This window comes from Hirundo rustica, chromosome 2 (assembly GCF_015227805.2).
Source record: "Hirundo rustica isolate bHirRus1 chromosome 2, bHirRus1.pri.v3, whole genome shotgun sequence".
In the NCBI taxonomy this organism is placed as follows: domain Eukaryota; kingdom Metazoa; phylum Chordata; class Aves; order Passeriformes; family Hirundinidae; genus Hirundo; species Hirundo rustica.
Window position 1 is genome coordinate 89,058,401 of NC_053451.1, and position 71,920 is coordinate 89,130,320.

Genomic DNA, 71,920 nt, shown 5'->3' on the forward strand with positions numbered 1-71,920 from the left:
ATGAGTCACCAAGAAGGACCAGAGCTGTTGCAGGAGAGAGACTGGACCTTTTGCTTGGGATCAAGGGAGAGTAGAGTGCAGAGGGCAGAGAAATAGATCGTAAAATCACAGAATAAGCTGAGCTGGAAGGGACCCATCAGGAACCATTGAGTCTAACTCCAACCCCGCACAGGACACCCCAAGACTGATAACATATGCCTGAGAGTGTTATCTGAACACTTCTTGAACTCTGTCAGGCTTGGTGCTGTGACCACTTCCCCCGGGGATCCTGTTCCAGCGCTACTCTCCGCTCAAGGGACTACAGCAGTGAACCACACAAAAGACCCTTGGGTCTTGATTGCTACTGGCACCAGCGTGCCTTTGCCATGTGGGCTGTTGGATGACCTAACTCAAAACACCATTTTTGGTTTTATACAGAATTAACATGGCTAGAGATGCAGCCTCAATTAATGCCTTGAGTAAGGTCTTCACAGGTGTCATAAACCCAGATTCGAGAGTCAGGATACATTTATCTTTTTGCAGTGGATAAAAAAGTTGGATGAATTTATGGAGGGCTTTTTCCCAGTGCTGGTAGCAAAATCACTTTATTCAGACATACATAGAGGCTTGGAGTTTCAGGATGATTTTGAAAGATATGTGGGGTGATGAGAGCTGGCAGCCAACCTCTAACAAAGCAACAGAATAGGGTCAGACAAATGAGTTAACTTACTTCCTGTGACCTCTGATCATAAAAATAGATCATTCCATTCACTTGCAAGGAATAGAGACATTCTGAAGAGAATGGTGACTAAAAGTGCTCGCCTCTGCACAAAACAGCTGCCTGGAAAAGTGCAGCGTGGGAGTTCTCATCAGCTCTCTCTAGCTCTGTGCACGGGATGCTCTGTTGATGCTAACCAGTATGAGTAGTGTCTGATTTGCATGAGGTGCCAAAAGACAAGGGACTAGCCTCTGCCCAGACTCTCTGCTTTTCCCTTGGGCTGACTCAGTGCCTCTGAAAGTGTTTTAAACGCAGAGTCACCCTGTGGCCAAAAGAAAGAAAACCCCGCTTTGAGGGCTCTGTTGCACAATGCACAGCTGCGCAAATTGAACAGCGGCAAAGTATGTGCCCTTTTCTCCTGAACCAGGCATTCCAGACATGCCAGTCATGGGCATCGGATACATCCCCACTTAATACCCAAATTTAACCCTGGCTGCTGAATACACACACTAAGCAGCCCAGGGCTGAGGAGGCTATGGGATGCAGATCAGACTTATTACTAGAAGAGGAAAAACATAATATTGTTTGGGGTTTCACCTTGTACAGGATACTGTCATATAGGGAACTGGATGCATCTGAGTGTTTTGTGGACCTGCCCCAAACCTCCTGGGTATTCCCATTCTCAGCTTACAGAGGGCAGCCCACAGAGCTGGTCCCTTATGGTGGTGTGGGTGTTACCCTGCTCAGCAGGGCTCTGCCACGGTAGTTCAAGCAGTGCAGCATAACATTTTAGTGCAAAAGTGAGGCCTGATGCTGCACACCCAGGTACACCAGGGAGGAAGAGTAGGGATTTTAGGATGCTGGCCCTAGCGGACATCCTAAGTATGCCCATTTTGGCTGATAACACTGCCTGCTAGGAGCATGTCTCTTGGGTGAAAGAGTGAACTAAGATGTGCCCACACAGGACATGCTTTGAGGGCTTTACTTCTGCAGAGTTCTCCAGTCTCATGGACTCAATGCTGTTTGCAGCTGCAGCACATCTTCAGATTTTGTTTAATCCCAATGTAGTCCAATCAACTCACTCTGAGCCTGTTGACCTTCAAGCTACAATAATGCTCCATGGATTTTTGGTGCCATATACGCCTGTCTCAGTCTGTTGCTCATAGACATCATTACCTGAAGGCTGATGATATTTGATATCTTACTTCTCATCATAGAGAACATGCTTCTATCAAAGGAGGAAGGATATCCACTCCAGAGGTGGAGTTCTGTATTGCTGTAGGTGTGATTTGGAAATCCATCTGTAAGCAATTCTATGCAAAGTGTATTTAGAGAGATGGTTGCATGTTCTTGAGTATCATCCATCCTGTATTTCTGTGAAATAGTGAGAGCAGGAAAAGTGCTGCAAACACCATTTTAAAAAAACGCAATATGCAGGAAATAGTATTCGCAAAGCTTTACAGAGGTACACAATTGTTACCCTAGTTTTTCTGAGTTTTTCTAAGCCTTTTGATTTTCTTAAATGGAGTCAGATCATTTTAGTTATTGTACAATATTAAGAGCAGTTTTCTACCTTTCTCACAGATGTAACATAAACAAATCCTTTGTTTTTCATTCTCTGTCCTTTGTTTGCATATTTCTAACCTGAAAACAATTGTAACTGACAGTTGGTCTAGCCACTGAGGCTGAGGGGTGGAAACCCCAAAAAGCCAATCTTCTGCTAGACCCACAAATGTATAAAAAGTAAAGAATAAACAAAGGGGCTCTCTTCTCTCAGCTCTTTCAGCTGGGAGCTGGATCAGAAGAACCTCTGAGAAAATCTCTTGTCTGCGTGTGATTGCTTTGTGTGTCTCAGTGACACACAATAAAATACGCAATTATCTATTTTTTTGAACTCTTATTTACAAAAAAACCCTGTTTTATTCTTTTACAGAAAGCAAGATTATTCTTAAAGAAAATGTGTCGGTATATCAACCAAAATTGATAAAGAAAATAATGCTCACTTTCTGCTGGATACTAACATTTTTTGTCAGTGGGGTAGAAGTTGGAGGGATTAACTTGCCAGGTAAGGACCTGCTCCAGTCATGTTTGGTGTTTGCGGTGTTTTCTGAAAACTCAGAAAAGGAGATCCTAATTTTTCCTTGCTTTTGTGAGTTTTTCCTGCACATATCCATACTTGTGTCAGACAAATAGCCTTTCTTCAAGCTTTTGAAGTGTGGGTGATACAATCTATCCTAAATTTGACTCAAAAATCAGTTCAGCAATGAAAAGGATAAATATAAAGGAGAATATCAGGGGCCCAAATGAAACAAATTAATTGCTTCTGTGACTTGGGTCTCCAGCATCTGGTCTAGTGAGGCAGGGACTGGGGAGAAGGAAGACAAAACCAGAAAGACACTGGTTTATCACTCTTCCATACACACAATGTGCCTGGAAGAGCTTGATCCGATTTAGTGTGCAGAGAGAAAATGAAACTGTGAAGAGTTTCCCAGGTGGGCAGGTGAGGAACAGATTTCAAGACCTCCCTTCTGCTGGGGTGAAATCCTGCTATACCTTCAAAGGTCATAACAGCCTGACTGGCAGGAGAGGCATTAGGATGGCTGATCACAAATTTCCAAATAAAAAAAAAATATTGTGCAATTTCAGAGACAGTTACTGAAACATAGGAGTAACATGGGAAACATAAACATAAATATTTAAAAGCAGTGAGACAATAATGTTTTCAATCTTACTTAAGTAAGACATGGCAGGCAAGTTCTGCTTCATCAGGACTATGTCAGTCCCTTCTCCATTAATACGAGGAGATCGAGAAGAGCTGCATCTGCATTTCTGCAGAGTTGAGGTTTAAGAGGTTAGCACTTGGGCAAAAGTCTACACATCACAAAAACTCTTCACATTAAGCTTTTGAAAATAGGCCTAATAAACCTTTGGAAACCTTTGAATAAATTTTCAAGGGCTTTGGCAAATTACATATTTAAGAAAACTTATTTTTTATTAGTCCATCTTCTGATCACACAGAAATATTCAACACAAGAAAGGTAAGGTTCTATTTTTGTACTGTTTCTAATTCTTTCAGATGGTACTAATATCTTACTGTCCTGCTTTTCAGGATGTTCCCATGTTGAACCTCAGATATGGTATCGTGCAATTAATGGTGAGGAGTTTGTTCTACAATGTGCTTTACCAGACACAGATGCTAGCAACATTTATAACAACTCACTTCTAAATCAACATAAGGTGAAATGGTTCTGGCATCAGAAAGATAAAGAGACACTGAAGGCTATCAAGGAAAGCTCAAACCTGTCTTTCCAAGGGGATGCACTTTGGTTTAAACCAATAAGGGACAGTGCTTCTGGAGTGTACATATGTAAGATATGGTAAGTAAGGGAGCAAAAGAATAAGTAATGCAATAAAGAAGCAAAAGGTATTTATTTCTATAGGAAAATTATTGGTTTTGATTTGTGTATTAAATGTTTAACTTTTTTTTTTTTTTTTTGGTACGTTACTCAGGGGAAACATCTCATGTCTCAAAATTGTTTTGGATGTTCAAACAAAAAAAGCAGCAAAATGTGCAGGTTATGACACAAATATGCTATATCTGCTTGCTGGCAGTGGGAATTCAATAACCTGTCCTGGGACAAAATGTTACAGCCACATAAGAAAGCCCGATGTGAAATGGTACAAGGTAAGAGTCAGCCTATTGAGTATTGAAAACAGCTGAGTGGAGGTGGAGCTTCAGGTCTACTTAATGTCCATATGCCATAATTCTTGAACTCTTCTTTGGCAGGCAATGCAGCCTGAGAAATTCAACCCAAAATTACAGTCTTGAACTGATACATATCCAGTATTTAAGAAAGAGTTTTGAAGAAATTTGTCACACCCAAAATATCACTATATGAAACAGAAGCCAAGAAATGTTTTCTCTTCAGCTAAGAAATTGAAGTAAATGAGAATTAAAATAGTTTTTTTTTACAAAACTGACATGATAGAAATGTAACATTTTAAGTTTTGTTTTGACATTTCAAATTTTGAAATTATCCAATATACCAAAGAAAAACTGTCTTTGTTAGACACAAAATTATTTAAAAATAATGTTTCAAATTGTTCTTTCCAAGACTCCTGTTTTTATTGAAACAGTATTCCACTGAACCAGCATTTATTAGGATGGTAATATAGCATCCAAACCTGTAAAAACAAGCAGAGGAAAATGACTAAAATTTGCAATTGTGTATTTTCCTGTATGGTATTATTCTCATTATTTCATTCTATCAAGCAGAATTATGATCTAGTCAAACTTACTTTGCATTTGCTTTAAAATTTTAAATGACTTTTATCTTTACCTACATCTTGATCTGAAACCCACTGAAGTTAAGGAGCTTCTTCATATTTGCGTTACTGCATTTTTTCAGGAACTTGATTTAAGGAAAATTCTTGCTGATCTCTGTGGAATATGAATATATTAAGCTGAAAAATAGGGATGATTTTCAAAAGAGATTTAAAAAATAAATTATTTTCAGGATTCTAAAAGTAGTAACAGTGTTGTCAACCTCAGACAATCCAAACTCATCATCTACTTCTCATGAAATAACTTGAAAATGTTTTCAGAATGATTTCTTTACAAAATAAAAGAATACCTAGTCCATCAAAAAAGTGATCCTTTTTGTTGCTCTTTAGTAATAGGAGTTTGATTTAGATTAGTTCCATTATTTCTTATTTTCACATCAACCATAAATTTTAAATAATTTTTAAAAAGTCAAGGTTATTCACGTATTTTTTAGTATAACTGAAAAATGTCCTCAGAGTCCTAATACATTCCTTTCTGGGCTTCAGTGGAAAGACTTTGATTTACCACTTCTGCCATGAAAATCGTGCTCAAATATATTAAAATATAATTTAATAACAGCAAAGACAGCAAGAAAAAAGTACTTTAATTCTTTGATTTTTTTTTTTTCCCATTAGGATGGTCACCAGATAAAATACAGGAAAAGCAGACCAAGCCTAAAGCTTAAGCAGAATGAAATTTTCTTGAATCCAACCTATGACAAAGATGCTGGAATATATGTGTGTGATTACACTCTGTCTGACAACACTACCAAGTGGACAGTGAGAACAGCAGTAACAGTAGAAGTCACTGGTAAGTAATACAGTAACTCAGAATAAAATATCTGAAGTAGAGTATGTTTTCTTTATTACGTTTATTTCTGTCTTTTGTTCAGGCTCTAACTCTGAAAAACCCATAAACTGAATTAGCTACAGGATCATTAAAATCCTCTTCCAAGTATTCTGAGGATATCTTGGGACACCGACTAGAGCATCCAATAGTAATAGCAGTAGGTCCTGTGGGAAAGTATAAATCTATTCTATATCCTGAACTGTATGGATGCAGTACAGCTGTTTCTGTATGAAAACAGCACAAGACTATTCCTCAGCATCCTGCTGGAAGGTAGGCCCCTTTGTGAGGGGGAGAACAAGATTTAGGGAGCAAAAGAAATATGTCAAGTGCAGCAAGTTGGTTCTATGGTCTAGTGAAGAAACGCTACTTTGCAATTCCATGGTCTAATGAGGATAGCACTCCTCTGGAACAGGCAATCCTTTTTTACCCAGGTATTTTAAGAATTTGGTCCTAAGAATTCAAGGGAAAAATGCATCCATCCTATCAGGACAGGACACCCTGTCTTACCAACCAGTGAGAGCTCCATGTGGTGGCTTAAAATACCTCTGGCCCTTTTACTCTTCCTTCTGGCTTTATTCCCACAATATTCTCTGGGCAAGTTTGGACTAGCTCTGCTTTTGTTCTGATCTGACACACTGTCCTTCTTAGTTCTTTTCCCTCACTTCCTAGCACAGTCAGAAAAACCTCTAAAAGGTGCCATATGCATCTATACTGCCCCAGAACCTTGCGGACTGAGGGGAGAACTCCTTGCAGTTACAACTTCCACGTGAGGGGAAGAGAAGGGGCAGGAACTGATCTCTTTTCTGTGGTGACCAGTGACAGGACCTGAGGGAATGGCCTGAAGTTGTGTCAGGAGAGATTTAGGTTGGATATTAGAAAAGAGATTTTCACCTGGAGGGTGGTCAGGCACTGGTACAGACTCCTCAGGACAGCGGTCACAGCACCAAGCCTGACAGAGTTCAAGGAGTGTTTGAACACCACCCTCAGGAGCAGGGTATGACTCTTGGGGTTGGTTCTGTGCAGGGCTGGGCGTTGGACTCAGTCCTGTGGGTCCTTTCCTACTCAGCTTCTTCTGTGATTCTGTGATATATTTCTCTGCTGTGGCTTGGTTTAAAAAAAAAAAAAAAAAAAAAAAAAGGCGTTATGTGGCACCATTTCCTGCAGTATGGGGCTTTCCTAGAATATCAGAGCTGTGTGCTTTATTGTACAACACGTGGGTGGCATTATCTGTGCCCTTTGGCGGCCTGATTTTTAAAAAAAAACCCCATGGCTATTTTGGTACAAGTATCTCTACTTGTGAATGGGCCGTGCATGTGCTCTGTGCTTACTGGGCATGAAAAGAGGTTTGACAGGGAGTTGTATGAGGTGTGAGGATTGCATCCTTCAGGGGTTTCTTCAAGGGGGGTTCTAGTTTTTTAATCCTAAATAATATAAAGTGCAGACTAGTTGCTGAGCTTTTCAGCATGAGCTTCTCATCATGCAAGAGAACAATGCCTCAGAGTAAATGAGACAGCAGGTGTTTGAGTATCTATGCAAGTTTTGTTGATGTCATCTTGGACTTGGGCCTCTAAATTCCACCCAAAACTTGAAAAATTAAATTTTAAGCGATTTTCTTTGGTCTTCTGACAATAACTTTTAGTGATATTCTTGTTAATTGCAGCAAAAAACACTATTCATCCACCAAACCTTTTGTATCCCAATGGTGTTGTGATCCTCGAAGTAGAAGTTGGTAAGTTTCAATTCCTCCCCTAAAAGCAAATGAAAATATTTAAATGAGGTATTGACAAATAATAATGGATCTTGATAAAGCAAACCACCTTTGCTTTCTAGGCTATTTAAGAGAATAATGTTCTGCAGGCATGTTCTTTCTGTGATCATTTGTTCCAGGCAAGCCACTTGAATTGGAATGTCGTGTACAGTTTGGGTTTGAAACAGTTTCTCCAATGACGGTGACATGGAAACGAAACAACGAAGAGAATGTAAATGAGAAATTGAATCAGGAAACACGGTGAGAACTTCCTCCCCAGTAAATTAGTTACTACCATCACAAGCAACTGTAAAAGTCCTTCTGTAACAACTTCACCGAATGCATTGTATTAAAAAAAACTTTAGAAGGCTCTTTTCTTTCACCTAGTAATGTGTATGTCTATTAGCAAGTGACAGGCATGTGACCTTCACATACAGAAGCACATATTGATGGCAGGAAAATCAAGAACTCGAACTCTGCATAATCTCAGCTCTTAAAACTTTAGCTCATAGAGAGCTTCAGCATGGAGGGTTCCTGGCTGCCTGTCCCCATATCAGTTGTTTTCAAGTGTTCTTGTTTTCAAGTCTTCTTGAAAGCATGGTCTCTGTTGTGCTTGCTAGCAATTCACACAATCTGTCTTTGGAAGCTGTTTCTGAGTGGGGAATGAATCAGATCAGCAAAACAGTTCCATGGACATTGAAAGGAGTTTGTGTGTCTCAGACATCGGAGTGTTACAGACTAGGTCTGAGGACTTGCAGCACTGAATTTCAGGACACTGAATTTTGGGACTCCTCCCTGGTAAGACTTAACCAGACCCTGCAGAGAAAAACATGTAGGGGAAAGGTTTCCTGTGACCTGGGGACAACCCCTAGAGTCATTACACTTCCCTTTCCTTCCTGTTTTCATTCACTTACTCAGTGCTCTATTTGGGCAAGAAACAGAATAGAGGCAACACAGGCAAGTGTGTCTTTCACCACACAGTCCTGAGTCAACTTTATGGGTAAACTTACTGTACACTGGGGGAGGCAAAACCCTGCTGTCACTGCTAAAATCAAGTTCATGATAGCAGTCATATGGGAAAAAAAGGAAAAAAAAAAAAAAGTTTGCCTATCATGTCCTTGGGCTTTTTACCCCTGTCCAAGAGGCTGAACAATTCAGTCTTTTGCCCAGCTAGTTCTGTCTTGGGGTTTCTTTTTGAAGTTTAATTTCTCTGCATTTCTGCCAAGTGAATATTTTACATCTTAGAAAACCACAAGGAATCTTGTACAAGTAAAGGGGACTATATATTGAATACTAGGCAAGTGGTAAATCTTTTGCTGAGTAGATGAAATCTTTCAGTCTTCAGGCCTATCAAAGTATTTTCTTACAATGTTAGTTAGTATTTTCTTACCGTGTATAAACTAAGTGGAGGCTTCAAACCAGAATATTGCATTACTATTAAAAGTTCAAGATGAATGTTAAGAATTACAAACTCCTTTATTTTTGTGTGTAAGACATTGGGAAACTGTGTCTATGAACAGCAAATGTATCATGCAAATACACATTTTTTTCTCTCTTAGTGTCTATGCAAAAAGTTTGAAGGGGCAAACACTTCTTCATGTTGCAACCTTGAAAGAAGTTACTGAAAAGGACCTCAGAAGCAACTTCACATGCTTTGCTGAGAATTCAGTGGGGAATGCCACTGCCGTGATCCAGCTAAAAAGAAAACAGAGAGGTAAAGCTATCAATTGGCGACTATTTACCCCTGAAGTCACATTTTGATTTACTCTACTGCTACTAATGAATTCCCCACTGAAACTGGCTTTTAGCCAGCAGCACAAGTTTCTTGAATCTGGGTGGGAAAAATCTGATTTGTCAGGTGTCTTGAAAGCCACACTATTTTGAAGATTACTCAGAAGGACAGGGCTATCTGGGGACTTACTGCAGGGAGGTGAGCCAAGTGGAAGTTGGAGAATAACTGGAAGGAAGAAGAAGAGAGAGTTATCTCTGAACATTAATAGGCAATCTACTAAACTGAAGCAGAGAGGCTGCTGAAAGCAGCAGTATTCCCTGATTTTCATAGGATATTTCTGTTTATTTTCCCACTCATTAGCATGCATGTTTCTGAGAAGTTACCATAACTGATATGAAGGCAGCCTTTCAAGCCTTTCAAGGCCCAAACCAGAATCACTGTGGAAATTAAAGAGTTAAACCATAGTTCAAAGTGAAGGTTCATCACTGGAGTGAAACAGGAAGCTTCCAGAAGGGCACTGTGCAGCTGTGTCTGTTCTGATGTAGGTTTTCCATCTCAGGTGATGACTATTTTCAGCATTGCTGAGTGTACCAGAGACTATTTTCTCTCTGCATCCTGTCATAGATTGGCTTTTCATATCACCAAAGAGATGCCATGCAAAAAAGGCCACCGATGGCCTTTTACCAGTAATGGTAGGCTGAAATTCTATGTCAAGCTTTGTGGCTACATGGAATCTTGACTTCCCTAAATTTTGCAGTGGGATAAGAAAAAAGATTGTAAGATGGTTTTTCCCCATTTCTGGGTTGATTTTTTTTAAATTTAAGTGTCAGTATTATTTTGGAAAATCATGTTATGATAGACTCTTTTCTTTCTGCAGTGTTGTTCTTATATGTACTGTGCATTGCCATTTCTACTCTATTTGCGTTTGTTTTGTGCACTGCCTTTATTTACCAGCACTGGATTGAAATAGTGCTTATGTATCGAAGTTATCTGGTACACAACAAAAGTACAGAAGGTAAGAAATCTTGCATAATATCAATTTGCTCCACTTTTTCTACTGGATTTTGCCATGTGGGATAATCTGGTATGAATTACTAACTTAATGAAGTTCTTTTAATGACCTTGTTCTCTTTGAGCCAATACTATTAAACCTTGCAAAGATGCTCAGTGAATGCAGATGGAAAAAAAAGTTCAGATAGTGTGAAAGAAATATCTAACACCAACAGAAAAGTCAGTTAGACTTTTACCCTAATTTACCCATAGATTAGAGTAGGAAGTTGAATTTTGGCATTCCATTTGCAGGGAATAATTTAGCATCTCCAATACTTCAAAATCATTCTCTGAAAAAGTTCAACAAAACCTTTGGACAAGAATGAAATGACCTTGCATAACAAAGTGAAAGACTCCAGGGTCTATTGTATTTTTCACTTGAAGTGAAAACGTTTCCCAGAAGAATAAACAAAAGAGAGAAATAAGATGATAAAGGACACCAACTGACAAGTGAATGTTTGGGAAATATTCATATTTCCTTTCTAAAATCTTTGGAAACATCTTGATATTTGCACCTGAGTGATTAGCTTTAGATTTTTCAAGTCTCTGTAGTAGCATTGCCCTATCATCTTAGCTAAAACAGGCCCCTGAAATAAGTAGAGAGTGTAAAAATGTATCAGGAATCACTATGACTACTTCAAAGAACTTAACATATGATTTTCTACATGCATTGAAAGAACTGTGATAGTTTGTGCCTGAGAAAATTTTTCTAAAAATTCTTGCATCTTGATGCAGTTTGAGATAGAGGTGTCTGAGTCTGTTTCTGTGTTTGTAAATATCTTACATGTAAGTGTGAAACAACTATCTAGATACCTGTAAGTACACGCACAATTTGAATATTAACTGCCCTTTCAGGAAACATTTTTGCAAGAATTTGGCAAAAGCAATTTGGGAAACCACTCAAAATTTCCCCTTTATCTGGTAATAAAGTGATTTAAGGACCTGTGGAATGTCCCTTTAGAGTACACCCTGCATGTCCATAGGACAGAGACAGACCTGCCAAAGCCTGTGCACTGAAGTTGAAGACACTGCTGGCTTCTACCTTGGCAGCCCCTGTCCCCTGCCTGTCCCCTGCCCATCCCCTGCCTCTCACGTACCCCATGCACCATCTGAAGAGTGGGAGTATAGGGGATGTGCAGACCCAGAGAGCGAGTACCCAGAGAGTTTTCTGCCCAAGGAAAATATGTTCTCACCTGCAGAATTATGCCTTTCTCGCTTCGTGTGGATGCATATCAAGTCACCTGAGGCCTGAAAGGACTTGCTCATAGAGCAGCAAAGCAGCAGTTATGACTTGATTTTGCTGTTTCTTCCTTTCTGTCATTTATTCTCTCATGTCCCTCTCAGCACAGAATCAGACAATTGAAGAATCCTGCAAGACTGGAAGGTACCCTGGGCACCTGCTCAGAGCAGAGACAACCTAGGTTGTGCAGGACCTTGTGGACAGAGAAATCACAACTCCTCTGGGGTTAATTTGCCTCTTAGCCAGTTCAGAGAGATCTCCTAAAACTCCTGCCTTCTTCCACATGTAGAAAGAAATAATGCAGGAGATTTGATGCTAACAATTACAGAACACGTATGCCATCTCTTTGCTTAAGTCAGGTGTTCTTCATTTCCTACACTTTCAGCATCCTCAATACAGTACCAAAAATTCCTCAGCTTGTCATTTTCATAATGTACAATTACATGAAAAATGGCCTAATGGTGCTTATTTTGTATTTATTTTTAACTTGCTACTGTAATAGTAACTTTATAAAGGCGTCTGTTGGTTAGTGGTTGCTGTCTAATAAGATTGCAGTGACCTCTGTGGGTGAGATGAGGAATACCTGGCTTGTAGTGCAATTTATTGTCATTTAAAATGTTTTCAAAAGAGCTTCAATTTAAGGTGAAGATGAATTGAAGTTCGGCTAAACCAATCTAGTGACCCTCTGGCCCACCTTTAATTCACATTAATGAATTAGTCCTCTATGCATGCTGCTGGTGATTCACTCTTGTGGGCCTAAATTGACTCAGCTTGGCAGAAAAATAACTCAGTAAAAGACAGTGTGTAGCCAGCAAAGTGAATCATCTTCCTCTATCATCACAAGAGCTTCAGCACCAGTAGGATGGGATTGAAAGTGTGTGTCGAGGAGCAGAGATGCAACATGTGCTGTCTGATCACATTCTTGGCCTCCAAACCTAATCTGCACACCTCTGTTTTGTTTTGATGACATAGTTTCTGCTATGTGCTGGTTCTGAATTTAAGTGTTCAGCCCCAGCTCATCCATGTTAGTTTTCTAAATTCGCTTTACATACGGGTGCTTCTAGATCCTGTGAGAACTTGGTGACTCTAGCTTGTGCCTGTGACCCTAATCTTACATCTAGGGATAGAAATTGGGAGGTTAACACCAAGGCATGTGGGTCATGATACGCAGCATTTAGGTGTCTGTGCTGGGTGTAGGTGTCTCAGTTCCCAAGCCGTGATGGTGCAGGCAATGTGGTGAAATCCAGAGAGCCTCCCAGCTCACCCTGCAGCAGCACCCTGCAGTGGGACTCTCAGGGGAATTTCTTTCTGGTTTCTGTTAATTATGTTGAACACGTTATATATTACATATATATGTATTGAAGTGATACAGTTCAGCTAATTGAACATAGGTGTCTGATGTAATTTGGGCTGCCTGAGGATGTCCTGCCATTCCAAAATGTTTGAGTTTCCAATACTTCCCCTGTCAAATCTGGCAGCCTTAGGATACCATAATGGCCTCAAGTGACTTGGAAACTGGACTGGGTCCACTGTGCCTTTTGCTTTCACCAGACATTTTTTCCTTTTATGCTCCTTCTCCCTCAAGTGTAATTCAAAGTTTATTCAGCAAATGGATACAATTTGCTTTTGCCTTGTAGTTAAGAATGGGCCTAACTCAGGACATTGATACCAGGGTGATCAAAGCTAAGAAAAAATTCTTCACCTATCTACACTGTACAAACGTTCTTTTAAGGAGACTTAAAGTTCAATAACTGGTCAGTACTTGAGCTGATATTTTGATCACTTAACCTTTGCTCCTTACTCAAGTATCTGTTTTAACATAACAGTGTATGAAAACAGCGTCTTTTGCTAGCAACTAATATTCAAGAACATTGTTCCTTTAATCTTCATCATATTTTAAAAGAAGATTGGCCATTGACAAGGCTTTTTTTGAATCAGCATTTGAGCAAATGAGAGAAAAGACTGGGAATCATTCCCTACCACATGGCTTTTGCCTGGAAGGGACCAGATCTTTAAACCACCTTGCACTAAACATCTCTAGCTTCCTTGTTTGCTTTGGTAGCATGTGTCTACAAAATTTGCAAGACAGTGAGGAGCAAGGTTGTCTTTGGTGACTGGATAGGTGTAACCCATGAACAGGTCATAATTTTAGGTTTGTATTGTGCCTACTTAAACAGATATAAAATGGAAACAGAGACTTACAGCTAATGTATATAAAACCATTTATTTATTAATTCATGTATTTATTAATTTGTTTTAGATGGCAAGGAATTTGATGCATTTGTGTCCTATGCAAAAATAAGTTCTTCTGAAAGTGACTCAGCTTTAATTAGTGAGGAAAAATTTGCCCTGGAGCTTCTTCCAGATATGCTAGAAAATAAATATGGATACAAGTTATGTATTCTTGAAAGAGATATTCTTCCGGGAGGAGGTAAGACCTCTGGGCATGGTAGAAAATCTTCAGTTTTTATAAAATTGTGTTTCACTTTCCAAAAAAAATCTTTATGCACCAGAGCAACAAATTGTATAATTGAGTAGTGTAATTAATGTTCAAATCTCATGATGTTTTAATCTTTGTGTTGTCTGGTGCCTGTGCCTGATGCATACATACTTTGGAGTGAGGTCACTGTGAGCTACTAGGGTGAGAGAAAGCTTCTTGTGCAAGAATTTCTTTGCAAGCAGACTCCATTCCTCCGAGAGAACACTTCAAATATTTCAGTAGTTACTTTCTGAGCAGCTTTATCTGGTGCTGCCTCAGTAATTAGAAAACACAGCTTTCTAATATGTGTTCCTGGGAGAGATCAAGACCAGTCCAAGTGTCCCTTGAGACCCTGTTTGTAGCGGTGTGTTGTGTGTTGTGTGTTGTGAAGTGTGTTGTGCCCTTCATGTCCTGAGCAGAAAGTTGTGTTCTTCAGTTGTATAAGAACAGCCATGGTACCCTCTGATAGCAACACATTTCTAGGTGTTATGTGATTACTCAGCATTACTGTTCTTGACTTTCCTTATTTCTGGGTTTTAGCTGTTAATAAAGGAAATGATAAGAGAAAAACTCCTTTGCAGAATGCAGTAACTCTCACCATTTCCTCTCCAGCATACACGGATGAAGTTGTAACAGCTATTAGACAAAGCAGACGGGTAATAATTATTTTGAGCCCAGCCTATGTCAGTGGACCAAGCATCTTTGAACTGCAGGCAGCGGTGAACTGTGCATTGGAAGATAAAAGGATCAAACTGGTATTAATAAAGTTCAAGGATTTCCAAGAGCCAGAGACTTTGCCTCCAGTAGTGAAAAAAGCACTTCGGATTTTACCAGTCATATCCTGGAAGTCTTCCACTTCTGCTGCTCCACACAAGAAGTTCTGGAAATACATGTGTTACCACATGCCAATGAAAACTACTGAGAGGCTGGGAAATTGCAGCCTGAAGGGCTTATCCAAGAGGTTATTCAGACTGGTATATTGATAGGAGAAATTTCACAGGAGGCTGACATCAGGCTCAGGAATGGTAACATGACTGTCAAAGGTATTTTCTATATCATCTGATCACTGTGAACTGTCACTACAGTCAGCAATAGCTGACTCTGAAACAGTCAGGGGGACTGAAATGTGACAGCACACAGCAAAACTGTGATACAGCACGCAACTGTACATGTGAGGTATCTTTCATAAATTAATATTTTATTACCATTTTTATTATATTTATTATATAATTTTGCTCTGTTTTTGAAACAATGTTCTTTGCACTGTATTTCTTTCTGGACTATTTTTACACTTATTTCCTAGAAAAAGATTAAAATAAGAGAACTCCAGAGGAAGCTTGCAGTTTAATTTCCTGATGCAGTGCAGCAGGACATACAAAATCTTCAAATTAGTTACCCCCTCCAGTGGGAACACCAAGAAATTACCATGGGAGACTTCTACAACTGGGTATGCCAAAGGGATTCAGAAAAGAAGGACCACTGTGTAGGCATATCCCAGGCACCTCCACCTTCCAATGAAGGGAAGAAGTCTACCAGTCATGTAACATTTCACACTCAGGGACACCTGCACCTGGTCATTGTTGATCCTGTCTGGTGCTGCTCCCTCAATGCCCACTGAACCTGTTGGCATTATTGATGTGTTGCAGGTGAAAGTCAAAGCCCTGATGGTCACAGCTAGTAGACTTTCAGACACTCTAAATTCTTTCCCTGGCAGTCCTCTGGTTGCCAACTCTCCAGAGCTCATACCACTTATTCTCAAACCATCTGGCATCCTGGGGGTAACTGTTTAAATGTACTTTTCTCAGCCCCAGAATCTACTAAAAAGTCCATTTTTGTTCCCTTGGGTCCAATTTTTAATGTTATCAAGGGCTCCCCCGATGTTATGGACCCCAAAATGTAGAGCCCCTGACATCCCTAATCTTCTTGAAACATCTTTTCATCCCTCATCCTTTTCGTGCAATCTCTTTTTATGTGCCCCTTTTTCTTACAGTAAAAACATTCCAGCCCCTCTGTTCGATTCACCGGGGTCCCTCTCTGTGGACGCACTGGTCCCTTCGAGGGTCCTTTCCTTAAGGGTTTTTCTGAAGCTTGAGGGTGTTCCTGTTTTTGGGCTTCCCTTACAGCTGCTACCACTACCCTAGCTTGTATTTTCTGCTTTTCCTCATCTCTCCTCATATATATTTTCAGAGCTTCCCTCAGTAGCTCCTGTAATCCTTTCTCCTGCCACCCCTCGATTTTCTCCAACTTTTTCCATATATCTTCCCATGAATTTGCTACAAACTGGGTTTTTAGCAACCCTTCTCCCACAGGAGAATCAGGGTCTGTCCCCGAATATATTTGGAGACTTTTTCTCAACCTTTCTAATCATTCCGTAGGGGTTTCCTCTTTCCCTTGACACTCCCCAAAAACCTTACTTAGATTTTGTCCCCAAGGTACTGCCTCTCTAATTCCCTGGATTATTATGTTCCTCATATCGATCATATTCCTCCTACTCTCCTTGGTCTGGGCATTCCATCGGGGATCCTGGCTTGGCCATTTCTGATCTCCGGGGGTACTCTGAGGGTTCCGTCGCTCCCATTCCCTTATCCCTGCCTGACGTATCATTTCTCTCTCTTCCGTGTTGAACAAAGACCTGAGAATGGCTGTGAGATCCTCATATGAATATATACTGGTTCCCAAGAACTCATCCAGCCTTTCAGATACTCCTAAGGGGTCATCCATAAGCTTTCCCATCTCCTTTTTAAAAGCTCTCACATCACTGGTATTAATCGGGACGTTTACGTACCCGATAATTCCTGGGGTGGTTGGCACTTCTCTTAAAGGAAAAAGATTAGCCTTCTCGCCCTTCCCTTCACTCTCTGCCTCATTCATTCTCTTTAGCTGTCTCCTAGTCCTCCTAGCGGGTGGGGTATGCTTAGCTTCTGCTGGGACCTGCGGTGCCATGGGAGCGGGGCTAAAGAACGCCGCCAGATCTAACTCAAGCGGCTGGCCATCGAGGAGCGGGGCAGGGGTCTGAGGAACCTGTGTCACCCCCCGATGGTCGAGGAGCTGGCACCAGTTCTAGCGGGGCAGATGGAAGAGGTGAGGGTCCGGGGATCCCTTGCCCCGAGGGATATCCTAATCTCCTGGGGTTTTGGGGGTCTTCCTGATCTGGGAGGGGAGGGGGCGAGGGCACTATGTAAGGTGGGGGAAGGTTATCTAAGGGTTCCCACTTATCCCCTGAGGCAGAGGTAGGGCCCTTTAATTTCACGGGTAAAAGCCTAGCATCGACCCTTCCCCCGATACCGGCATATTCCTGTTCTTCTTCACTTCCCCTCTCCTTGACATAATGTGTTAGTGCTTTGCAAATCCATTCTTCAAATGTCCCAAAAAACCCAGGTTACGTGGTCCCGTACTTCCACTCCTCCCCATATCTCCATACAATAATGTTTCTTGGACCTTTTTTTCCTTATAGGGCACTCATCCCAATGTTCCAACATCCACCCCAACGGACTCTCGATCGGGATTTCAGGGATTCCTTTACCTGTTCCCTGTTTGGCTTTTCTTGAAGCCTTTTTACTATTTTTACTTTTTGTTTGCCCCATGGTGTGGGTCCACCAGATACTGGCCCTTTAAGGGTGATCGCTCCCCCTCGGGGTTTTTCCCTGGTGATTGCAAGCTCTCCTTTCTCGTTACTCTCTCCCTTGGACTGTTCCTGGTCCTAGGCTGAAAAGTTTACCAGTCCCCGGAACTCTTGTAGGGACGTACCCTTCCCTTTCAGCCTTCCTGTGACCGATCCCCTTTTCTGAAAACTCCCCGAGTTTTTAAGGCTTGACGTGTGAGGTGCGTTTTACCCCCCGAAACTTTCGCTTCCCCCGCAACCAACCACACCCCTCGCGGGGAAGTGGAACTGCGGTTTTGGGGTCCCACTCACTTCGTGATAAAATCACGTCTCACTCACACGCTCGGTCACCCCCACTCAACCACGCAATACTTACGATCCTTTTCCTGCGTGGGTTCTTCGTGCACGTAGAGTTTTATGAGTAGATTTTCTTCGCCGTGGCTCCGGAGGTTCTGCTCCCCAAAACCTCCCTGAGTTCCCCGAGAGCTCTGACCTTGCCTATCTCCCTTTTAAGTGTGGCTTTTTGCTGTTTTAGTCTGTCGTGTGGTTGATCGGTTCCACCCGGCTTTCCCGGCTCCGCCAGGCCGCTGAATTCAGCAGGGCGCCTCCTGGTCAGAGACAGGGGTTTGGCAGGGGTCCCGGTATCACTCCAATCATGTCGGAGTCACCAGATTGTAATAAATACGATTCACCAAATTCGATAAATCAAAATTTGGAATTTTATTGTGAGACAAAATGACAGTCTCGGACAGCCACAATTAAAAGGACAGCGTCAAGCCCGGGGTCGCCGCTGGGTGAACACTTGATAACACACTCTGTCAGTCTGTTATCCCCCAAGTTCACATTTGTGGTTTGCAGCAGTCTCTTTTTATACACTGGATCGCGGAGAGAGGCTCGGGATTTCGACGGTTCTTCCTCCGAGGCATCTTCATTAATCATGCAGGTTTTAGTTCTAAGAGTCTGAATGGATCAGTGGAGGAGGACAATACTGTTAATGGTTGGGCCCAGGTGTGGTGTGGAGATGTTAATTTCTGATGGAGACGATCTAGATATTGATCTGAGGTAATCATCTGGTTCTCCGGGCTATCATCTCCGTTTTCCGTCGCCTTTTGTTCCCTTTCAAGGATTCCCGGCAGCGGCATTTTCTCGTTCCCCTTTCTGGTAATTCCAATCATGTTTTCTTCGTGTCCCTCCCATGCCTATTCAGGCTAGAGAAATTCCTGTATTTTGTTGAGCCACCTTCCCCTGAGTTAACTCACAACATGCTAGTTTAAACAAAACTTAACTTATAACATGCTAGTTTATACAAAACTTATATTTATATGGCTTGTATTACATTTTAGATCCTATTAACATGAATTAACTTTAGGACATATATCACATAACACAATAAAATTATTGATGAATTTGAATAATTTGAAGAATTTGAATAATTTGTCACTAAATTAAATGCACTCAGTTCTAAGATAAGAAATACAAGTTTTAGAAGCTTCTAATCAACAGCACTATGTTTTCACACCCTGTTATCCTCACACTCAACATCAGAGTTTTTGTGGAGGAGAAAATATGCTGGTATTTAAAAAAAAAATATTCTATAAGAGCAGTTGGAGAAGGATAATGTGTTTGCCTACTAAATGCCTTACTGGTATGAGTAAAATAAATGCCAAATAGAAGACAACTCAAGATCCAATTTCAGGCAGGTGATGTGACTCAGGCCTTCCTCTTTATGTTGATATTACCTGCTAAATTACATACACGCGTTCAAGCGAGGGAGCCCTTTTCCAAACCAGGCTGTAATTTGCACGGCCCCCCACCAGATGTCCCTCCCGCGATCCCTTCACAGTCCCTTTATTTACACACCGAGTAGTTGTGTTACCAGGTGTGACAGGACCAGTGAGTAGTGCCAAGCGTGCTGCCCGAGGTGCCCCTTGCGCTGGGGAAGCAGCCGGGGAGCGAGGGCAAGAGAGGAAGGCACGAAGCGGGCTCTCCTGCCTGTCCAGGCTGCTACCACTTCTCCCAGATGATGCTGCTCCTTGGTGCTGTGCTTGCTGCCTGAACTGTGAGCATTAAAAGTTGTTGGTTTTTTTTTGACAGTGGAAAAATCAGAGAGGATTACTTCAACTGCAATAACGTATTTGGAAAGGTCTTTTTATTCCTCAACAGGGTGATGCTGTGGCCAAGGTTTTTCTGGGTCAGAGGAACCTGCACAACCGGTATCTTCATACAAACTCCGAGTCTGTCTGCAGCACAAGAAACAGGACAGGCACATAAGGACTGTAAATTGACCTCTAACAGGCAAATGAAAGAGCCCTGAGGAAGAAGTGGCTGTGGGCAGTGTGAATCAACAGAAGTGACGGTGCACACCTCCATGCAGCCACTATATGCTAAATCTGTAATAAAATCATCACAGCCCCAGACATGGGCTTTGCCATGCCTGCACGTGCAGAGCTTTCCAACCTGCTGCTGTTGCTGTTGTGCGTGCAATCCTTCTCTGCTGCTGCTTATGGGAATGAGCCCAGCCTGGACAAGAGGTCCTTGCCTCACTATGAACATGAATCCAGTGCAGCTGTTGACTCTTCTCAAGACACAAGGCTACATGTTTTCACAGTGGACTATGACCATGTGCAAATTCCCTATGAAGTTACCCTTTGGATCCTCCTTGCTTCTTTTGCAAAAATAGGTAAGTAGAAAATGGGATCTTGGGTCCTCCTAACTTGGAAAGAATAAAAAAGTACAATGTAACCAAGTAACTTTCATTCATTTTTGTAGCTGGGATTGACTTTACAGTGTCTGTCCTCAAAAGGACAGGTGTGTTCATTAACACAGCAATGCCAAAATTCCACCTTAGAATGATTCCAGCTTACTTAACATATGACCTCTAACCTTTGTGTCTCTTGGGCTACAAGCATCAAATAGCAACAGAGCTCCCTGACACAGTGCTGTCCATTCATTTTTCTAGTCCTTATAGATCATAAAATACCAGAATTTGCAACCTGACACAGCTGTAGAAATCAGACTAAGACTTCAAGTATTGAATTTTTTGGGAGAAAGTGTAAAGCATTCTTCCTTTGTATGAATAAGAGGAAACATTGCCCTCCGAGCCTTTGTTTTTACATATTTGCTCCTTAAAGTTGGTGTGAAAAGTTATACTGGGGAGAGACAATGAGAGTCTCTGAGGGTGGGGATCGTCAGAGATGTAGGCTAATTTTTTTTTTTCTTTTGAATACATAGCAAATGCATCTAGCTTCTATTAGAGCTCCATGTGGGTATCTGAAAGGGGAAAGGCAACTCAGGGAGCAGAGATTGCAGCATAAAACAAAGCAAAACATAACAAAAAAGGCTCATCATGTCTTACACATTTTTATGGCTGGGCTGAAATTATTTTGACCATTTAGAATTAATGCAGCAATATCAAATAAATGGAGAAGATGGTAGTAATGTGAAGAGTTGCACGCACAAAATCTCCCTTTTCTTTTGATCTTTCTGTAGGGTTTTCAAACATTTCCTTAGAACAAGCTTGTAGGTGAGACTGATGTTTTACTGGAGGTGGCTGAAGATAAACATTTTTCCTATCATAGTCACCCAGCTGACAAAAATCATTACCACTATCCATAATTTACCAATTTCATTATAGCTGATTCCCTCAATCCAGTTCTTACAAATGACTTTACTAGTAACATAACAATCAAAATTTTCACAAGTAAAATTTGTTATGGCATCAGCAGAGTGTGTTAGTAGTAAACATATTGACCAAATTCTTTATTTATCATCCATAAAATCATAGGACTTGACATATAAGACATCTACATAATATTCTTGTTTTGAACATGAAACAAATATTTTAGAACTATGTGATGCCTCCTAGGTAGACCTATAACTTTTACTGTGTGTTTTCAAATAATATATTTTTGATGAACAGTTTGGAGCTCTTAATTTTGAATATATTTGGAAGAAAGTTAGTTTGAATAATCTGATTACCCAGGGAAGATTTCCAAACTGTTAACATTTTCAATGTTTTGTTCCGGTATTATCTTCTTTATGGATTTCAGGATTTAAGGATTGGAAACAGGTCCAAGATCTTGAAAGGCAAAACAATCCCCATATCTGTAAGACTGGCAGAAGACTTGAAATTTATTTTTAAAATTAAAAAGCAGATGAGTAGAATTATGATATTACCATACATCTTGGTAAAAAAAGTAGTGTCTAAAAAAATTATTGAAACTTTCATAAAAATATTTTTATGTTCCTTTGCTTTTGAAGACTGATAATTCAAGGGTCACAGAAATGCTGTCATGGCAGAACCTTCTAGAATTGCAAGATGAAGGTTGAGCATGGAGTCACAGATATTAGATTTAAAGGTTTCTTAGTCTGCCTCATTCTCATTCTTGTAAATTAAAAAAAAAAAAAAAAATCATGACATTTTTAGTACAGGCATATCTCATTTACAGTATGATCACATAGTTCCTTGTATAGTGACTAAACAAGCCAGTAGCAGGTGGACAGTAAGGATTCTTGAAGAGTATTTTCTTTCCAAATTGTGGAGGATCATTTCAAAGAGGTTTCTGCCTTGCCAGAAGTGGAGCTTAAGCTCAGACATGCTTGCTCAGAAATCTGGAGCTGGGCAGCGGAAAGAAATTCATGGTCAAACTCTTGCCCTGCTTTAGTGATACAAGTGTAGGAGTGTTTAGTTTTGAAGGGAACAGTACTGCCTGTTTTTACATTCATAATCCTTAGAGCAAAAGCTGGTTGTCTGAAGAGAAAGTGTCCAAACACAGGCAAGACAATTGTCTGACACCAGGTTGATTTAAACTTGAATAATCCCCATATGTTTTATTTAAGGTTTCCATATCTTTCACCGATTACCAAGACTTATGCCTGAAAGCTGCATCCTGATTGCCATTGGAGCACTAGTAGGAGCAATCATCTTTGCTTCCCATCACAAATCTCCACCAGTGATGAACACTAGTATTTACTTCTTGTATCTCCTTCCACCCATTATTCTGGAGGAGGGTTATTTCATGCCAACTCGACCATTTTTTGAAAACTTTGGATCCATTCTGTGGTGGTCTGTTCTGGGAGCTCTGCTAAACTCATTTGGGATTGGCCTCTCTCTCTATGGAGTCTGCCAGATTGAAGCCTTCGGCCTGACTGACCTGAACCTGCTGCAGAACTTGCTCTTTGGCAGCATGATTTCAGCAGTGGACCCCGTGGCAGCTCTGGTAGTTTTTGAAGAAGCCTCCGTTAATGAGCAGCTTTACATGATGATCTTTGGAGAGTCATTGCTAAATGATGGCATAACTGTGGTGAGTTTCTTTCTGCTCCTTGTCTTCCTCTCTTCCGACTCCTGTGGCTTGTAGGGTTACTGGGACAAGGTTACTAGGGTTACAGGACAGGAACAGTTCAAAGGAGATCCTAATACATTATTTATTTTATGAATACTCCCCTCAATTACATGTAAGGGATTTTAATGTACGCAAAAATTACAAATCTTATACAGCCTCTTTCCGAAGCATGTATGTCGGGGCTTTCCCTGTTTTTCAGGTGGTTTCAGAGTCTTTTGCCCCCCTGCACAGCTCTGAGCCAAACTGAAGGAAGAGACGGAGTTCTCAGGTTTAGATTTTTCAACGTTGCATACTTCGTTTATTGTTTCTTATCTTACAATTCTCTCAGAGTCCGACAAGATGTTCGCAGCTGCATGGACTCCTCAGGTCTCCCCCCGAGCTGGGCTGTCCTTACCTTTTATACGAATTGCTACGTATTTTTTATTTACTATTTCTTACCAATGTCTATCACTATTACTAAAAAGGTCATTTTTACTCTGACCCAGTCTTCACTAACTACTTTGTGCCACGTCACTGCTGAAATGGAGTGAGGGAAGGAGAATGAAGAAGAAGGAGACAACGCCCCAAATTCTCCATCTTGTCCTCATTCACTTCAACGCTAGGAATCTAAAATTACTGTTTTTTCACCCTGTGATAAGCTAAACTAATATTTTTCACACTCTTGTGGCCTGTAAACCCTCTCTCAGTGCAGGAAGTTTTTCCCATGGACTGAGATCAAAGCCAGTGTCTCTCTGAGCTCTGGGCTGGGGTCCCAGACTCCCCCTGCCCAGGTCCCTGACCCTCCAGGGCAACCAAAGGAATGCCCTGGACTCCAACACATGTATTTTTTAGCTGCTGGAAGAGGGAAACATACACATACATTTGAGATGTACTCTTGCATTCACTCAAGTGAATGGATAAGCTACAGCTGATTTTCCTGGTCAGATCAATGTAGGACCTTGGAATGTTCTTGACATTGTGGAAGCAAATAAATAGAAAATTGTATTGCTGAAAGACTGAAGGCAGTAATGGTAGAAATACAGGAGACCCTGCTTTGTCATATACTTGAGAGAGTCCTCTGGGGAGAAAAAAAAAAAAAAAAAAAAAGGAAACCAGCCGTGGAATATTTCTGGAGGCCACATTCTGTCCTGCAGCCCTTTCATAAAATTTCACCAGAGACCTTAGTCAGGAATTCCAAATGCCACTAAGAACTTTGCATAACTGTTTCTATCAGTAAAAATATTGACATCTGAAAAATGTTTGCCTTTTTTGGCTGTCTCATCATAAATATCTAGAAAAAATATTTCCTGCATGAGAGAAATTTGTTTGGTTGGTTGTGGTTTTGTTGTTGCTGTTGTTTGTTGGTTTTGGGTTTTTGTTTTTAATAGGAGAAGAGTGTTTTTACAAAGCTCCTTTGGCTAATATTTTTCTCCTTATCTCATTAGTTCTGCTAAAATTAGAGCAACCTGAAATTCTAGCTGCAAGCAGAAGTGACAAGAACACTTAAAACACATGTTTTTCAAGGAAGAAATTTCAAGCAGGAAGTTTATTGCTCAGAAACCAAGAGAACTGCTCATGTGGTACAAGTTAACGGCAGGTTAAGGAGTTTCACTAGATAAGATCTTTACAGAATTTAAATCACAGGAATCTAAAACACATAAAAACTATTCAGATACTGCTATACATGAGGTACAACCCAACTCGGACTTGTAAAATCTGTACAGAGTTCACTGCTGAAAGGCTTGGTGGGAGAAGTGCAGTTTATGAGTACTGAGAAAAGAAAAAGGAACAAAGTAACTTCTTGCAGCCACAGCCTATGGATCATAAATCCTTCCTCTTGGTGATCAGAGATACAGGCCTGATGTAGAACTAAGGGACAAGTGTTATTTAATTTACATTCAAACTACTTGGTTGCTACCGTTGTAGCAGAAAAGTTCCAAATGTGTCCATCTCTTATGCCCGTCTTTTTTTGTTCCTTCAAATACTGACCTAAAAAATGTAATGCCTCTTTTTCACACTGGAAGAGCTTGTTTCATGCTTTTTTCTTTTGGTGGGCTCGCTACCTTGCCTTTCCTTTTCTCCCAGCTGTTTATCATGTGGGTCCAACTCCTGATGGTATTTACCTGAGCTTTCGGTAAGGATCCTGTTACAGTATGAATGTGCAGTGACAGAAAGCCTTTTACAAGTGTGGACTTAGGCACTCCTCAGCAGCACTGGGTGTGTTAGCGAGCGAGATGAAAGAGCTGTATGTGGGGTAGGTTGGCTGCTCCACTGAGAGTTCCCATTGTCCCACACACCCTCATCTTTGGGGCTCATCTTAGGGCAGCCGCGTTGCCATCGGTTTGTCAGATAATGCTATTGCATCTCTGCATCAATCAACATTCATCCCCTTTCTGGGCTTTTGAACGTTCAAAATCTCTACCTGGCTTCATGCTTAAGAAGACTGAAGTATTTGTCACCTGAATGGAGTCCATCAGGTTACTTTCCCCTCTCTGATTTCCTACTTACTTTTTTCCAAGACTTTAAAGCTATTTATCTCAGGTGTCTTCTCTTACCATCATTTCCTTCTCTTTCTCTCTTAACAGTTTCGTTTGAGTTAACTCTAAGTGTTTAAAAAAGATAATATCACCAAGATATATTAAGCATACATGATTTTTTTTATTGTTTAAATACAAATATCCCCTGGTTCTCTCCTGCCTGCTTATCAGCTTGAACATTTTTTTTTTTTTTTTCCCAGCAGGAAAAACTGGTATGAGTTTTGTTGAACTTGTGTATTACATTTGGGGCAACAATAGCTCTGTCTCCTATATTTAGTTCAATATCCTGCTTTATTAAAAACAAAACAAAATTACAGACTGTAGAATTATAATTATAATCTAGAAGTTATGACTTTGCCTTAAAGGGGTGGGAGAAAATTGGATGATTTACTCTTTTTACCCATTGGTACCTTTTCTTATTTTCCTCAGCAGGGCCATGTCTGTGGGTAGAAAAAGAAGGCTCCAAGTCCTGTTAATTGCTTCTTTCCCCAGTTATTTCTGAGTGGGCTGTTAGAATCAGAATAGTTGAGACAGCAACAGGGCTGGACCTAGGATACATCATACATTAGCAGAATTTCAAAGCCCCGTTCAAAAAAAAGTGTTGTAAATCTAGTGCAGATCGTATTCAAGCCTAAACTCAGGAGGAATGCTCTGATTTTGCTGGGAAGTGTCTGAAGTTCTGCTCCCACACATACACAGACAATCTTGTTTCTAAACAGGAGCACCTGTATGCCTCTGGAAATTGAATATTACTTGACTTCTTGATTTTAGAAATACTGAGAACACCTATGTATCATGCTGTACACAAAATGAGTGGCACTGGCTGTATTCTCTAATGGAACCCTCTCTTCTTATTTTGTGGCAGAACAGTTGAATCTAATATACGTTGAAGACCTAAGTAATTTTTTTTTTTTTTTTTTTTGAGGAGATTTGAAATGACCTCTTTGGCGTCACTCAGAAAGACTTTGGTCACTGGTTTGGATGCTAGAAAGGTGGATAGAGATATTCTCTGCTCCTGCTGTAAAAGTTGTTCCACTGTGCTTAGAGTAAAACCAACTACAGTGGTTAGAAAGATTTAGCAGGGTGGTAAGAAAGAATTACCAAGCTAGCCTGTGTTGGTGGTTACAGTAGCCACTTGAAAATCTCTTCTTCCAATGTTTCTGATGTGGATTCTATGTGCAGTAATTGTACACAGACACCTGGAGCATGGATCAGTCCCTGGGGAGTCCTGTGTGGCAATGGTGTCATGTTCTCTGTTCCTCTCCCTGGTTCTAGGAGCTGCTCAGTGGAACAAAATCCTCTCCAAACAACCTAAAGCATGATGTGCTCAGTGTTGCTCCATGAGACCACTATCAATCCAACCCTCCTTTTTGTGTGAACAAAAGCCTCCTAATCTGATTCAGGTTTTCCTAATATGTAAAGAATTCTTGTAATCCATTTACTGGCATAAACACTGCAATGTAACTTAGCCAAGCCTTACTTATATGATGCAGTGCAGGTTGTGGTACAGAAGAGTGTATTCTCACAAAGCATGTTACCAAAAAAATGGAAGTTATGTCACATTTCCATCATTTTCATTTTGATGCCGAATCAGTTAAATCATATAGATACTTTAGGAACTAGAAAAGGTAAAAAGAAAAAATTCTTAAGTCATTTGTTGAGAATAACTTTCTTCATAAGTGAGCATAGGATCATGCTGTGGTATCATTTATAAAGTATCACAAGCCTTAGGAAGAGGTCAAAGTCTACAAGAAAGGGAAACAGGCTCTGAAATTAAAATCTACAAGGTAGTTAGGGTGAGGTTTGTTTACTGTGAAGACATGAACCCTCTTTTCCTTATCTGCCATTGAAGAGACAAATTTCATACACTGGCATTAGGAAAAATAAGTTCTGGGTATTTTCCTAAATGAAGTATTTTGTTTGGCTGTGTTTCTCTCCCAGAACTATTAGCAATGAGCCTCCTGGAGAACACACTGTGTGACAGCTCAAGATTATATGCTCCCAGCAGCAATTTAAGATTAGATAATTATCCTAATGAGCTTGACTCCTCTACCTGCAAATACCTGCTTTAGTCTTCTTAATAACCTTCTGGAATTAACTAGATGAAGAAGAAAGACCAAATAAAAGCATAAAATGCAAATGACTTTGGTCTATTTATTGTTTTTGAACTAATGCTTTAGCGTAACAGCTTTGGAGAGCTGGTGAATTTAGTTGTTTCCCAAATTCTCGTCAAAACTGAAAGGTGACTTTCATGTGTTACACATTCAATGTAAACAGATCTGACAGGACTTAATATTAACTGATTGTCAGCCACCTCTAAGGCTTTTTTCTTACTACAGTACTCCAGAAATTTTCTATTAGTTTCTAGAAGATGAATGAAAGCGAATGTGCTGAAAATTTTTCATTAACAGTTTCTGCAGAATAGAAATTATTGGTAATAGAGGTCTGGTAAAGTTTTCTACTCTAAGATATTATCTTTACAGACAAAATACATTATGTAAACTTATAATTTGCATTTAATTGAATCTTTCTTCTAATCTGATATTTTCTTTTAATTTTTGTAACTTCAAGATTTTTAGTCAAAATGTGTATATGTGCAGCGTCTGTAGAACATTTAGAGTGTCACAGTATTTGGTTCATACTTTGAGATTGTTCTCTCAAAGAAAGGTGGTTAAATGGCATCAAACTCCAAATATATGATTATAGAGAGGGTTTTTTTACCTAGCTAGAGTCAATATGAAACTGAGGCTAGCATCTTTCCCTTCCCTCCTTTCCATTCCCAGTGATGTTTCATGATTTTTATGTTAAGTGCTATTGTAAAACATGTAACATTCTTATGTCCATCTAATGAAGTTTGTCAGGTCTAATGACTGATCCTATAGAAAAACTAAATGGTATTTAAATCAAATATGTGATTCTTATTCCCTTCCCTGCCCCAACCTGAGTCAGAAGGAGAACATGGAGGGTAGAGCCTGGGGTTTTTAAGGTAGCAAGCTGGGCTTTTAACCTCTGCTACAAAGACCAAAAATTAAATTAACCGTCAAACAAACCAAAAATTAGAGTATTTTAAATTATTCAGTGACATATGGTCCCCAGTAATTTGCCTCTATTCCACAGCTATTTATCCTTCTTTTTTTTGTTCTTTTTCAGGACACTTAACAGACTCTTATTTCTGGGACTTGTTAAGATCCAGATGGGATTTCAATTGTTACTTTGCTGATCTGTCTAAAGCAATTTCTGGCATACACAGACACTTAAACACACACACATTTTTTTCACCTATGAAATAAGCAAGTCTGCCAGGTTCAGAAAGATGCCTAACCACTGTCTTCTCATTGTCACGTGTAGGTTTTATACAACATCTTCATTGCCTTCACCCAGATGCACAGGTATGAAGAAATTGAATCCATCGATATCTTTGCTGGCTTTGCTCGCTTCTTCGTGGTGGGGCTGGGTGGAGTCTTGTTCGGCATCGTATTTGGATTTGTCTCAGCATTCATGACTCGTTTCACCCACAATGTCTCTTCAATTGAGCCCCTGCTGGTTTTCATGTTCAGCTACCTCTCATACTTGTCTGCTGAAACCCTCTACATCTCTGGCATTTTGGCGTGAGTATGCCTTACGGCTTTTTGGATGATCTCTTTGAGGAACTGGTGGTGGTTTTGTGGTAGTTTGCTCAAGTTTGGTACAACACAGGTGTTCAGTCTCTGGTTAGAGTGTCAGTGCACACCTTTGGGATCTGTGAAATGCAGTGGTAACTAGGAAAAGCAAACCCACAGTCAGATACGCTACCAAGGAGTGCTGGCAAAAGTACTGCAAGTTGTGGGTAAAGTGGCCAGTGCTGCCACCATCTGTCTGCTGTCTCTGATAAGATCAGCAGCAGGAGAGAATTATTTGAAAAGATGTCAGTTTATCTGTATTTATTTCTAAGCATCTTCACCACCAGATTATAAGAGAGACATAAAACAATGGGTATGGAAAACATGAGAAAGCACATCTGAGTTCTTTGTGAACATCAGCCCTAACATAATTTACTGGAATTATATTACATTTGAACAGCATCACTGGGATTGAAACTGGGCAAAACCAGGCAGAAGAACACATCACCTACACATGCATAATTATATTCATGTATGTGAATATTGACAATTATAATTTTCTGTAGTTAGGATAGTTGATACTGCTGTAATGCTAGGGGCATGCTCCTCAAAGTATGATGGCACGGGTGCCTGCTGCAGAGAGGAAAGCAGATAAGTTCTTGGCTGGAGTAAATGCAGAAAGGATGAGATTTGTGGGAAGGAAAGAGGATGGCAGCAGGAAAGGAGCTGGAAGATAAAGGATAGAATAGGGATGGAAGTGAGAGACTTAAGGAGAAAGCTGCTGGCAGATGGCTTTCAAGGATACCACACCAAACAACTCATCTGCAGGGTAAAGCATAAAGAGATGGAGACTTCATGTTGCTAAATGCTTCAGCTGGTGCTGCTGTAGGCTCAGTGCCCAGCTGGTGGGTAGCAGCAGCATTGCGTGACCTCTACTGGCTGTGAGCTTTCATGATGGGTCTTGGAGGACCTTGTGTTCTAGAAAGTGCTTCCCCTTACAGAGGACAAACCAGTTTAAATGAAACAAATACAAGCATATGGCTGCTGATGTCCAGTCAGGTGCATTTACTCAACTTGTGAAGCTCTGATTTCACAGAATCACAGGATGGTTTATGTTGGAAGGGACATTTCAAGGGCATCTAGTCCAATGCCCTGGCAGTGAGCAGGGGGATCTTCAGCTAGATTGTGTTGCTCAGTGCCCCATCCAAACTGGCCTTGAATGTTTTCACAGGTGGGACATCTGCCACCATCCTGGGCAACCTGTTCCAGTGCTTCACCACTCTCATCATAATATTTTTTTCCTTATATCTAGTCTACCTAAATATTTTAAACAATTATCCCACATCGTATTGCAATAGGTGCTACTAAAAGGTTTGTTCTCATCTTATAGGCCTCTTTTAAATGTCAAAAGATTGAAATAAGGTGTTTCTGAAAGCTACTCTTCTCTGGGCTGAAGAACTTTCGGTTGTTAGCTTCAGAACAGAATTGCCTTTGTAAAACCTTTGTAGAATGGCCCTGGGGAACAGTATTTGAATATTTAAACATATTAAATAAGTAGTTAGACAGGATATAGATTATCTTGAGCAATTAGACAAAGCAGATGAGTCTTGTACTATGTTTTGTATACCCAACACCTGTACTCAGATTGAGGTGACTGGCAACTTTAGTTGAGCAGGATAAGATCTGCTATGCAGTGAACAGTAATACCATATGGACCCCTTCCTACCTGTACTGCCCAAAATAATGATTCCCTGGCTATTCTTTGCACTAGACTACACAGCTTTTTATTTCTTTCACTTATTATTTTCCTTAGAGTTCTGGAATTATTAGTAATATAAGAACGTTAATATAATTTGGATTTATTATTCTTACTGCTACATTAAGGAAATTATTGCTTGTTTTAGAGATGGGAACTTATTGTCACCTTTCTGAATTATTGAGGATTCATTCATTTTTCACTTGGATCGTGAAAGTCTATTATGTGTGCGTATCTGAAAGTCAACAGTATTAATCATTAATGCCTAATGGCCTTGTCTTGGAGTGTCCTTGGACATGCTAAATGGCTCGGCTCCACCAGGATACCCTTGAGATTTCTTCAGTGGAAATTAAATGAACTGAAACTAGAGGAAGGTTATTTAATGAACAGTCATCATTCTCTGAATTCACAAGTTTGGAAAAATATTTCAAGAAGCCTCCAGAGGCTAAAATCATACCAGTAGAAACTCGATAAGTGATGGAATATGTTACTAGCATAGTACCCAATCTGTGTGTTACCTATGGAAAATGTAGAGGGAAAAAGGGAACCCCCTTCAGTAGAGCGGATGAAAGACTGCTTCTCCATGGGATTGTCACCAGTGTCTGTGCTGGGTGGCTGCTGATGCTTCCGATGCAGACTCTAGTCTTCACTAACAGTGAAGAAGTGGAAAACACGCCTGTCCTTCCTTAGGCACATCTCCCACACCCTAGGTAACTAAAGGGAGAAGGAGACCTCTGTAGAATAATGGAGTTTTCTCCTGCTGTGCCAAGAGGGGCTGCTGTAGTTGGAGAGTCCTGAGGCTTGCCCTGGCACTGCTGATCTGCCAGCCAGCCAGGGAGCCACAGTAGCTATGGTCCTGGTATGGGACTACCATGATCTGCCCCTGCCATATCTCTAAGAGGCAGGTTATGTCTGTCTTACTGATCCACCTGTAGGCTGGTACAAAACCAACCTGCCTGTTGTTTGAGACAAATAGCTGGTGGTTGGTGGCTCCATGTTAGGCATTCAGGATAAAATGGACTTTGAACTGGAATCTGATATACCGACACCTCCTCATCAGAAAGGCTGACTAGTTTTCTTCCTTTATCCTGTATGTAAAACAGATTCAAAAATCAGATTGAAGATGCTTTTCTCTCTAATGAAGTAGCTAATGTTACTGGAGAAATAAAATGCTTCTTGTTATGATGAAGGTCAGAATCTGGTGATGGACAGTAGAGGTAATGATAGCTGATGTTGTCCTTAACTGAAAAGAACAGGTTGTAGCTGATCTCTGATGTTTTACTTGTTACAGGATGACGGCATGTGCAGTGACAATGAAAAAATATGTGGAGGAGAATGTTTCCCAGAATTCTTATACCACAATAAAATATTTCATGAAGATGCTAAGCAGCATCAGTGAGACCCTGATTTTTGTGTTTATGGGAGTGTCTACAGTGGGGAAAAACCATGAATGGAACTGGGCCTTCATTTGCTTCACTCTGCTCTTCTGCCTCATTTGGCGGACACTGAGTAAGTCAGCTTTTGCACCTAACTTTCTCTCCACCTCTGAGAAAAAATCTTTAGTACAAAGTTGTGTCAGAAAAGTCTGTGGGGACTGGCACAACTGGTTTAAGAACAATTTTACTAGGTTTGTCTTAGTGACAAGCTAATTTCAGAAATCTGCACACAGAGGAAAAAGGGAAAAAAGCCCCACACAAATCTGAGTGCCAGTCTCCAAGCACAGACTTTACATTTAGGTGCAAATGGATTTTTTTTTAAGCAAAATTAAAAGATTATCATGATCACACTTATAGAGATGTTTGTATCTTAATTTACTATATGCCTCTTAGGTAAGTGGGCCTCATGATGATTTCATCACACTCTGTCATTAACTTATGAATTAGATAATGTATATCATCACGCTTCCAGTGCTATAACACTACAGGTTATGTAGCGGAGTGCTGGAGGCATAGAAAAAGAGGGAAGATGAAAATTGGCACTGATAGGTAACTGAACAGGAACTTATACCACATGTGGGCCGACAGAACTCTGCTGCTACTCCTCACAGGTCAAGTCTAAAGCTTTAAACTGCTAAGAAGTAGTACCCCTCTGAAATTACTCCATTTTTGAGCATGGTATGTCATGCAAAGGTCTCCTACTCCCTGACCTGTGGTACTGGGATTCCTATAGCATGGGCAGGGCAGTTTATAGATAATGTCAGATGAGTTGTGGAACACAGTTTCTTATCTTCTCCTAATGTCCAGGATGGGGTGAAAATAATGCTGAAAAGAGAGATGGAAAAAGAAGGCTGGTGGTTGGTGTTCTGGAGGTAGTAGCAAAAAGAAAGTAATTGCATATTTTCTTGCTATATCTGGACTAAGCGTGGCCTCTAAATTTTTAAAGGCTTGCTGTACATTTTGAAATATCCTTCCAATTAAGACAGAAAGAGTGCTTTCCTGATATAAAAGCTGATTTCCAGCCACGTGTCCATCCTTCTCTCAGACACCAAGGGGAGTGCTAGAGCTTTCCAGAGGAAGACAAAAATATTTTCTGCTAAATTTGTGTGTTAAAATGATTTCACCATTTTCTCTGAAGCTTTAATAAAGTAAAGACTAGTGGCCTGAGGGTGATACCTCGCATAGGCTGTTTCAGTCTGAGTCCAAGGTGTCTTGCATAGTTATAAGCCAGAAAAGGTCTTGCATAAAGTGCTGTCCAGCAATCTACAAAAGAGGGTATTGCTACTGGCTTTACCTCTAATAATCTGAGTGTATCAGTGACAGCTGTGTAAAATAACTCAGCAATTATCAGCATTTGTCAGCTTTTATGTCAGTAATTTAAGGATTTCCACATAGAACATAGGGTATATATTTCTTCTGGAAGATGAAGATTGACTAAATGAAAAAAATTGCTAAAAGTACTCTGTTGCAGTTCTTACAAAGCCATAATTTTTCTTAATAATGTTAAATTTTATTAAAAGTAAAATGAAATTTGAGAAATAAACAGAGATTTAGAGACACTACCTTGAGGATTAAACTTAAAATGCTATTACTCTTTGTCTTTCAGTGAACCTGTCCACAGGACTTGTTGGTAAAACACTGTTCAAACACTTTAGGCAGATACTGTGCAGAAAGCAGGAATCATTTCAAGGGAGGGCACAAGGAAAAGTCTCACCCAGGTGTTTTTCTTTTCACCAGAACACTTTGGAGAAAACTATGCAACATAAATATAAGAAGTAAATATTTTCCCCTAATCTCTCTTCTAAACTGCATTAATGAATTAAATCCTGGAGCCCTTAGGAACCACAGTATTTTATAGGATATATTTCACACAAGCCAAGTTTAGCAGCTGGTCAAAGAGAAGCTACAAGAAACCAAAACTGAAAAAAATGTGGGCTGTCAACCGTTCCCCAAGCCAAGATATTGTTTTGCTTTTAATAGCGGGGTTTGTTTTTTTTTTAACCTTGATTAATAATAGCTGTGTTTTTTTCCCTTCCTAGGTGTATTTGCTCTCTTCTACATCAGTAACAAGTTCCGAACATATCCTTTCACCTTCAAAGACCAACTCATTATTTCTTACAGTGGCCTCCGAGGAGCCAGCAGCTTTTCTCTGGCATTCTTGCTTCCAGTGAATCTTTTCCCCAGGAAAAACCTGTTCATCACTGCGACTCTTGTGGTTATATATTTCACAGTGTTCATCCAAGTACGTATATTTCTTAATGGATAACTTTCACATGATAGAGGTGACTGAAAGCTTCATAGTGAAAATTACATTGAATTCACTCTTAGGCTAGGACAAGTTATTGCATTTTAGGTCCAGATTTAGCACTGCACTATGTATTAGCCTTTTTAGGGCTTTTAGTAATACAAAAATTCTGTATTGAAAACATGTATCTTCTAAAATATTCATGGGAGAGGGCACTTGGTGTCCAAAATAGCTTATGTTCATTCCACATGCATATCCTGGTGCTTCCAGTTTAGGAAGTATTTTAACTTTACATTTCAGCACTGATTTTTTTTTTATTAGTGATGTATCTAAAACTGACTAGAAGACAGTATGTCTGTTCTGTGACAGATTTTGAATTTTATACTTTTATCTTTGTCTTTCTTGAAGACCAAATACAAATATTTTAAAATTCTTTGTAAAAGAATATACAAAAAAACCCACAAAACAAACAAAAAACCCCACAACAACAAGAAGAAAAAGTCACATTTGTAAGTACCTGTGTCTACTTTAGATATTTGGGTTATTCCACCTGGCCTACTGCTGTACCTGGAAAAACCGAAACTTCTAGAGAACTTGCTTCCCATATTTTGTACTTTCCAATACCAAAGTGTCAGATCCTGTATGGTGTCAATGGGGCACTATGCACTTGGGCTGAGTAAGGCACTTAGATTCCACCAGAACATTTTAGCAAAAACAAATTGTTTCTATTTTCATTTTAAAATAGTTTTCTGTTGCAGTGCAGTAAAGAAATGGGAAAAACTGAAAACCCTTTCTAAGTGAAAAACCCCTGGAATATTTAATTCTGAAAATGCTGAAGTAAATGGTTTCAAGATTTCAAGACCTCACAAAGATAATATTTTCTTTCAAATGAGTTCTCTTTTGAAGATGATTGCCAATGAGTCAGTTACTTTACATAATTAGAATATGCCAATAAATAGAATCTCATTTAAAAAACCCTGTTTCATTTTTTATTTTTATTTTTAATTCTCTTCTATATCTCTCCACACAAATAATGGTTCATTTCTCTGCTAAGACACAGCTTTCCTAACTGATTAAAATTTTGTTTTCTTTCTATTTTTGCCTAAAAGATAATTAACAATTCAACTCCTTATTCCAAATACAGGGAATCACAATTGGACCGTTGGTCAGGTATCTGGATGTTAAAAAGACGAACAAAAAGGAATCTATCAATGAAGAAATCCATGTGAGAGTAAGTTTTTGATATCAGTAACTGGTATCCCAAAAAGAAAAGAACAGGTATTCTAAAAGAGATGGAAAGAGGGAGGTACTTTGAAACCTGGCATTCAGTGGATTTGGACATTCAGTGCTTTTAAGACTATGTGGAGGTAACCCTAAGCATGATTTTCTAAAATACTGCACCTTGTTCGTATTAATATTTATTATCATGTTATACTATCATTTCTCAAGTGTCATGGTGTAGTAGGTCCCTTATTTATTGGTACTGTGACCGTGGCAGGACAGAAACAGAAATGAAATGTTTACAAAATTTGTTCACCATCCTTCCTTGCTTAGTCAGATAAATTTGTTGCCACCTTTTGAATGGTTTTAGACACACTGAAACCTTAAAAGTCTTTAAGCCAGATTTATTGAACTGAGTTGGACCACTGGACTGCAAACTTAGTTTCAAGTTATTCTGAGTTTTTCTCCTCTCAAACATCTACTACAGTTCTCAAGTTACTATTAAATAAAGTAACAGAAAGTTGTTCAATCTGACTTAATAACGCTCTAGAAAAGGTATGTGCATTCTTTCATTTCACAATAGGGAATATGTTTGAAATTAACAGAAAAAATGTGCCTTGAAATGAAGCACACATGGAGACATTAGCAAAATTAGAGCATCGCAACTGATTTTGAATTTAAAGAGAATTTAATTCTTATTTGAACCTTTACACTTAACCTTGAAGAGAACTTGCATTTAAAAGCACCCCTTATGCCAATATATCTGTAAGAATTGGCCTTTTTTTGGTCTCTATAATGCTAGAAACACACAAAAAATGACTGAAAGTAATAGTAGTTAGCAGTGACCAGTCTCATGTCATTCTGCAAAACCTCAGAGAATTTACCAGCCAAGGTGACGGTGTTGATACATGGTCCTATGCCTCTCCCAGGAAGGTCACACATGAGGAGGGGAAACTTGCTTGACAGAACCAAGAAAATATATTTTGGGTTCAATAGACAAAAAAGGACCAGACAATTTTTTGTCTCCATTAAAACGCTGCCACTGTAGCCAAGCTGCCAGAGTGGAACCTTTGCCTTGATTTTTAGAGAAATGTAGGTGCTTTCAAAATTAACTTACATGCTCAAATAAAAAACTAAATCTCAAAATCCTGTCAACAATTGTGTATTTGAGATAACACTTCTATTTTCATAATGCTACTTAAAATTTTTCCATTTTTATATCTATAGTTGATGGATCACTTGAAGGCTGGTATTGAAGACATATGTGGACATTGGAGTCATTATCAGCTGAGGGATAAGTAAGTATCTCTTATTGCAGTCTAATATAATAAAGTAACCTATCTATCATGCAAAATACTGTAGGTAAATAGAATAGGAAATCATAATGCTAGGGCCATATCTCTTTTTAGAAACTGAACTCCCAAGTAACCATTAACTCTTGAGAATGCAATGCTCATACATTTCCTGCTGAATTGGATCTGCACAAGCAGAAAATAAGCCTTCAGAAACAATAACATAGCCTGGGAACTTAGGCTGCAAACATCAGCCTGTGCATAGCCTTAGTATAAACCTAAGATCCCAGGCAATGCTTCTTTAACTCTGGATTTAGGACGTAAGCTACACATGGTGTCAGTGCTTCACTGACTTCTGCTGTGGGCCTCTGCAGCAAATAGAGTCCCTTGCTGGTGAGTAGAGACGCAGTCACCTATCCTTACGGGTCTTTACATTCTGTATTATCTAAAATAAAAGTGCTGAAGGGAACATTTGAATTTAAGTATCCAGTAGCATAAACGGATACTCTCAAGCTAGTCTTTAGTCAGAAATGCAGGGTCTTCGTTTTCTCTTTCATAAGCAGGATGAGGTGGTTTTGTGAAGCTTTGTGGCTCTTCCAAGCACTGTCCAGAAAAGATGGATGGATCTGCTGTTCCCTTTACATGTTCCCTAAGGGAGCCCTGTGGATGTGTTGGCCACCACCACAACATGTGGAAGCAGGGAAAAGTCTGATTTTCCTCACCCCCAAACATGTTATTATGATGCTGTGGGCTAAAAGTTATCCCTAGTGATGCCTAGGTTTCTGTGCTGGAATCCTGTCTGAACTTTAAGTGTTGGACTCCAGTAATCCAGCAAAGGGTGTCTGCTGGGACTTGTGGCAACTCTTTTCATGACGGGGTTTCTCCCTACAGAAACCAGGAATTAAGAGTGGGAAGAAGGTGACTAGTTTGCATCCAATTCTTGTCCCAATGGATAGTAATGATGTAATGCAATAGGGCATAGCCATAAAATGTCTTCTTGGCTCTGATAGTACGGAGGTAGCTTTAGGATATCTGTCTTCTGGGACCACACCACTGTCTGTGCAGTCAATAAACGGAGCAGTTCTCTGTTGGAGCAGTAAATTCAATGAAATAGCTGCCATTTACACATATCTGTGAGTAAATGCTATCCCTTTGTCTCACACCTACCTTATAGCTCTGAAAGGAGAATTTTGCCCAAACTAGCCATAAATATAGTGTTTTGGTTCATGGGCAAATTAAAAAAACCACTGTGTCTGAAGACATCTAATGTAAGTAGATTGTATTAAAAAGTATTCCCTAAACTTTTGTATGCAACTTTAAAGTTGTGTATCAGAATTAATTACCTAAGGAATGACAATCCAGGAGGCTTTCTGTTACACAGGAAAACATAAAGAGCTCTAATCCCTGTGCAAACATTTGCGTACCTACCTCTGCTATTAATGAATAAAAAATGGCCTTTGCTAAGGAAAAAAAAAGATACAAACCCTGTAGTGCTTTTCCTAAAATCGTGGAGGACCTTACCTTGCTGTGGTAAACTGTTCCTTTGAAAGAAACAGAACTGTTGCTCTGCTGAAGATCTGCTGTTGTTCTGCTAAATGTCTGCCTGAAAGCATGTACCTGTTCCAAGTCACACACACACACACATTCACATTCAAATTATGCCACACATTAGCAACAATTTACAATCTGCAGCATGCAAGCACATAGTATTTTGGGGTGCTTTCAATTTCTCTGTTATTCAGAATACAAAGAAATGTATTTTCTCTGCTCTAATTGTCAGGATTCAAAATTGATTCAAAATTATCAGCAATGTAATGGGCCCTAACTACTGTAACTGCTGGGCCACTTAGAGCCTCATTGGTGGCTGGCTGAATAGGCCAGGATTACAGTAAGAGCAGCTGCTGCTGTTATGCCCTACTATAATGCAAAATTTGTACAAAAGCACGGAGACTGGCCGTATTATTTTCTGACAAATGTGGCAGTGTAATATGCAAACATACACACAGCCCTCTTTTTCTTGCTCTGATTGCAGCTTGTTTCTTTCTTTTGTCTAGCGGGCTCTGCAATCTCTGTGGACCGGTAGACTATGCCAAATATCCCCCTAAAGGTCTCTGCTCACCAGGCCTTCAGGAGTCCACAGGTGCCTCTAATTTGTATTCTGTTTCCACCACTGAATTGTAGATATATGCATTTGAATGAAGATCAGCTTGTACTACAGAAATGAAAACATATTTCCTTTTCTGCACTTTGATTTTGGTATCTCTTTTGCAGATTTAAGAAGTTTGACAATAAGTATTTGAAGAAAATTTTAATTCGGGAACACCAGCCCAAATCGAGCCTCGTGTCATTGTACAAAAAGATGGAGATAAAACTGGCCATCGAGATGGCTGAGAGTGGCATGAAAATTTCAAAATCATCCACTACTTCTTTACAGTGAGTATCAACCTCCTGATTCTTTGCAGGGTAGGGACAGGAGGACAGGGACAAAAAGGAGGAAATAGCCAAGGTATCCCATTACTTAATAGAAATGTAAGAATAAAGAAGACAGTTACGAAAAGAGAAGGTGCAATTTGGTGTTCATCATATTTGTGCTTTGCTCAGAGAGTGAAAGTTAAAATTATGGACATTTCCTCTGTTTCTTTTCCACAATGGGCAGTCCTGAAGAAGAATCATGAGTCAGGTACAGAAGCCACTCTCATTGTTTTAATCACAGTAGTGGCTCAAGACAGATGTACTTATCACTTATCTGGCCAGTGGGTTTTGTTAATCCCTGCCAGGTGCTGAGAGGCCTGCAGGGTGGCTTAGCATGCAGGTCCTGACTCCATTATCCCAATGATGAATTTCTGTTGCGAGCAGGTGTCTTCGTAGCATTTGCAATTTTTGCTGCTCCAGTTTGCAATTCCTCAAACCAACTTGCCCCATTTTGGTATTCCCAAAACAAACAAATTTGTCCAATTAAACATTGAGAGCAGCCTACCAAGGCTTGGAGATACTTGTGGTGGAAATGCTGGACATGAACTCTCAATGTGCACTCAGAGCCCAGAAAGATGACCATATCCTTCATTAAAGTAGTATGGCCAACAGGTTGAGGGAGGGTTTCTCCCCTGCTACTCTGCCCTTTTGAGACCCTACAGAGCTGTGTCCAGCTCTGGGGTCCTCAGTACAGAGAAGACATGGACCTGTTAGAGTGGATCCAGAGGAGTGTCACAAAGATTATCAGAAGGCTGAAGCACCTCTCCTAGGAGATAGAGAAGGCTCTGGGAATTCTTGTTTGCAGCTTTTCAGTACTTAAGGAGGGCTTACAAGAAAGGTGAGGACAGACATTTTCGTAGGCTTGTAGGACTAGGAGAAGGTAGATTCAGACTAGGTACAAGATTTTATTTACGATGAGGCTGTTGAAACTCTGAAACAGCCTGCTCTGGGAAGTTGCAGGTGCCTCATCCCAGGAAACATTTGGGGTCAGGTGTGATGGGGATCTGAACAAGCTGGGAGAGTTGAGGATGTCCCTTGCTCATAGTGGGGAGTTTGGAACCAGGTGCAAACCATTCTATGATTCTGTCAAACAGTAATGCAACTTGGCATCTGACAGACCAGGGGACAAAACTGGTGGGATCTCCAGAGGGAACTGAGGGAAAACTACCCTCTGTGACTGGGATACGCAAAGCAATCACACAGAGACGAGAGATTTCACAGGGCAGAGAGTTCCTCTGAGAGAGCTCAATGCTGAGCAAAGCCCAGAGCTCCTCTGCCGGTTTATTTCTTACTTTTTATACATTTGTGGGTCTGGCTGTGGATTGGCTTCTGGAGTTTTCACCTCCCAGCCAAATGGCCAGACCAACTGTCAGTTACAATTGTTTTCAGGTTAGAAATATGCAAACAAAGGACAGAGAATGAAAACCAAAGGATTTGTTTATGTTACATGTGTGAGAAAAAGTGAAAACTGCTCCTAATATTGTACAGTAGCTAAAAAGTCTCAATCCATTTTATGAACAATCAAAAGGCTTTAAAAAACTCAGAAAAACCAGGGTGAAAACCCTCTAAGGAAAAAGTTGCACAAATCTTCTGTCCTGCATACTATAATTGATATGCATGTATTTATCCTTGCCTTGCAACACACCGTCCAGAGCTCAGGTATTGCTGCAGGCACTCGCCTCCATAATTTCTTTCCCAGGTTCTTGCTGACCACTATTGTTGCTATTGCCTTCTCCTTCCTTTTACATCCTTAAACCACTCTCCATTTCTCAGCAGCCTCTGGTAGGGTTCAGCATATTACATTTTGAGTGATGATCTCTACCAATAACAGAAAATCCAAATATCAGCTGGATATTAAATTAAAATCTTCTTAGAAACTTTGGCTTAATCACGTCAAGATCAATCTGCTTTCTTGTACTGATGTCAGCATGCAGTGTAAGACCTAGCCCTTTTCTAAATTATTCTTTGCTGAATGGATGATACCAAAAAAGACTGTATGTATGTCAGGCTCCTTTCTGTCTGCTGTAATCCCTTAACCATTCTGAGCCAAGAGAAAATGTGCAGGGTTGTTGGACAATCCATGGCAATCAAACCACATCCCTCTTCTTTTCCTGAGGGAATGAGAAAATAAGACAAATCACTCCAGTATAGTTCAGAAATTTTCTCCTGCGCTGAGAATTTAGATTGAAAAATATTCTTTAATAAACAAATTATATGATGGATTAATTTCTGCCATCTCTACTCTGGCTATAATTGAATTTTACTGTGCATCATCCTCTGATGAGAAAGCCTTTTTAAAAATGAAGTGTCAACTTCAGAAAAACAGCCTGTGGCAGAAAACTGTTCTGATCTTGCAGGCTGTGAGAGTGTTCTAGGAAAATACACATTTTCCCACCTCTGTTCATTGATAGGTGTCTGCTGTTGAGCACTGCAGGAGACAGGATATTGAGCTAGTTGCTGGATCTTTGGTCTAAGCCAAAGTTCTTGTTGTCTTTCCCCATAGCAATTAATTGAACCTGGTAAAAGGTTTCTAAATATAAAGGTATATAAAGGTTTCTAAATATAAATTTTCTCTGACTGCTGACAGTGTTTCGATGTGTACTTAAAGTCCCTGTCTTCAGTGAAGATACAAAACTCTGGCCATGAACAAGAGGAGATTTGAAATAAAATTCCAATGGATGGCATGTAAATCATCATTAGCAGTGTCAGAGTAGTGAGAAAACTCTCATTCACGCTTCTGATCTGTTTTGCAGCCTTTATGCGCACAAGAGATTTACTTTATAAGAATCAAAGCAGATTTCCAATGCTGTGAATTCGAGAATTGCATTCATGCTGGTGTGATTCCTGCAGGTGGAGTGGGTGTCCAATTTACAGTAAATATTCCCAGTGTGGAGTGAAAAAATTTGCCCATGGATTGTGCAACAAATAATCCACACTGGAATGAAAGCAGAGTTTTGGTTATGACATTTTGGAGAATATAAACCTTAAGTAAAAAAGAATGGAAATGGCAAAAGTAGAGTCTAGGAGATATTATTGAAACTGTGGGTTTATGGCTGTTTTTTGTAGGAAATACAACCATTAGAGAAAAATATGTTTTGATACTGAACTTACTTAATGCTGGGTTCATATTGCTGCAATATTGACTTTGGTAAATCTTAGACTATATCAATACAGTATGGATCAGAACCAACTGTTCTATTATCATTTGTGGTGGGACAGTTATGAGAAAGTTGTGCCCCATAATTTTATTCCTTCACAGGACAGGTGAAAATTAGTGAAGAGTTTACAAAGTTCAAACTTTTAGATACAATATATTAAAAAATAATATTACACAGATTGTGCAAGTATCAATGTCTCAAGTATCAATGTCTCAAGTATCAATTAACTCCATATCTAAGGAAGAAAGAAATAATGTCATGGCAGTCATTACAGAGAGACAGCTTTCATGCCATATTATAATACAACTTCTTTCTTTGCAAATATATATCCTGTGCTGTTCTTTGTTGTAACATGTTGGAAGATTCAATAAGAACAAAGAAATTGTTTCAATAAGAATTACTTTACGGGTTTGGTCACATGCTGAACATGTTTGGGGTTTTTTAAAAGCCCTTTCTAATATATTTTAAAATGTAAAAGCAATCTGTTCCTTACTACCATATACATGCATTGTTATCAGTTGAGTAGGTTAATTCCCAATCCCATGAAATGAATGATGGTTTTTTATTTGTGCTTCAGAACAATACAGATTATCTTCATGCTATTTTATCTCTTGCTCAATTGAAACTCAAAGAGTTTTATTTATTCTATTTAATTCACTTTAAAAGCAAAATAATAAGGTTTGAAATTACTTAGAACTGACTGCTTTTGTGCTGGCATGAGGAGAAAGTCAGGTATGCAGCTGGAAAAGTAAAGAGATAATCTGACAATCTCCCCAGTGGAGTCAAGCTTTTCCCTGTTCAGATGCTCCCCTATTTATTTCCACCTGTAAGGTATAAAGACCCTGTGGACATATTCAGTGAAGCACAGAGCAGGGAGACAGTTGTTCCCTGTGATGTCAAAGCCACCTGCAGCAACTATTCCAGTCCCATTTGCATTACACAAATAAGCCAAGCCTGTATTTTAGAGACCAATCCTTGCTGACAGACCCCAGACCCTGTGCTTGTGTATATTTTCCCAGGTGTACCTAGGGACATCGGAGAGGGGCTACTGACAGCAAGGGGTCTGGTTTCCCTGCTGTGGAAGGCAGCATACATCTGCTGTACCCCAGTCTGAGACACACCATTTCCAGCAGGGAGTAAAGGCACAGTGCACACAAGCCTGGAAAACTGGTAGCATCCCCAGATCCTCTCAGTGTATTTCTGAGAACTGAAAACAAGTGAAAAAGGAACCAACCAACCAATGTGCCCACCCACTCAGTCAGACTGAAATTGAGTGATGGTGAAGGTCTTTTTTTCCCTAATGGTAAATAACTAACTTTGTTGTTATTGGAATTGTTGAGAATTGATGAATGTCAATTAAACATTTGTTGGGAAGGATTTATCAGGGATAAGATTTCTGGTCAAATCAATAAAGGCAGTCCTTTTCTGTCACACTGACTTGCCAGCAGCTCAGTGGCAGACTTATGGGTCACTCATGCTTCAGTGAGGTTTTATCCTGTTGCTTATCCCAATCCTGGTTCTAATACTACACCTTAACCTACTGTTAATTTATCTTTTCACAGAAAAAAGTCAGATCTCTGTTTTAGTCTGATGGCAGAATGAAAACAAATTCCAAAACCTTCAAATATATCAGGAATTAATTCTTATATTCCAGGGGCTTTGGACAGGGGCCAGGGCACCAGGGATCACTGTCTGCTTGATGGTAAGAGACAGTGAAATATAGAATCCAGGAAGTTCATGTTGGTCATACAAGCTTTCAAGATATTTGTGGTAGATGATAGAAGAAAGCAGTAGTAATATTGTTAAACTAGATGAAATTGCAAATTCCAACCTTTTCCCTATGTTTACATCATAATCACAGTTTAGCTTGAATCAATCTTCCTTTGCCGTTAAAATTTTTAATTTATTTTAGAGGAAGTGTGAGATAGATGCACAGAAAACTTTGGCAATACTGTACATTGATCATCATTGATTTTTTAATTGCACAATTTACAGACAACACTTCAAGGACATCATTTAGCTGAAAAAAATAACACCTGTAATCACTCAGTCACTTTTTTTTTTTTTTTTTTTTTTTTTTTTTTTTTTTTTTTTTAAGAGGCAAGGAAGCAAAATGGGGAAAGGATAAAATCAGAAACAACAAGATGAACTCAGACTGATTCATCCTGGATGATCACTATCTATTTCCCTTTCTTTTCCTGGGAATTCATCTGAACACTAACTCTCACAGTGATTGACTGTTTTAATGAAACCTGATAACATTTCACAGCAGCCCTCCTCCACTGTTTTGCTAGCGAAAAAGCTAGGCAGCTACAAGTGACTGTAGGCTTGTCAAAGTTTTTAAAGACACAAAGATGACTATCTTTTAGGTGGTTCTTTAATTTCACACGGAGAAACAGGTTCAGGAGCAAGGAAACCCTATATGTTCTCCTCATCACAGGGCAGGTCTATCTGACTTCATAAATGACACGCTCTTCTGTTCTTAAGGATTTTCTTCACTTTCTCAAAGGACTGAAAACCAGTAAGATGACAAGGCCCAGACTGCTAGACCATGCTGAGGTCTTTATTTCGACAGAAGAGGAAACATGCAGTGCTTTCCTTAAATAGGAATTTCCTTACGGAGGTTTAAGAAAGAAGAGTTTCTGCTGCCAGCTGTATGAGGGCTTAAGGCCCAATTTGACTATCCACTATAAGGATAAAACCAACGAAAGAGCAAAATTTGACCTTTTTAAATTCATCTTTGGATGATTTCCAGGTGTTGCTGGCCCCCCTGAAAGGCTCTGCATAGCCTTCTGTTCTAGGACTAAAAATAGACCAAGCATTATTTCATGGGATTAGTATTTAATCAGCTCATTAATATAATATTTAATGTTCCCTTTTATTTACAGGAGCGGCAGGAACCAGCGTGCACACAGGCTGTCCCCGGCAGAGGTGGAGTCCATGAGAGATGTCCTGGCACACAACCTGTACCAAGTGCGACAAAGGGTGTGTGAGGCGCCGCTGCCGCGCTGTGTTTGCAGACCCGCGGCCCTTGTTTGTCCTCCCCGTACCTACCCCGGGGCACCTGCGGGGAGCGGGGAGCCCGCACCGACCGGGAGCGCAAGGAGGGAGCAACCCCGGGCTTGGGCACTCACCGGGATGGAATAAAGAAAAACAGGGCTCGGTTCATGGTTTTTTTTTTTTTTTTTTTTTTTTTTTTTCCTTCCTCCACCCTGACGGCATGGCGAAAAGCCGGGACGATCTGTGACTGAGCTGTAGAGGTCAGGCTTCGCTCGCCGCTCGCTGTGTGGGCGGGGAGCGGCCTGCCGGGGCTCCCGGGGGCGCGGCCCGCAGAACGCCGCGCGGCCCTGCCTGGGAGCGGCGTCCACCCCCGCCGCCGCAGGGGGAAAAAGAAAAAACAAAGGAAAAAACAAAGAAAAAAACAAAGAAACCCCCCCCCCCCCAAAAAAAAAAAAAAAAAAAAAAAATCACGCTGTCCGAGCTTCGTTTTACACATTTAGGTCTTTTCTTGCCCCTCGGTAGAAGGGGTGTGATAATACCTCAGCGGGGATCTGTTTTGCAGGAGTTCGTAGCGACCCTGATGCAGCCCAGGTTATGGCATCTGCTCAACCCGGTCTCGGGCGTTGAATAGACAATTGAGAGCTCCCCCACAGCAATGAGTGGTAGAGGATACATTACAGTAACCTTGAAATTATGCCGATAAACAAAGCTAACTCATGTAACACACGTGTACTAGAAAATGCTAGGGCCTGCTCATTTAAATGTGGCATTATTAATGTTATTCATCCCTAACGTCGTTTGATTTGCCATGGGTAATTATCCTTACGGTATTAATTTCTTATCTTACCAGCAGCAATTTGCATATGTAGTTATCTCTTAGCTTACTGAAATGAACTCTCTCTCTTCAAAATCAATTACAGTAATGACTATTTGCACTAGCCATTTCCTATGTGGTATTGAGCATAGTGTGCTTTTGGAAATGAAAGATTGGAAGTAATGCCACTTCTAATACTTCTTTTCAGCTTGGAAAAGCTCTTGCTCACCAGGCCAGCTTTACAAGGACCCTTGCAAATGAAACTGAGATCAGATTCTATTTTTTAAGAGGGCTTATAAACTCCAGTGAATTTTTCTCTTTAAGGCAGATAATTTTTTTCCTTCATTTCACTAGATGTATGTGATAAACTAAAAGACTTGTCTTAAATGATGTTCAGTTTTAGGGTAATATGAATTTGTGGTTTGTCCAAGGAAAGGAAACTCAGTTTTGTGTCTCATGCTGGAGATACATTCCTTGTTCCTGAGTGCATCTGAAGCATGCTCTAGCTTCAGTAATATTAGTACCAAAGCTCAGAGCTGAGTTAACCAGTTATCTCTTTCTTGGGACCTGCCTCATATCTGTAGCTCCCAACTACAGTTGATGAGATGAGATGAGAAAAGAGATGATAACAGCCTTCTTAGGTAGGTATATTTTATATACCTGCACTTTGAGCAGGCAAGAATCTATCAAAAATGGCATCAAAATGCAGTCCTTGAGGTCTGAGACTTAGAGCTGTGTTCATGCTTCCTCCCATCTTGCTCTGCAGCAGTAAGATTGTGCATGGCTGCATTTTGCCATGTGATACCAAGGAGGTCTGTGTTGGGTCGGTGACTGAGCTGAGGCAGATGTCCCCTTGGCCCTGTGATTGATCAGACTGATTAACATTGCAAATGCAATGAAAATGAGCTGTCTGCATTTTCTCTTTCAGGCACCAGCATACAACCGGCACAATCTTCCTACTAACACAAATGAGAAACAAGCACAAGAAATCCTCATCCGTCGGGAACACAGCCTAAGGCAAAGTTGCAGGAAGGGAAACAGCTTGCCTTGGGGTAGACCGGTACCTGTTATCCTGTTATCCATCTACTATTTACATAAAAATGCCTCTGCTTCTCTGTAAATATGGGAAGACACTACTTTTAATGTGCTCTTGCTGTAATTAAAATGGTTACTTTCCTGGTGTGCTCATGCAGCACCCAAGAAGAAGGAGCTTCACTTAGCATGTGAGCTGCAAAGTTTTTCACGTCCAATCTCTATACCTTGGTCAGAAATCGGCTACTCTGTCTGTATGTAATAAAATAATGTAACTTGCATTGATTTTGCATGTGCAAAGAATAGCATAAACAAAACAGGCCTGATGCAAAGCCTCTGGCACATTGATGGTTTGGGCTCTCAGTCAGTAAGAGGTTTATCTGGCCAAAGGCAGGCTTTGAAGAGCACAGACATTTATAGCTGAGATAATCATGGTTAAGAAAGATAAATGTATTCTTCTTGGATGGATAGTTGTATTCAAATTTTTCACCTGAAACAGGAAAGATGAATCTTAGAAGAACATGTTTTTCTTTGGCTGTTATATCAGACAGACATTCTCAGTGGAGCTGACGTTGAGTTCAACCATCCAAGCCAAGTATTGATATTATTCATACCTCTCAAAATACAGCTGTGAAGGTGCAGCATACTGCCATACCTCTTTACTGTTGTGCCAAGTAAGATCCGAGTGGAGGCAGTCACAGGCACTGGACACACCTATGTCTCCTACACAGGTTAACACCACGGAAGTTCGCTACCTCTCCTTGCCGCAGGGTCCTCGCCAGCCCACTAGAAGAAAAGCCAGGCATGTTACTTTTACAGGTAATGCAAGTGCTTTAGTCTGTATCCTAGTCGAGTAGCGAAAGAAACCTGGCTAGTTGTTTGATGGATTTAAGAGTACTACATGCACACTCCCATGGAAGTCAACGGCCTCTTTAAATGAGCTATGCCCTTCTCTCCTTTCTGTTTTATCTATGTTGTTTATATGAACATTACTGCAGCAGTTTCTGTTTTGTTCCAGCGCCTCCCGCTTTTCTCTTTTTCCCTCTTGAACAAATAGTCCTGTGAACCCTGCAGTTCTACCGGCCAAGCTCAAGAACACAAATTATCTGTTCCCTGCAGCCCCACAGACACAGCTGCATGCAAAATTATTAAGACTCCCTGGACCTGTAGCCCAACCCAGCTGAGACTGATGGAGCTCCATGCCCCTAGGTCCTGCAGGTACCAACACTGTGCAGGTATTCCAAACAGGCAGCCCACACCAAAATTCAGTGCTTGTGTACTTAGCCAGGCAGAGAGACCAGCACAGACATGGCACAGGGCTCATGCAAATGCAAACAGCACCAATGGCCTGATCCTTGTTCCCTCTCTGGCTGATGAGGCTGATAGTGAAAAATTATACATATATACACGCTATCTGAATATTCAGTAGCTGGCCTGAGATACGTACTCTGCTCAGTAGCTGGCCCTGGACCTTCTATCTGCACGTTTGGTGGCACTTGGGCATGTAAGTCCCTGGGGACACAGCCCCATAGCAGCTGCTGGTACACAGACCTACACACAGGCATGCAGAGACATAGTCTTGCACTCCACCTCATGTGTTGTAGGACCACAGTAGCTGGCCTTGGGCAGCCAGTCTTCCCGGGAGCAACTTCCTGTCTCTTCCTGACTCACACACAGGGACACATATGCAAACCTGTCTCTTTGGTACCCAGTCCACATTATGGCCTTATTAGTAGCCAACCACAGATCCCATGGTCTCTCCAGTCACTGCTCTGGACCTCCAGCTCCCTCCAGTAGTCAACCTACAGACCTTCTGCCCTCCTCAGTCTTTGTTCCAGACTCATGGTTGCTCTCGCAGGCAGCTCCCAAGCCTCTTACACTACTTAATGCCTGCTCTGGCTTCATGGTTGCCAGCAATTTTGCACTGACAGATGCACTCCAGTCCCTCCAGCTGCTGGCATTCAAGACTCCACAAACACAAGCACACCGTATGGAGAGCTGCTGATAGAGGAACACAGTCAGAAGTGTAGTCAAACGAAAAAACAAGAGAGACTGTGTTGATCAAGTGCAGGGCATTACTGGACATATGTGTTGACTAGCCCTTTTTATGCTCTTTTTCCTTTATTTTCCTTGCACTTGTTTCTCCCTCTCTTGTTTCCCAAGTCTCTTCCTTTCACTGTCTTTGGTTCCTGCCCTAAACACTCCATTCAAAGTCCTGTGTGGGCACACATGCGTGATGACAGCAAAATGGTAACTCATGGGATCTACTCAGATGGAAAAATAAATGTTACTCAAGGAGGTTTTTTTTTTTTTTTTTTTTTTTTTTTTTTTTTTTTTTTTTTTCCTGTTTATCAGGACATCATCACAGGAGATATGTATCTTTGCAAAAGAGTTAAAGTATTCCACATGGCAGTCTCAGACTTAAAATCACTGCAGACACTTTCAAGGGGCCAAATGCTGCTATAGGAGGAAGTGTATTATTTTAGTGGGAAGAGAGCTAAACCCTGAGGCAATGAATGCAAGTACTTTTTTTTTTTTTTTTCCTATTAGATAGGCCTGAATCACTTTAAAGTCCTCCCATAAACTGTTGGGATGAGATGAATTGCACTTGGAAACTAAGAAGAAAAGTACTCAGTATGTAGGGAATTAGAGTGACAACCTCATATATGCACATAATGCATTTTCAGAGATAAGTGTCATCTCTTCTGTCTATGCCTGGATGACCATCTGGAAAAAACATCTTCCAGCAAGCTTACATATAGCATGTGCAGAAAATTTAGTAACCAAAAGCTCAGAAATGACCAGAAATAGATCCTTAAGTCACCTATCAGCTCTTTCTACCACTCATATGAATGAATTGTCCAGAGAGGTTGTTGTTGCCCAGACAAGTTATGGACTCCTCATCCCTGAAGGTGCTCATGAGCAAGTGGATGGGGCTGAGTGACCTGGTCTGAAGGGTGGAAGGTTTCCTGCCCATGGAAGGGGGGCTGGAAGTAAGGGAACTCAAAGGTCCCTTCCAACCCTAACTAGTCAATGATTTTATGAATTATTTCTTTGGCAGTACATATCATTCATGCTTTGTAGCAATGATGCTCCCAAAGGGCTAGGTAGAAGCCCTGGAAATCTGAGAAATCCTATCCTGCTTAGGATTTAATATGCCCACGTGGCCTGTGAGCAGCAGTGCTTTACTGCCCCAACTGTGAAACAAACATTAACTTAAAATAATTTAATAGTTATGCATTTGCAATAATTTGTTAAAATTTGACACTGTGACCATAATCAATAGATGTGTACCTTAATTGTAGCAGGATTTGGACTAATTCTACTGTTCATAGACCTTTGTGCTTATATCCCAGAACCTCCTAGCTTAGATTGTTAGGAGTGTTTCTTACTTTAACTACTGTGTAGTTAGACTACGAGTGGCTTTAAGAAAAGTGAAAACATATATTCTAGAAACTCAGCAGGATGAGAATACCAGTTATTGGCCCATTGCAGGCAAATTTTTAGAATGTATTTGTGGCAAAGCAAGCTGGTAGGAGCAGACCTGACACACCCAAAGCCATCAAAGCACCACTGGTTTCAGATGAAACTGTTCTCTTCCAACTTGTTAGTCACAGGTCACAGGGCAAACTGGATTTTTGATGGACCAGAATTTTCACCTTTGCCACATTTTTGTGTTTTTTTTGCTGTGGGTTTAAAAATGCTTTTTAACCATGTTATTCGGTATCCTTATGAAATTTGAGGAAAATTCAAACTACAAAAAAGAGCACTCTTGCCTTTCACTCTTGCCTTTCACTCTTGCTTTTCACCCTTGTAATGAAGGCACTGGGCAGGTCTGTGAGATACCAAAAGGTAGGCAAATATGCTTATCTTCTGGGGTTTCAGAGCAGAGATAAGGTAAATAAAATCTTTTAAACATCAGCTTTGAAATTAAAATTAAAAATTAGGGCTATTTTTAGTTCTTGACTGCTTCCTTATTCTATAGTAATTTTTTTAAATGCTCAAGCTCCAGGCTATTTTATTGAATACCCTTTATCTCTTCTTTCCAATACCACAGCATTTCTCTTTTCTCCTCTTTAAAAAATTAATTATTTGTTAATTTTTCTTTAGATCAGCATAGAAGTGGCTCTGATGCTGTGTTCCCATTAACATCGAGACCCCAGTCCCGGCTACGGCCACTCGAAGCAAAGCACCACCAAGAACTGATTCCAATGGCACACTTGGATAGACCAGCAGGTCCATCCAATCTGTCAGGTCGAAGAGGAAATTCAATCAGCCGTCATCGTTTCACCAGAGCAGACAGTCTAGCTCCAATGCCAAAGGCTCGGTTCACTGTCAGAGAAGTAGAGGAGTATGAGTCAGAAGAAGAAACAGAAACAATGGCACCAGCCAGGCCATTAATTGTATGAGGAGCAGAGAAGATCAGTGTTTGCATTTCTAGGGCCCCTGGTGCATTGCTTCAGGAGAAATAACAAAGCTTTTATATAAACCAAACTATGATTTTCCTCTGGGGACAAGAGTGCTTGTTCTCATATCACTTTCAAGAGCTGTATTAAGGTACTTAGCGGCTCAGAGAAGACTCAAATTCTTACGTGCTTATATCAAGCTTTTTTTTCCAACAAAACATTGCAGGAAAGAGGAGAACATGGTGTTTGTAGGGGTTTGGATGTGGATTTAAACAGCAGTAGAGGGGTGCATGCAATGCCATGGATGGAAGCTGCCACTGCCTTTGTTTCATACTGAGGTCTGCATCCAGAGGATAGAAATATATAAAGGCATCCCTGATGTGTGAATGCACAGATTGATTGCCTCAACTTGCATAGAGCTTTTGATTTCAGAGCAGCTGCATTCTGGGAAAGAATTGAAAAACAGAAAGGCATTTTAAGGGCATGTAAATGTCACTGAAGATGCCTAAGCAAGATCTTAAGTCAAAAGGATTTTCAGTGGACATTTTTAGCACTTGGGAACCTCTTGGTAACTCAGGTTTTGGCTCTGCAAAAGTGCATAAAGTCATCTACTGTGATGATCTATGACTCCAGCTACTTAAATCTATTTCAATATTTAGGCTCCTATCACTCACCTACAGATGTTTTGGATGAATAAAGGAGGTATCCTCGTTTGTAGAAATCCAGAGGAGTTTTCAGGCAGGAGTGCTGTCAGGTTTTTATATGTAAGCATGAAATGGCAAGAACATACACAATATTTTTGTGATTCAGCAAGCAGGAGGTTTCCTTGTAAAGTATCTAACTTCTCCATTCCCCACTTCCACTTGTGTGCCCAAATGAATGCACATTTTTTCATACTACAACTGGAGCAGCAATGCAGATAGGAAGCAAGAAACTGGGATTAAAGGTAGAGGGAGCCTAACGCTGTAGCCTGCTGGTTAGCAGGAAAGAGAGGCTCTGCGTTTGTCTCCTAGCTTTTAGTAGTGTGTCTTCCTATATATTGTACAGAGAGGCTTTTACTTAAAAAAAAGCAGAAATAACTAGAGGGATGTGCACTACAGCACTTGACCTCCCAACCTTTCTATGGAGCTCCCTTCCAAGTGGCTCTGTGTGCCCATGCTCCACTCTCAATTGTGGGTCTCCTTAGCAGCAGCAGAAGCAAGAAGTATGGTCTTTAGTAATTTTAGGTAAGTCCCAGACACCTAGTTTCTCTGAAGAAGTTCCTTTCTGCAGAATGGAAGCAGCATTGCCACTGTTTTCTGTGTCTTGACACTACAGTTGAAATGATTTTATCCGAAGAGATGAATTGAGTCCAAATGTCCATAAACCCGTCCTTACAACTGCACTAAAGTCAAATCTATGATTAAGAAATGCACCAAATTCAGTCATGTTCTTCTCAAGTTTCCTTCTGTCTCCTCCACTCAGACCTTGCTTGGCTGCCCAACTCAAGGACTGTAAATGCTACTTTAAGAGTCAGACATTCAAGAGCTAGAGATAGCAGTGCTACCTGCATGTTTCTCTTTTTTATATTGCTGGTATTGCTTTTATATTCTGGTCCATAAAAGAACTTATTTCTGTAAGTTATGATTTCACATTTCTTACAAAGGGTTTCTGATTCAGGACAGGTAGAATCTAAACTAACAAACTTGAAAAGCACCACCAGAGGAAGAAAACGCTACAAGCCCTTTCCCCATTTTATCGTGTTTGCAGCTTTCATGCTTAGCAGGTTATAATGAATCATCTGTACTGAAACTGTACAAAGCTTTATGGAACTTGAGATCTGTTTGTATTTCCTTATTGTGCCAGAGAAATTATATGACTTCCTTTTGTGAAAACAGTGGTACATTATTAAAACAGGGTAGGATTTTTCTTCTGTACCGATACCGGATTAGCAGTGAAATACAGTTCTGTACCTGAAAATCAACAAATAAACCCAGCTCCACCAAAGGAGGAAGTGCTCCACAGTGTTTTTAAACAAAAGCTTTGAGCCAGACCTCAGTCCTCCAGCAAGTTATATTGACATATCATAAATCTAAATTAAAACATGATATTAAGGGAAAGAGTTATACAAACTCAGGTCTTGCACTGTGAGCCACACGGTTGCCACGTGATATCTAATTGAGGGCAAAATTAGTACCCATATGATGTGGTTTGAGACCACAGAGGTGCACAGAGTAGGGCAACAGAGGTGTGAAATCTGCTTCTGCATCACTGAGCTGTGGGGGATTAGGATCTCTGAAACTGGCTGGTGGGTGATATGAACTGCTGGCAGTCCTTGGGGACAGAGAGAATGGGGAAATCTGAAAGGAAGGTGAAGAAGGGATAGTGTCTCATCTTCTAAGGGAGATGTCTCATGAGAGACAGCTTTAATGGAGGGATTACTGTGAGCTGCAAATTCAGCATTTCATCTTTAAGAAGATTTAATCAACAAATTGTCTGGGGGAACCGGACAAACTCTGTGAGACAAGGATTAATGGGATGTCAGGAATGGCTTGGGAAGGAACTAGACATACAACATAAAAAAGAAGAGGCTGTGCATTTTGGCCAGTGTCAAACAGTGTATCTGTTTGACCGACATGCTCAAAATTGACTCTTAAATTCCTTAGATATTGTAGGGGTTGTAGAGCACTGTGTAATTATCCATCAGAAGTAGGGAGCAAAACATTCAGTTTCTAATTATGGGTTTATATTAGGACTAGAGAAAAATAATAAAATACTAAGACAATTAGTGCATAGATGGAGTCGAATCTCCCTCCTTTGCTTCATTCCTGATCTTCTCATTGATGAAATCAGTGACCCAGAACTTCAGAGAGTGCAGAGCTGTAGAGCAGCTAGAAGTTAATAGAGTGCTCTCAGTTTTTGCAGTCTGGTTCCAAAACTTGTAAAGTCTATTTTTAGTTTTCTTTCCTAGCAATTAGTAAATAGTACTGGAAGAAAACTTCCTTCTGTGCCATTAGTCGCTGTTAATGGCTTTGCTGGCCATTAGCCAAGAAGAAATGCTGCAGATGCCTATATAAAATATGTTCCAAAATATAATGTTGCACATTTTGGTTTTTTTTCATAGTTATTTCTTACTTGTGGACAAAAAAGTTCTCCTGAAAGAAGCACATTACATTTTAAATAGCACTAACTACAGCAATATCATATTACAAGTAACTGAATCCATGTCTATAGGCTTTCGGGCCTCACCATAAAGAAAGCTGACATGGTTTAGGGCGTGAATTTAAATCCAGTGTGTGGGCATTAAACTCTTTAGCCTGGGTCCCATCCAGGAAACTTGTGCTGATAATTTACAAAGGTAAGTTGATTCAAGACTTTTTTTTTTTTTTTTTTTTTTTTTTTTTTTTTTTTTTTTGGTAGGCTGGCACAGCGCTATTTACTTAGGAATTTAAATTCCACACTGATTTAAGGTGAACTGGCACAGGAAACTCAGGCCCAAAAACAGAAGGTGAAGATAATTATTCAAAATCGAGAGAGGAAATAGGAACTCAGAAAATTAAGACTATTTCCTTGGGCTGGGGGATAGAGAAGGACAGGTGAGTTTCAGGAAGGAATAATAATGAATAGCCTTTACCTTTCACAGTAGAGAAAATAGGAGCTACACCATGTTGTGGTTTAAGGTCAGCTTGCAACTCAGCCCCATGCAGTGCCCAGGGATGGGATGGGGGGGGAGAACTGGAGGAAAACCTTGTTGGTTGAGATAAAGACAGTTTAATAAGTAAAGCAAAAGTCACACACACAAGCAAAGGAAAACAAGAAATTAATTCACCACTTCCAATGGGCAGGCAGGGGTTCAGATATCTCCAGGAAAACCAGGCTCCCGTGTGCATAACAGTGACTTGTGAAGGCAAACACCATCACTCTGACTGTCGTCCCTTTCCTTCCTAATTCCCCAACTGTTACTGCTGAGCGTGACACTGCACAGTGTGGAGTATCCCTCTGGTCAGCTGTCCTGCAGTGGCATCCCCAACCTGTTCATTGGCAGGGTGGGGTGAGAGGCAGAACAGCTCTGTGTTCTGTGTACACAGAACTCTGTGCACAGCTCAGCAACAGCAAAAACATCCTGTTATCAACACTGTTTCCAGCACAAATCAAAAATACAGGCCCATATGGGCTGCTATGAAGAAAATTAACTCTATCCCAGCCTAAGCCAGCTCACGCCTGAAGAGAACTTGTTAATCAATGAGAAAACTAATACAAGAACAGTCATAATGAGAACATATTCTAGTAGTAAAAGCAGCTGTGGTCAAACAGAATATTGCAGAAAAAGGGAGGGATTTATTGAGGTCAGTAATATGTTGAGAGCGGTTGGCAGTACTTCCGTATTTATTGTATTTTTATAAGCTGTTAGATCTTGTTGTTTTTGCTGCAGCTATTGCTTTTCAATTAATATTCCTGGTGAGTAAGAATGTGCAGCAAAAGAAGAATCTTTCCCTTAGAAAACTTAGCAAGACAGATGCAGCAGCAAGGGGAGTTCCAGCAATCAGGACAAGACAGCAGTTTGTGCAGGGAGCATCCAAGTTGTGATCTCCAGAAATACAAGTTAACAGGGTGCACTGGAAGGAGGCATTGCTGTGCTCTCTCTTCAAGGGACAATGGTGTCCGCCCCTGAGCAGTCAGGGCTGCTGCCACCTGTACAGCACCCACGGGGAAAACTGCAGGTTACAGGATGTCAGCAAGCAGGGTAGGGAAGGACGCTGTGAAAGACCCCCTAAAGAGTTTCTCAGTCACACTAGGGGAAGACACTGTCAAAGGATGCAGAACCAGGGGCTGGGAGAGGCAACTCCCCTTGTAGCATGGCTCAAAACTCCAGTGCTTGGAGCAGGCATGTGTCTATCAAAGCCAGAGAGAAGAAGCTGCAACAGATGGAAAGGAGCAAATGTCCCAGCGGGAGTTCTAGGGGGATTGGTTTAGTGCTGTGCGTGTGCCAAGGAAGCGCGCCGGCTTAAATGACAGAAGTTCAGACGTGTTCAGAGCAGCACAGGGAAGTTATATGAGATTCAGGAAAGTAGGTCAGAGTTCCAGGCTGGAGAGGCTTGTAGCGATCCTGTCTAATGTGAGAAGGATAAAATTTGTATTTACGAGAGAGGTAGTCAGAGAAAGAGGACCAGTGATATCTGTAGGGGAAACCATCAAATTGCTGTGGATGCAAAACTTATAAGTAACAGAATATGAAAAAAAATCATGAAACATTCCTTATTTTCTTGCTGGTGTGTCAGTTTTGAGAACTAATACTTTCTTTTTTTTTTTTTTTTTTTTTTCTGCAGCCCAAAAACTTAGATCCCAAACCCTCACATTTTATTGCCATATATGAGTGGAAATTTTTTTCTATTTTAAAAACTGAGTGACTACTATTTTAAAAACTGAGTGACTAGAAAATAGTAACAAATATTTCCAAGCTTCCTTTTTTCATATGTACTCTTTTTAAAATTTTCTTTTTACATATATGCATAGAACACAAACACTGAGAGTGGAAAAGCAGATTACCTTATCTTTATATTTTGTTTGCTTTTTAGGTAGGCCAATTATATTTTTTTTTTTTTTTTCAAACTCACTATATTTAAGAACCTTAAATTGGGGTGTTAGGTTATATGAGTAATATTCTGAACCACTTAAAATGACTGGAAGTCTATTGAGCTAAGTTGCCTAGTTAATTTCATTTTGAGAATCTTTTTCAGTGTTAATCACAAGTGAAACTCCTTTTTCTTTCCTTCTTTGGTTTCACAGGTGTTAAATTTCTAAAGTGATTGATTCTTGTTTATTTCTAGTCCACCCATCCTTATGGAAAAATTTGGCTGCCTTTCAATCATAAGAAAAGTGATATGGACTGAAGAAAACAATGTCAAATTCTGTTTTTCAGAGTTTCTTTGGTGGGGTGGATGGCAGCCACACCGACAGTGAACAGCTGGTCAGGAGTAGACACTCAAACTGGACATCATCCTTTATTTTCTGCCATTGTTGTCGGAGAAATGTAGAAAAAAAGAAGCATCTGTCAAGAATAGCCACAGTGAGCTGTGGGCACAGGTGTTAGTCATCTGCAACATCCCTTTTACATGTGCAAACACAAGTCAGATTATTAGACATTTGCTCAATGCTTTCTCGGCAGTAACATATTCTGCTAAATTTAAAATTACCATAAAAGATGCTTGAAGTTGAACTGCTGGCACCTGTGACAGGTATTAATTTAGAGTCATTATTTGGTACTAAGCCTAGCACCATTTGCTCCTTGTTCTAATAAATCAGCAGCAGTGATAAGGGGTGAAAATAATGAGTCATGCATGAATGTCAAAAGAAAAGGGGCTCTTTTTTTTTTTAAGATATCTTGGAATAAACCCTATTACCCTTTAGATAGCTATAATCATGACTTTACTTAAGGGTAAATGTCCTGGGTTGACTTTATGATGCTGAATTGTATCCCCAGTCATCTATTCTGCTTATACTGGATATTGAGTTCTGTGCTTTTAAATCTAGATCTGAAAGCAAAGTAGGGGAATAGGAAAAGTGGTGGAATTTTTTCAGGGCTGTATTGAAAACATAGAGATAAGAGCTTCAGCTTGCTCTCACGGACTGTGTTGTCTGCAGCACAGACACTGGGAGAGAGCTCTCCTTTGCTTTTAATCAGTGTTTTAGCAACTTGAGGCAGAAAAGTTCCCCGGACTGTGGCTTTTCTTTTTCTTGGAACTGTTCAGCCCTACCTTGGACGGAAAACCCAGAGAAACAGCAGGAGCTCACACCCACCGGGGTCCAGGATGCTGCATTCCAGCGCTGGAGGGACTGAGAGACACTCAGTGAGCCAAGAAACACCCACAGAGGACTCTCGGAGTTACAGAAGGACTTTCTGAATTTGTCATCTCTTCAGAACAGCAAGAGGATTAATAGGTGTTTTTTTGTTTGTTTGTTTGTTTGTTTTTCTTGTGAATACTTCGCTTGTTAAATAAATAGTTTTTCCCACTTTTCTCAAAGGAGGTTATCTTCTGAACAGGAAGGGGGAAGGGCCACTGGATTTCGCCCTTCAGGGAATCATCCCTTTGGAAGTTCCCCTCTAAATTTGTCCCAAACCAGAACATTTCCCATCACAGAAGCTTGGACTGGGTAAGAAACCAACATGTAAATGAAAGTCAGCAGCCCACATATTTCCAGCTTCAATATTACATGAAGATGTATATTGATAATACTTGCTGTGGTGCACAGTGTCTGCCAAGTGCTTCATAAAGGCAAAGCACAGACAGTTCAGTGCCAGGGGCATCCTGAGATTTATGCCAGTGTTGAAATCCTGTGTTGTTCCTTTCAAAAAACTATATATGTTCTGCATGTTTTGCTTAGTTCCAAAAGCTGGTGACGTGGTAGGAAGTGAATATACTATGGCAAACCTGCTTTTTTCTTGGAAAATGGAACAGAAACTCTTGGAAGCTGCTGCTCTTCCATTTTGGTCTGAGGGGGCTGGGAAGCTGGAGGTATTTAGCACAGGTATTAGAACTAAGACAAATCTCTTAGGGCTAAAGACACTCAGGGCTAAGGTTTATACAGATGCCACAAGCCATCTGAGTTCCTATGTTTGGCAGAGGAACCACAGAAGCTCTTTGCTCCCTGGATCAGCAACCAGAGATTATAGAGACCCCTTGGGGCACCTTTAGGGCAGCTGGACAGAACCCCTGGGGCTGAAATCGGTGGGAATCCACTCAAGGCAGCCAATGGCACTTAGGGCATAAATCGATTGAACATGTGGATGGCTACCTTGCAGTGACCTGATAAACAGCTCCGCCTCCACTGACTCCAGCGATTGCTTAGACGCCAACCCCATGAGAGCAGGCACCTTAGCGCTGAACATACGGATGCAGCTCACTGTGCCTGAGTTAGTATTCCATGGACCTTTTGGCACTTTGGAAAGAAAAGTGTCCTTTCAGAGAAAGGCATTACGACTGCTTTATCTTTGAGACAGATCTTCTTTTCCTCCTCAATAAATTAAGCTGTTTCCATGTGTACACATAAGGAACATATACACAGATATAAATATAAATATAGATATAAATATAAATATAAATCTTTAACAGTGTCTCACTGTGTGCAACTCCCATATTCTCTTCATTTCTAAAAGTCTGCAAGTGTATTTGGCTCTGTCAGCTGTAATGGCTTTAGCGATAGAAAATTGCAAGGCTCACATTACTGCAGCCTCAGATGGACCCTTTGGCTTGAATTCCACTTAATGGCAAGTATTCCAAAATCATTCCTCATCATTTTCAGGTGTATGGAAACATAAATTCAAATGAAAGTGATAAGTGCTGACAAAAGACTTAGGAATTTGAAGGAGCTCTTTCAGGAGCTTTTTTCTTATTTTTCCATGGTGTAGAAATGCCTGATACTGATTTACCAGGGACTGCAGCTAGAACAGTTGGTGCCAAGATCAGATTTACATGTCCTGTTCCTAGATAATGTTAAGAAAGATAGATGTAGTGACCAAGCTCAAAACTTCATATAAACAAGTTTGGATAAATTAGGTCAACTTCCAAAGCTCAAATGAGCTCATTTAATTATTGTTGTTGTTAATTGGTGGGGTTTTGTTTTAGTTTCTTTTGATCATTTGGGTTTTAGCCTTCCACTATGTGCAAATTTTCCTGTACTAATTTTTCTGTCCGTAAAATAATGGATAAACTAAACTTCTGCTAGATGACAACATTAACTATGCTTTATCGGCTGGAAGAGGACCGCTTTCACCAAAGAGGAAAGGAGCTACAGTGACCTCTGTTGACGGAATTAAGCAATGTGTTTAAAGAGCCAGAAAGTACGCCTTCAAATCCTCCGCTGTAAATCAGTAGAACAAAAAGTAACCTGTGCTAAGAAAAAACAACTTTCAGGCTGAATATGAAAAGGACTGAAAGACTGACACCCACACTTAACACCCACTGAAGTCAGAAGCCTTATCAGGGTAGCAGCCTTTTCAATTTTTTTTTTTTTTTTTAGGATTAAAAAACCATTGGCATAAAGACAGGGGACATAAACACAGAAGGGAGTTGTGGGGTTTTTTTGCAGTGCTATAGTACATTCCAGGAGTTTATATCACCAAAAGAAAACATTGTGCCTCCATGTATTACATGACCTGGATTTAGTGACCCTGAATTTAGACTGACACTCGGTATTTTTGAAGTTTTGAGGCAAAGAAGCTTTCCAGTTGGCAGGCTGCCTGTGGCAGAAAGAAATATCTAGGAACTGTCATGCCTTTACGACCAAGAATTTGGAACGTGTCTTTATGGGCTTCGTCTGATACAGGAAAATAATTAAACACGTAAATACCCACAATGATCTGGACCTTAATGCTTAACTTCAAGGTTGAGAGGAGTCTCATTAGAGCCAAACATTAGAGGATTCATCCCATATGAATAAAGTTATTGAAATCAATAAGAAAGCTTCCATTAAGAGCTAAGTAGTTTGTGGAAATGGGAGTAGTATGTCCTTAATTTTTTTCAGACTTGGGCTTTTGCTAAGGACTACTCAGTATTAAACAAAGGTATAAATAAGGGGCAGGGCTTTGTGTTCTTAAAGTTATTTTATGTTTCCAAGCTGCCCAGTAAACAATTGGTACCCACACTGTTTGTCTTTTCCAGGAGCCACAGTGAAAGAAATTGATATCAGTTTCCTTCAGTGTCAGGTGTTATGGTAGGTCTGATTATGATCATGAATATGGAATTCTTCCCAGTTCAGGTATTTTAGTTTGATAATGCCTGCACCAGAGCCTGAGAAGTTTTTTTTAGTATGCTTTACAGAACAACTGCTGTGCCTAAAACATCCTTCTCACAAGAGAAAAATGGATGTTGCTAATGTTATTTTATAGGTATCTACTGCAGTATTCTCATTCGGGATCTGTAGAGAATGATTTCTGCAAGTGTTAAGGAGGGAAAAATACCAAGCTCATTCTGGTTTTTATAAAAAATACTAGGAAATGTATATAAAGAAATATCTTATTTTTATATAGATGAATATAAAGACCATGATATCATTCACAAGATATTAATTGTGTTTACCAGTCTAAGAATATCAAGATACACAAACTGTAAGGAACTAAAACCTATCCCAGTTTGCATATGTTATAGATGCCATAAATATTATAGTGTCTCTATACAAATTTCAGAATAAAGCCAAATATTTATGGCTGCCTTTTGAGAACTATATGCTGCCAGGCATGAATGAAGTATTGATGTATCTTCTATATATAATCAATTATCCTGGTGAAGATCTTCATTGACTGCTGGGAAATTATCTCTGAATATTGTCTCTGCATGAGTCTGACAAACTTTTTTGCGCAGTGGTCAGGATATGAGGGATAGCTGGGTAGTACGTTAGATCAAAGATTTCTTTTCCTCAATGTATCATCATCCTACACAGACCTCTACATGTTAAAGGACACCAAATACCAACTCACCAAGCTAAATATAAACCAAGAAAAGACTATTCCTGGAGGAGTTTATATATTAAGTAAATTAATTCTATGTTAGAATAGCACATAGAACCATTCTATATAAAGAATTATTTTTCCTGCTAATTCTTATCCTACCTTGTGGTAAGATTTTTTTTTTTTTTTTAAATGTTGCTTGACATAATTATAAAAGGAACTTTTGTAATATTGTACATAGCTAGAACTTTTGCACTAAGGCTGAAATCACCTATACTCTGACACCTGGGCCAAAATTGAGTTTCCACATGTATTAGATTTGTGACCTCAGGCATCATTTTAGGAAGTAGGTTGTGACTTAAAAGGAATCAAAATATCTTATTGCTGCTTTCTACTGTGCATTCTTATTACCCAGCATACACAATTTATACTTTAGTTCTTTTCCACTTTAATTTCATAGTGCATTTATGAACAAGCTCCTGAGCTGTTATTTATGTACTAGTCTTTAGAGGTCATCTCTTTTGGCTTATCTTATAGAAGAGAAAGGAAAAAGTCAGCAGTCATCTTTTTATACATCTACAAAAGTATCTTTTTCATACAATTATAACTGTTTGACAGGAATTTGCTCAAAGTTAATGAATATCTTTGGACAGAGATTAAAAATGGAAAATTACATCTTCAGAGATGTACTTTTCTTTAAATTACTAGTATGTGAAAACTGTTTTGGAACTTTAATTGCTGCTACAGACTTACTACAAAATAAACTTTGCAATAAACCCTGGCTGATCCTTATCTATAACCAAAAAAATCTCCACATTGGCAATAGCATGATTTAGGGTGAAATCATATTTGGATTTGGATGTTTTTTTGCAACTGAATTCAAAAAAGCAGGATTTTCTCTTCAAACAGCCCCCAAATTTCTCCTCTCTCTATGTAGAGATTATCTGGATCCTGCAGTAATTGCTGGTTTGGTCAATTGCTTGATTTTCTGCAGTGAGGAGACTTACATACTTTCTGGTTTTGGTCTTATACAGAAGCATTCGGGTATGATTTCTCAGGGTAAACTGGACAGTTCAAACCCAGAATTTGAGTGACCTCCTGAGCTGGAAGCCAACTTCTCTGTTCAGTGCCAGCTCTGAATCATAACAATTATGCCTGTTTCCAAAAACTGCATCTGAATCTGCCGTTCTTTTGACCTTTGTGATTTTGGCAATTTGCATCTCTCTGTTCATCCTATTTTAGTGTGATGCAGGTGTGAGGATCCTGAGTCTCAATCCCAGGAGAGATGGCTTCATCTAATGCTCCCAGAGAGGCAACAACTACAAAGGTGATAGATAAAATCCCTTATCACCACATAATCACAGAATGGTTGAGAAGGGACCTCTGGAGGTCATCTACTCCAAACCCTCATCCATGACTCCCCTCTAGTGAGCAGTCAGCTGGAAAATACCTGGAGAATGAGCCCACCTACAAGTTTCTTAGCAGGGCTCAAAACTCCTGTTCCATCCCAGCACTGTAAGAAAACCTTCAGGAAAAGAAGCTCATGCAATGAGCCGTGAAGGAGGAGGCACCCCGCCTAGGCTGGCCTGTGATATTTTAATAGTAGCTGTGGGCAAGTGTGGGATTTGAATCCACCACATTTGGCTTCAGATGTGTGCCCAGCTTATCAAGGCAGGGAGTGTTTTGTGCCCAGCTCTGGAGGCAGCAGTGATTGATGGGCCTGGGTAGCAACAAGGAGGCCTTGTTGAGGTGCCTGCTGCTTTCCAGGAGCCCTAAACAGATCCCAAGGTGCCATTGCTACAGGGCAGATGTAGCACCCCAAAAATAAAATCATGATTACATTTTTCTGAGGAGCTGAAGGGTGTTTAAGAGATTTTGGTCTTTTTTAGACCAGCATCTGAAGACCTTTTATGTGATGCTAGGGCTGAACTTGAGAGCAGTCGTTAAAAAACACGCTTTTTACTCTAGTTCTGTACCAAGATACTCACACGGGCTCTGAAAAAGCAATATCTAGAATCAGAGTAGCTGTATCATCATCTCTATCATGAGCTCCATGCCCATGTTCATTTAAGAAGCCCATCTATTTTGCCTTAAGAATACATCTGCTCACGTACTCGTGGTACTGAGCTAGTCTGGAAATCCTGCTGCTAGGACTGGACTGTACGCAGGATCAAAAATTTGATAGCTCTTCACTCCTGGGCTTCATACACTTCGAGTTTCAAGGTATCTTACTTCTGTGCTAGAAAACACAGGTCAGACAGATTCCTCTTTCCTCGGTTTCTCTGTTAAACAACTGCTGTGGTTTATTTCTAACACTGTGGGATGGTGTTTGCAACCATCACAGGACTGGCACCAGCATGCTGGTCTAGCTGAGATGAAAACCAACATTACTTCACCACAAGACCAGCAGAGGTTAATTGCACAGGACAGATACACAGCCTCTGCTCCTCTCCTCAGAACTGGCGTTTCCCAAGGCACCTGCAAATTACATCTTTAAAAAAAAAAGGGGATTTTCTTATTTCTAAGTATCAAGAGGTAATGAACTTTGTTGCAAGTTATGTTAAATATTTCTGTATTTTGGCAGTGTGCTCCTTCCTCAGAAGGTATAGACCAAGTGTCACACAGGAGGAGTTAAAAAATAGTGGTAGTTAATGACTGTGAATATAGCTGCTCCACCTTTTTTTTTTTCCATGACGCAATGTTCCAAGAGAGACTGTTGCATAAGAAAGTAATCAGAGGCAGGTTAAATTACAAGGAAATGGAGCCAATCTTCTCAATAAAGTAATGCTATCCTAACATGGCTTCTATGAGTAGATTTTTTTCTTGTATTGCATTGGACACACTACCATTCCTCTGCACTTTTCTGCTAGGGTACTTAGGTTGGTTTTCTTCAGGGGGTAGGGTTTTTTGTTGTTGTTGTGGTTTTTTTTTTGTTTGTTTTGTTTTTGTTTTTTTTGGTTTGGTTTGGTTTGGTTTGGGTTTTTTTTTCTTTTCTTTTCTTTTTTTTTTTTTTCCCCTGTACAGCTATTTCTATGATTAAAAAGTATGCTCACATTTTGGTGCCCATATATAATCATGGGATCAAATCCTACTGCTTTTTTATGAGTTTTAAATGCTTGCAATTAAGTTGAGAACTGTAACGCTAAAGTATCTATGCCTAGCTGAAATGATCTATAAATACAGGAGCAGATTCTATTTGCACGATTTGCAGCCATGAGAAGAGGGAAAAATAATTTCAAACATAGGACTGCTTATTAAAGCTAATTACATGGAAAATATATACAATATTAAAAAATTATACTCATTTATATGTGCATATATATTTGCATGTGTGTTTGTGTGTAAATGTATTGATATAGGTACTAAACATATATAAAAGGAAAAGAGGCTGTCTTTAGTCATTGAAGAAGCAGTAAATTTGTTCTGGTAGCATTTGAGTACAATCAAAACTATAGATAGATGAAGAGGGTGTCGAGCATGGGAGCCAGTGATACTGTGATTACCAAAGGTTTGTCAATGCTGAAAATGTTTATCAGATCTTTTCAGTGCTATATTATGTATATCTTGCATTTAAAATTTTGTCAAATGCTGAGAAAGTTAACTCTAAAATAATTTCACTGAGATAAAGAAAATCTGACATCTTCCTCATTATGCCAATGTATTCAGTTTGTTTATATACCAGTGAGAAATCATTAGTTTGTTAACAAAAAATTTCCATTCTTCTCAAAGCTTTCCAAAAAGGTGTCCACATTTTCCATACCTGAAAACTCCTGTATGCATCTTCCCAGTTTAAAATGCCATATAAATTCTTTGAGAAGTTTTATATCAGCAATTTTTGTGCTTTTTTTTTTTTTTTTTTAAAAAAAATTATTTTATTTTTAAAAATCTGATGATGAAAATGTACTCAAGAAGACCAGAGTATTTCCTGATACCCTTTTGGAATGTTAAATGAGTCATAGGCTTCAACAACACCATCTTTGAAATAATGAGAAGGCTCTGTCTAGGGAAAAAAAAAAAAAAAATTGGTGCCTGGCTGCTGTGTGATCTAAGCACTGCAGCTTTGCTCTCTTAACCCCACACACTGATGCTATTCCACTTCGGAAGTGCTAAAATCCAGGCTGTAGGCTGGGGCGGGTTTCCCGTGCAGCTGAATGTCGTACCCTTATCCCTGGAGTGCAGAGGCAGAATTTAACAGCTGTAGTCCTTTTGACTCTAAATTCAGGGTGTCTTCAAATCAGAGGCTTTCTTGTAACTCTCACAGCCTCTCTGACTATTCTACCAAACACACCTCCTCTTTAAGAAGCAGTGGGAAAGGTGGAATTTCCCATGATACATCTTCTTGAATGAATGAATGATTTTCTTTTATTTCTTACCTGATTGTTTGTGTTAACTTTCCCAAGGACGGGATTATGTGAAGAGGTGAAGAAGATTTATTTTTACACATGAATCATAGGAACAATGAACTGGACTAATTTTTATTGGAAACAAACCCCATATAACATTCTGTGTAAAATCTAAAGCCGAACTCCATCAAGTCAAGTGGAAAACCTGTGCTCACACCAGCTGCCTTTTGGTCATAGAGCCAAGCAGCTGAGATAAGCATTTGAAGATTCTGCAAGGGTTTATGGACATTCTGCAGCGAAAATACAGTGACATAAGAGATGCAAGCAATGGCTAATTGTCTTCAGTGTGTAGGCTGGATAAAGAGAATTAAGTGTTGGAAAACTGAGTAGAGATGAACAAAACACAAAGCCAGTGAAAAGAAGAATTGATCAACTCTTGAAATACATCTCTCTGAATCCTAACAGAAATTTATATGCAGTCTATAAAAATTACCACCTATTACAGGTTAACTTTTCTTCTAGATAACATATGTTTACTATTTAAGTCCTGCATGCACAGTATTAGTAAGTGTACAGACATTCACTTCTCTGGCTGACCACTGCAGCAATTCACAGCTGCAAAATACCTTCTTTGTACTGGGGCTACTTCAGCAGTCAGAACACTTCCCTGACTTCAGTGGGATACATACAGCATTACTCCAGCCAGAGTCAGCTTTGAGGGTTGTAGAGAATCTAAGGCAGGTTCTTATGCCTTTGCTAGAGGATGGTTCCTTGTAGCTAGCGATGACCTGAGGAAGCACTGGGTGCATTTATTTGTATTTTGCCAGTGGGTTCTTGGGATAAAGAGGGAAAACAAGAGGATGTCAGAAACAAGGTACAGATGAGAAAGGGGCCATGGGATCAACAGCTCCCTATACCACACATTAATGCTGTTCCAGCTACTGTTATCAACTGACCTTCATCGTTGCAACAGAATGGCATTCTGTAGGCATCCCAGAAGATATTTCTTAAGACCTGAGTCCTCTTAGAAAAGTCTTTATCAAGGGCCTAAACGTGACCTGCAATACCTATTCAAACTAGCTCAGGCTGGTGAAAGGGGAAGCAGAGTTTAGGCTGTGCTTAACTGAGTATAAGGTGGTAGCAGATTTCCTTCAAGACAGAACACAGCCTCCGCACATTTTTTCTTGCTTCAGAACTGCTTGAGAAACATTGTACATCTTTTTTTAAAAATGAAATTTCTTCAGGGAAAAAAAAAAAAATCCACAATCCCTCAGCATTTCTGAAAACAACACTTGTTCAACACACTTTTGCCATTAATGTAGTGGCAAAGACTGAGTTGGAACTGTAGCTCAGCATGACTGGGTCAGTCTTTACCTTGCCCTTTGCAAACAGAGGTTACACCTCTCCGCTTCAAGGACTCTCGGAGTTGTAAATATGGGCTACAGCACTAAAGGATCGCTTCAGCCTCCAGTTTCAATGCTTGAACTCATGGAAAAGCATTAAGAAATATGTTTATTATATCTGCCATAATCTATCAAACTCTGCTTTCAAAGTAAAACTGTCATTGTTGTTGATGGCATTGCAAGGCTAAAACTGGAGGCGTTCTTTTAGTCATTAACTTTTTTTGCCCCCAAAGTTAAACATTTAAATTAGTATTTCTGTATTCATGGCTGTGACAGGTGCTAAGCTTGAGAACAGTGGCTACTTTTGACAGCCAGCATGGGGACACAGCCTCAGAAATCATTCAATGACTAAGTGTCCTGGTGCAGAGTGAGCTAAAGAGGGGATTTACTGTTTAAATATTAAACATGTTGCTTAGCTATTAAACAATTAGATTTTTTTAAGCCTTAAGAGAAGGAGACTAGTCTGTCATCTCAAATTCTACATTTTCAGCAAATATGCTCAACAAGGTAATTTTTCAGTGATATCCTGATCACCTGAAACAGAAGTAGTAAAAGGAAAAATAGTACAACCACTCTGGGCAACTCCTCTTGATTTTGCCTGTCTTATGAACAGAAGGGCACTTTACTTTGAAGTAATAGCAGAAATTAACTTCATGGGTTATAAGTCTTCCTGTGTCATCTATGTCCCTCTGGAGCTAGAAACATCCCTTAGCCCTTCCACAGTAGTTTATGACAGATCCCTTTTTTGTTCTTTGGGACTATATTTAATTCTGAGGCCCCACACTGCTGCTAAAACCTCTCTGTTATTTGGTACGAGGCACAAAAGTCTCTCCAGGGCTTCCTGGCTGAATCTGCTAGAGACGCTTACTCATGGTGAGCAGAGTGCTGTGTACACACCTGCTGGCTGGGGAAAGCCTTAGGAGGAGTCTTTAGGAGAGTGTTCACATGGCTACAATTACTCTGATACCCAGATTAGTCCTGGCTTTGGGGAGGTGGTTGCCTGCAATCCACAGAAGCTGCAAGACGTTGCTCCCTCAGGGCTTCATGCTGGAATAACTGTGACTGGAGCTGTGACTGACGCTGAGTGTGGCCTTAAGGAAACCCCAGAAAAGCAGAGTTCATCACTCTGAATTCAGCACTTCATTTATGGGGCTGCTTTCAAGGATTAAAACATAGTTATACTCCTTCCCTCATGTTCTGCATCTGTAGCCACACAATTTGCTGCTTCTACCATTCCTGGAGTCCTGGAATATTGGGTGGCTGATGATACCTGTCCCCTCTCTCAACTTTTTCCAATTATATAAAACAAGTTGTGCAGACGCAACAGCTAACAGAGCAAGGGCCTTAAAATGTCTAACCAAAGTTCAGACCTGCAGAGCTAAATTGCTGCCATTACAGTGCCTGCATGAGCAAGGTATAATGCCTCTGGTGGCCGTGGTTTATGGGGACGGTTGCTAAGCAGTCCTGGAAAGGTCTGTGGAAAAACACATCCTCAACGGACTATTGATTTCGGATAATAAATAATTTGATAGTTGAGATATTCATAATCCATTAATTCATCTAATTAATGGATTTAGAGACAGATCCAAGGCCCTGATGACACTGCCCTTATAAAAAGAATCAAACCCCTAATGGAATAGGTTTTGAGAAATGATTGTTAACATAATGCATGCAGGTGAGTGACTAGCCTCCACTCTCAGATAAAACCACTCTCTGTCAAGCATATTTGTATCTTATAATCCTTAAATCTTCAATGAGGCTACTTCTAAACAAGTGAAAAACAAATCTATGCTCCTCTTTGGTGTATGTTTTCACTTAACTCCTGGAGCATCATGGTTGCATGTACTATGGGCACAGGCTTTCCCTGTGTGTCTGTGATTCCCATACAGCTGCAGATGTCAAGACGAACCATCTCTTTGACTGATACAGCCCAGAAACTTCCTTCCTTTTTCAAGGGTTTTTTTAACAAATTCATTTTAGTGATACACTAATGCATTTCAGAAAGGTGGTCTGTGTTTAAGTCTCCTGTGAATTAGGGGAAAATATTTTTTGAGAAAACTGGAAAAAGCCTTTGGCTGTTTTGGAGAACTCTCTAGGAAGAACAGTGAAATTTATACTTTTCTTCTGAACAAGGAGCACAGATTTTACAATACTGCTATATGGACAGTGTCAGGGAAAATTTGAGAAGTATGCAAGAGTAAGCTTCTCTGCACAGGGTTAATTTCCATTAAATTCCAAAATCAAACATCAGGAGTAGAATAATTTTTTTTTTTTTTTTTTTTTTTTTTTTTTTTTTTTTTTTTTTGTCTGGTGAAATTGTCTGTCAAGCTAGAACAGCAATGAAAATCATGGACAAATATTTATTATGCTTATGATTTTCCCTCCAACCATTTTGATTTTTGATCATATTTACAAGAGAAGACCTAGAATGCTTCTTGTAGGGGATCCAGTTACTGAAATAGTTACATTAACATTCCAGAATGCTTGTCTGGTGACCAAGACAGGTCAGAACATCAAGTCTGAAAATATGACTTCATGATTTTTAGGGTATCCCTAAATTATGGAGCTAAATTTATGATACAGTGAAAATTTTCATTGTTTTTAAATTACTTCTTTTGCTTTTCATTGTGAAAGCAAAGGTTTTGTAATAGCAATGGATTGATCTTTCGTACTTAAAAGATAAAGCTGGATTAATAAACGCAGACAACATACAACCCCGTAACTCAAAACCATGCTTCCAATAAGAAAGTCCCAGTGCCTCCTCTAAAAAAAGTGAAACTAAACTGTCCTAACACCTGTATGAAACCACTCAAGCTAATGCAAACTCGTGTGGCGTATCTGCCAGCGCTTCCCTTTTCCAAACAGCATTCTGTGGGTACCCTGGGCAGTCCCTCGCTCTGGTAGCAATTTCCAGTCATAATCAATAAATGGATTAAAAGGTAAACAAACTGAATCATGCGAGTTAGCGTCTTGGTGTATGAAATAACATGCGCTTTGTCACGTGAAGTGCTGTTAGCACTGTATCTGGTAGAACAGACGACGCCTGCGAGCAGAATTAGAGAGATGAAAGCACGCCGGGCGCAGATGGCACGGCACCGCGCGGGCGGCGGGGCAGCGGTGGGGGCACTGCGGGAAGGTCCGCGATGGATCAGCTGGAATCGGGCAACTGCGGCGTACGTGCTTTCTGTTTGTGCCGTCATTGAAATGGTGCGGAGCGACCTGACAGAAAATTGTTCTGAAGTGGAAGCAGATGCATTGAGCTGTCAGGTGCAGAGCCATGACGAGACACCGCGGCGCCAGGAACACACCTTCGCGTCTCCCCCTGAGCCCCCTCCCTTCCCTTCTTGGGCAGCATTGAAGTCAGGGATATTCTCTGTATGGTGAGGTCCCCAGTCATGGCTTCAGGAGAAGCTGCTTTTGCACAGGTACTTGCAGGGCTGGCGCAGTGCGAGGGGCAGCGGAGGGGAGTGAAGCGGCTGCCGCTGTCTCCTACAGCCTGCCTGGGTGAGGCAGAGGTAATAGGAACATCAGAGCCCATTCTGCTGTCTTAGTCAAAGCTCTGCCTGGATACAAAGACCTTCCGCCCGTGGTGAAACCCTCAGCATCTGTGGGACGAGGGATGGTGCCAATGAAAAGCGGCATGTGTCAAAATATTGACAGAATTTTCACAAGCACTCTTCAGTACCTCATACCATGCCGAACGTCACTGCAACCCTTTCAGCTAGGTCCGAGGTCAAATAGGG

At 40.2% G+C, this 71,920-nt stretch overlaps 2 protein-coding genes across 3 annotated transcripts; both read left to right on the plus strand.

Moving 5' to 3' along the window:
• Positions 1 to 2,501: 2,501 nt before the first annotated feature.
• IL18RAP (interleukin 18 receptor accessory protein) lies at positions 2,502 to 15,165 on the plus strand. Its single transcript, XM_040056285.2, has 11 exons — positions 2,502 to 2,541; positions 2,631 to 2,762; positions 3,807 to 4,074; positions 4,208 to 4,382; positions 5,657 to 5,831; positions 7,531 to 7,599; positions 7,758 to 7,878; positions 9,177 to 9,331; positions 10,227 to 10,364; positions 13,900 to 14,070; positions 14,731 to 15,165. The coding sequence occupies exons 2-11, from the start codon at positions 2,693 to 2,695 to the stop codon at positions 15,099 to 15,101; spliced, it is 1,713 nt and encodes a 570-aa protein (XP_039912219.2). The 5' UTR covers positions 2,502 to 2,541; positions 2,631 to 2,692; the 3' UTR covers positions 15,102 to 15,165.
• Positions 15,166 to 19,610: 4,445 nt separating this feature from the next.
• Positions 19,611 to 52,011, plus strand: SLC9A4 (solute carrier family 9 member A4). Of its 2 annotated transcripts, none has more exons than XM_040055496.1 (13): positions 19,611 to 19,778; positions 19,863 to 20,399; positions 22,559 to 23,022; positions 28,926 to 29,185; positions 32,224 to 32,441; positions 34,408 to 34,610; positions 35,758 to 35,844; positions 37,062 to 37,132; positions 39,398 to 39,559; positions 45,645 to 45,741; positions 47,499 to 47,630; positions 48,334 to 48,421; positions 51,713 to 52,011. In XM_040055496.1, exons 2-13 carry the CDS (start codon positions 20,138 to 20,140, stop codon positions 52,009 to 52,011), a joined length of 2,343 nt encoding a protein of 780 aa, XP_039911430.1. In that variant the 5' UTR covers positions 19,611 to 19,778; positions 19,863 to 20,137. The 2 variants fall into 2 exon arrangements, with proteins under 2 accessions (XP_039911430.1, XP_039911431.1); XM_040055497.1 differs by having other exon boundaries at positions 19,883 to 20,399.
• Positions 52,012 to 71,920: the final 19,909 nt, after the last annotated feature.

Coding starts and splice junctions, on each gene's coding strand:
- IL18RAP (XM_040056285.2), top strand. CDS start 2,693: ATGCTCACTTTCTGCTGGATACTAACATTTTTTGTCAGTGGGGTAGAA. Junction 9,332..10,226: donor GCTAAAAAGAAAACAGAGAG/GTAAAGCTATCA, acceptor TTCTTTCTGCAG/TGTTGTTCTTATATGTACTG. Junction 10,365..13,899: donor ACACAACAAAAGTACAGAAG/GTAAGAAATCTT, acceptor AATTTGTTTTAG/ATGGCAAGGAATTTGATGCA.
- SLC9A4 (XM_040055496.1), top strand. CDS start 20,138: ATGGGCTTTGCCATGCCTGCACGTGCAGAGCTTTCCAACCTGCTGCTG. Junction 29,186..32,223: donor TACATCTCTGGCATTTTGGC/GTGAGTATGCCT, acceptor TACTTGTTACAG/GATGACGGCATGTGCAGTGA. Junction 48,422..51,712: donor CAGGCATGTTACTTTTACAG/GTAATGCAAGTG, acceptor ATTTTTCTTTAG/ATCAGCATAGAAGTGGCTCT.